This window comes from Hemicordylus capensis, chromosome 2 (genome assembly GCF_027244095.1).
Source record: "Hemicordylus capensis ecotype Gifberg chromosome 2, rHemCap1.1.pri, whole genome shotgun sequence".
NCBI classification, from domain to species: Eukaryota; Metazoa; Chordata; class Lepidosauria; order Squamata; family Cordylidae; genus Hemicordylus; species Hemicordylus capensis.
Window position 1 is genome coordinate 428770671 of NC_069658.1, and position 71104 is coordinate 428841774.

At 45.4% G+C, this 71104-nt stretch overlaps 3 protein-coding genes across 3 annotated transcripts; 2 read left to right on the plus strand and 1 right to left on the minus strand.

Annotated features, from left to right (window-relative positions):
• Positions 1-2012: 2012 nt before the first annotated feature.
• Positions 2013-19014, minus strand: LOC128344052 (keratin, type II cytoskeletal 7-like). The gene is made up of 9 exons (XM_053293484.1): positions 18571-19014; positions 15111-15319; positions 12613-12673; positions 10401-10496; positions 7089-7253; positions 6879-7004; positions 5048-5268; positions 3884-3915; positions 2013-2311 (listed from the first exon to the last, which is right to left on the minus strand). Exons 1-9 carry the CDS (start codon positions 19012-19014, stop codon positions 2013-2015), a joined length of 1653 nt encoding a protein of 550 aa, XP_053149459.1.
• Positions 19015-29059: 10045 nt separating this feature from the next.
• Positions 29060-47419, plus strand: LOC128345179 (keratin, type II cuticular Hb5-like). Its single transcript, XM_053296741.1, has 9 exons — positions 29060-29533; positions 38391-38599; positions 39564-39624; positions 42331-42426; positions 42855-43019; positions 44076-44201; positions 45899-46119; positions 46983-47014; positions 47142-47419. Exons 1-9 carry the CDS (start codon positions 29060-29062, stop codon positions 47417-47419), a joined length of 1662 nt encoding a protein of 553 aa, XP_053152716.1.
• Positions 47420-54908: 7489 nt separating this feature from the next.
• On the plus strand, positions 54909-66041 carry LOC128344053 (keratin, type II cuticular Hb5-like). The gene is made up of 9 exons (XM_053293485.1): positions 54909-55361; positions 57409-57617; positions 58987-59047; positions 59200-59295; positions 60181-60345; positions 61176-61301; positions 63294-63514; positions 65281-65312; positions 65725-66041. The coding sequence occupies exons 1-9, from the start codon at positions 54909-54911 to the stop codon at positions 66039-66041; spliced, it is 1680 nt and encodes a 559-aa protein (XP_053149460.1).
• The last annotated feature ends 5063 nt before the right edge of the window (positions 66042-71104 follow it).

Here is a 71104-nt window from a genome sequence, read left to right on the forward strand (position 1 = left end):
TTGTAGGCCAACATCTGCAGGAGGACCAAAGTTGAGCAGGCCTGGTATAGAGAATAATTCTATTATGTAACAACAATGTAGAGACTGCAGGGTTACCAGATGAGTTCCTTTTCTTCAGACAGGTCTCTCCTCCTGAAGCAATACATACATACATAGACTTCTGCTTTTAAATTGTTACATTGTTAATTTAACTCCAGGCGTCTATGCTCCATTCTCCCTCACACACAGGAGGGACACCCCAAATCCTCCCCTATTTTTATGAGGCACAAATTCTGAAGCAGAGTGGCTGCTTTGCACTGTTAGCATGAAAAAGAGTGAAAGATATAATTACCACACTGGGATTTACTCTCAGTGACATGACTTTATTGGGAGTAGAAGTATTGCCCAGTACACATGCAGAAAAGCAATCAAAGGAAAGCAACAGAAATATATTAATCAGCAACAACATTTTATGACAGCCTGACAAGCATGCTTTGAATGTAACTTCAAAAGGGTGCATCATTACTCTCAAGGCCCCTTCCTGTGTTACCTCAGCAGGGCTATTGCAGTAAGTCTTCTGACTGTGCTGCTCTGGTAACATCAAAAGCTTGAGGTCGCATGAGCAAACCAGAAACACAGGGACTGCATTTGCATGCAACGTGGAATTGCAGGTACAATGGACCTGCAGTTCTATTGCACGGTTACCTGTCCACATTTGGACGTAACCGGCAGGACCCTCTCTGCAGTCATAGAGACTGTACAGAGGAGGGAAAACTGGCTGCATAGGCTTCCTTCTGGGATGAAGGACTGCCCCAGCAGCCAATCAGAGCCAGAATGAGAGGGGAGCTTCCTGCCTCAACTCTGTTTAATGAAGCGTACAGCATTTGGATGGAATGGGCAAGGCATGGAACCTCAGGTATGAACGGCGAAACTCACTACAAGCCAAAAGTTCATATTGGAGTTCGGGGAGGGAAACCTCGTTTCACTTTGGTGTCTAAACCACAGTTGCATGTGCTCAGACGTACAAAAAATTCACCCTCAGGCCCCTCCAACTCCAGTTTCCTGTTACGTGGGAATGGGGCCACGTTCTTTCCTTATCAGTATCAATCCTCTGGAGCTGGGGAAATGGGAAGGAGCCATCTTGTGGGCTCCCCTCATGTGACCTTGGGCTTCTGTTGTAACCAGAGCAGCAAACAAAAGGACCATATACCATATACCAGCAGTTCCTATTCTACTGATGTTAACATCAGAATTAACTTTTAGTCCCAGGAAAACATGTAAGCTAGAATTCAGGCAATATTGTTAGAAAACACCTTCTGTTAGAAAACACCCTCTGCACATTTTATGTGCAGATTTTAATTTTATTTTTTTGATATATCCCCCCCGCACCCACCATCAAAAGCATCTATAATCTATCACAGGGCTTTTTCTAAAAAAAGCAATCCATAATGGTATTTGAGTGTTGTTATTGTTATTGTAATTTACGTGTGTAGCATGCACCACTGCAACACACACCTGTGCACTTCCCTTGTCCGCGCATACAGACTGTTGCCTAGAGCCACATTCCATTATGTTTAGAAGCCTACACAGAGTGGGAGAATATCCTCAGATCAGGGAATTTGACAGCACTATTGAGGAAGAGTCTTGTATTCACTGGTGAGGAAGGACTTCTGTGAGGAGTAGCAATGGAGTCTGTGAGAATCATCTTTGGCAGGGAGAAGAGAAGTGGGTGCACTTGTTCAGGGCATGGATTCTAGAGAAGCCTGATCTATTCACTTTACCTTTCTCGTCATTATCCGTTTACATCATCTAACATAATACAACATTTGCAATGACTTGAATTTTTGGACTGCACCAGTGTTCTTTTAGAACTGCACTTTTATTTCTTTTTAGAGCAGCATGTTTATGTTTGGTGGCACATTTTTAAAAGCCCTCATCTCTCCCTGTTTGTTGCTTAGCAACAACTGAAGTTGGCATTGCTATTCGCAGGTAGAGAAATATGTACATTTCATTCCATACAGACATTCTTACTTTCAACGTGGAGGCCCACACGAGTAAGCAGCGGACACAAAGCGTAATGTGGTGGTCTTAATGCTTCCACTGCTGAAACCATGATGAGGGGTGTGTGTGTCTGGACAAGGAGAGGCACCATGATGAGGGGCATCTCCAGAGCTTGACTGGATGCTTCTTGGAGGGGTGCTGCCACCACGCGTGGCCCTAGCACTGCCACAAACCCCTTCGCTTCTGCGGCTGCTTCCAGATGAAGAAGTATATACAGGGCCACGGTGGGAGCCGCCATGACCCACGACTGCCCCCTGACTTCTCTGGACAGCTGAGGAAAAAGAGAAGCACATGTTTGTATTTCACAGGGAACCCAAATTCGGTTTCCTGTATAATGGTGGTAATGTCCTGTGCTTTCACTCTGGTGTTTGTGCACTGAGCTAGCAAAGAACAGAAGTTCACTTATGTATAGCAAAGCTAGTCATGGCTCTTGGTCACTGTAAGAGTTAGAATGGAACCTCCACATTCAGAGACAATACACCTCTAATTCCAGACATTAGAAGCAAACAGCACAAGATGCCTAAGCAAGGACTACATCAGTCGCTGCTTATAAGTTTGGAGGCATCTAGCCGACCAATCAAAAGGTGAAATGCTGGACAAGTTAATTATTTGGGGCCAGTTTGAAACAATTCTGGCACCCATCCAGTGTTCCCTGTAACAAGGCTCCCCAGCTTCTATGGACTACAACTCCCAGCATCCTCAGCTACAGTGGCCTTTGGCAAGGGATTATGGGAGTTGTAGTCCACAGCATCTGGGAATCCCTGTTACAGGGAACACTGCACCCCATCACATGAGCGGAAATATGTGTGTGCAGATCAGCACCTCACACCTAGTGCATCATTCCACCTTATATAGTTACATGGGAGGGGGCAGAATGTCTCTGCCACTCCTGAATGTTGCAATTTAAATACTACTTTAAAGTAAAGAATAATCTAAGATGGCCTTTTGATTTCAAGGCAGTTCTCATGCTTTGAAGTTGACAAAGCAGATGCCTGGTTTGTTGCTGGTTCTACACTTCCTGCCCATGGGGTGTGGGTGGGTAGATATTAGGGCTGTCACCCACTTAAAGAAATCTTAGGATTGATCTACATGTGCAAAGAGATGGGATGAGAATGAGGTAGTGAACTTTGAAAACTGGATACTACACCACCTCAGACTGTGGAGAAGGGAAATCTTTGAATATCATCCCATGACACATGTGGGCCAATAATGTTTATGTTTTGATTTACACCTCAGTTCATTGCCAGTACCTTTTCATTCAGTTAAAAGACTGACTGGCTAACAGCACAATCCTATGCAGGCTTACTCAGAAGGAAGTCCCACTGAGTGCAAGGAGACGTAATTCCAGGAAGGACTATGCATAAGATTCCAGCATAGACTTTGGAACCCTAGGGGGGATATGTGACGGAGTCAGCAAAACTGAGCTTCAAAAATGAGCAGGCTACAGAATAATGGATGTTCACTCGGTGCACACTCATCTCCCCACCCCTGCTTTGAAGCCACTGGCTTACATATTCTCTAAGCGACAAATGAAATTGCTGCTTCTGCACCACTTTAAACCCTGCTAGCACAGCTTGCAAAGACAGAGAGGCTCCGTGCCTACTAAGGAGTGCATCCTTGCACTCCCTGCTACTCCAATTATTCCCCAAAACAGTGGCAGTGTAAGAATGCACTCCTTAATAGCCATAGAGCCTCTCTGATTATACAAGCCATGCCTCTGGGGATTAAAGAAGTGTCTCTTAGACAGGCAGCTTGCTGCACTGTATGTAAGCCACTGTCTGGGTGTGCCCTAGTAAGTCTCACAAAATTAGTAGTACATTTTCTCAGTATACAAACTACTTACCTATGTTCACTGCATGCTCCTCTTCACTCAACCTAGTGGGAAAAGAATTTTTTCAAAATCAAATATCTCATCACAACAGCTGATTCAAGTGTCTTGCCATGGCTGATTCATGCCTGTTCATCACTGGATGATGTATCATTTAATGACTGTGGCCCACCATTATTTCCAATGGCCCTGCAACTGCGCTGATGTAATTTTTTGGCAGTTGCTCAAGAGTGCTCTCACACAAATGTTTCAACATTGTGTTTCCAACCCACACAGCAGCATGGGCAATATGCTACTGCACAGCTAATGCTGCTCTGTATATGGGCCACTCAGTCAGAAGTATGACATGTCACTTCTAAAAGGCATTGCACTGAATTGACACCAGTTGCTAAGTAAGTCTTATCTGTGATTATCGGTTCATGACTGTTCAAGCAAGTTGTTGCTTGATGCCACAGTCCGCAAATGATGAACTGTGAAATGGCCCTTGTGGCTTCTTTTAAAGCACTTTTGAAAACAACACTTGGACCAGGAGAAAAGAAAACCCAGAAGGCCTAGAATTCAAATAAGAGGGGAAATATGTTTGAGACTGAAGATTTGAATTCATGTTCTCCAGTTTTAAATCGGAACTTTTTAATCTTTCTGGAATTTTTAATCTTTCCGGATTTGAAACGTGCTATTTTGTATTTCAACTCTGAGTTTTTATATTTCAACACAGAGTTTTTAGAAGGATTTCAGGGTGAAGTCCATGCTCTGCTGGGAAGAAAACAGCAGCAGCAGCAACAACAGTGCACTAAGATTTTCATTCCCAAGGAGGTACATGTTCAACATTCATGTGTCACGGCTCAAACACTAGATATTTCAAATTCAGGAAATGTGTCCAGTGTTGAAATGTGTGTAAATTCTCATAGACAGTGAAGCTTCCAATCATGCAAGGTGTCCCCACCTGATTTCCAGGGATTCCACCTGTTCCAACAGTCCCACATGCCACATAACAACTTGTTCCTGAGGGTCCCTCCTCCAACCCTCCAGATTGGCCTGTGTGGGTACTGAAAACTGTGATGGGGATGAGAGGCAGGAAAGTCAGCTGATACCTTGCACTTGAAGTACTTTGGAAACAGCCCACTATCTGTGAACAACGTTTTCCAGAAGAATTTCTTAACTGGCCTAAACAACACTCACCGGCATTCCTCTCCTTCTAGAAGCTTCCTGTAAGTAGCAATCTCAATATCTAGGGCCAGCTTGACATTCATGAGTTCATGATATTCCCGTAGCTGGCAAGCCATATCCTGCTTGGCCTTGTGCAGGGCCTCTTCCAGGTCAGCCAGTTTGCGTTTGGCATCCTTCACCGCTATATCTCCTCGTTCTTCAGCTCCAGCCACCTCCACTTCCACCTTGCAACGCTGTGGATGTAGAACATATGAGGCATCTCCCCCATGTACTTTCCTTGGAGTGGATGGCGTATTCAAGCTAACCTATGCTCCACTGGGACACAGTGAGGAACAGCGGAAAGCCATTTACTAGCAATGATATCCCATATTGCACCAATGTGCTGTCATTTCTGACAGTTCTACATCAGGGCCAACTTACACATGAGATGAGGCTTCCATGACTGGAGATCCAGATTATTTTAATCTTTATTTAAAAGTAGAGATGTTAGTGAGGCCTTCCATATTCAGATTCACTTCAGGTGTTTACAATGCATATCTCAATGAAGAGAGGAGCTCTAAGGAACCCTAAATTCTTCTTCAGCTCAGATTAGAAAATCCCGTTACTTCCCTTCCCACTAGCCCATGATTGCCCAAATCTCCTCTTCCCTTCCCTTCAAGCCATATTTACCTAGGTGTACTGTCAGCAGCAATGGCACAGTTGTGGGAAGGAAGGAGGGAAGCCTCCCCCAACCTGCCCTCTTTGGCATCTCTGTGGCCTTTGGGTAAATAGCTTTCCCAAGGGCTACTGCATTGCCAATGTGGATTTGGCTCCAAAATATGTCAAGCTACTGACCAGAGGAGAGGCACAGAGTGGGGGTGTCACCCAATGACTTATAAACAGCAAGCAGCTGAAGAGGGGGGAGGGGTTAACTACTCCCTCCTACCATTTTCCTAATATAAATTACACCTCCCTGAAATGCATTACTCTGGTAGTGAGATGGGTGAGAAGTAGATAAGGAAAAGGGGGGTGGGGCTTAAATTCCATCTTCACCAATGCTATTGCTCGGATTCCTTACAATCCAATCCTAGCACAGCTGGGAGGGAGAGTGGCATTAGCATGGTTTCTGGATTCATACATCACCAGAATGGAATGGAATTGGAACATGGGGAGATCCTGAAGCTACTGTCATGGGCATGCTGGAAGACTCCAAGGAGGAGCTGGAGGAGGGGACAGAGGTTACAGTAGAGGAGGGAGGGCAAGGACCAGAACTTGCAAAGGAGAGTGGGTCCAATGCATGGGGAGTTGGAAATGAGTTAGAGCCGGGTGAGGCAGCTCTTGTGGAGGAGGCGCGACCGATCTCAGCTGTGGTCCAAGAGACAGCAAGAGTTAAGGAACCGCATGTGTAGAACAACAGGCAAAGCTGCTGACTCAGGAACTTTTGATTAACAGCACCAGGGGTCAGCCTATTTAAGACAACTGCACCACAGCTACCCTGCTGATAGCAACGTCAATTTCCTGTGAGCTAATCGGCTGTGTCCGTGTATTGCCTTGACCGTGTTTGGACCCTGGACTGTGTTGCCTGTGGACTTGCCTGTGGACTTCGATTTGGACTCTGTTGGATTGATTGGATTTGATGCGGACTGAACCTGGTTTGGAGACTTTTCCTATAAGACTTTGCTATTATACTTCTACCTCTGCCTGTTTTATGCTCCGTCTGGCTAGCCTGACAGATTTACGACAGCTACTGTCCTTATGCTATTTTCAAAATATGTGAGGGAGTTTCTGAGAAATGCCCCTTCTTTTGCCCTTGATGTTCAGATTGACTACCCTATAATTATAATGGACAATCCAATAAAATCACCTGAGCTTTGACACTTGCAACTTCTGACTCCAGGGTGTGAGCAGCACGGGTCAGAGCCTGAAGCTCTTCTTTGACATTACGCAGATCATCACCATGTTTCGCCGCTGTCGTCCTGAGCTCTTGATACTGCCACGAGAAACAACATGGGTGATGCAGAAATAGAAGGGGCCCCAGTTCTTTGTCTCTGTTCAGACCTGTCCAGTTGCTTACCCGGCACTGGAACAAAGCCTCCACTGCAGCTCGGCTTCTGGAAGCAATCCCTTCATATTGATGTTGGAACTCCTGAATGGTACGATCCATGTCTAGGGCTCGACTGTTGTCCATTTGCACCATGACACATGTGTTGGAAATGCGGTTTTGGAGCTCACAAATTTCCTGCAAGATGGCACAGAACATAATGGCTATTATTGCAGTTCCATTTGTTAAACCCAAAAGGCCATCTATCCACCAAGCCCATAAGAAGCAAACTATTGGCATGTTCTCATGATAATCCAGGGAAAGTGGGAATTCTAGATCCAAGCAGCATGTGTGTTCCCGATTTTGTGTCATGAGAACTCGGAAATGTAGAGCTTTATTTATTTATTTTATTATTAAAACTTTTATACCACCCTTCCAAAAGGCTCAGGCTTTCCAATTGCACCCAGTCTAAATTGACCTCAGATCAGTGATCTAGGATTTGATCTGGGGTGGCTGCTCTGTAGGTTGGGCACAATTGCAAGCCCTACATTTGCAGGTTCTCGCGACACAAAATTGGGAGTGTGCGTGCTGCTTGGATCTAGGATTTCCGCTTCCCCACCAGCCTGGATCATAAGAATATGTCCCATGTAGTCCAGACCATATTGTTTGTGAGAACTCAGGATTTTAGAGTGTCCAGAACTTGAATGCTGATAGATATTAAGCCGGGATATAGTTTGTGAAGCAGCATCAAGTTCTGGGCAAAGAAGGGACTCCACTTAATGTGTAATGGCGCCAACGGCAGAGTGACATCTCACAAAAAGCCACTGTAATATCCCCTCCACTGAGACTTGCTAAGATGCACAGGACTCAGTATGTCAGCAGCACACCAAGTGAAGATGCATTCTAGTCAGGGAGGGGAGGCTCCATTGGCTCCTCACGAAAAACAAGTTACAATATGCCATGCTCTGTTTCTGAAGGGTACAAGTCGGTAGCCTTAGGAAACAGCAAGACCGGCAAAAATATTTCAAAAGGACACCCAACTGGAGGTTCCAAAGCACAGAAGGGCGTTCACTTTGGCTCGCTGTCATGGCCTCCCTTCAGCAGTGCTAGAAGGCCGTTATAGAAGGACCCCATTTGCAGAGTGAGTATGCCCCTGTGGCCTAGGGCAGGTCGAAACTACTGAGCATGTTCCTCTCTACTGCTTGTTCTGTAGAGACATTTGCGCCTCCCTCATCCTTCCATTGCTAAGCAAGTATCCAGGTCGTCCGAGCCAGGTTGTCCTTGTTACTCTCTGACTCTAAGCTTGCCATCACATATAGCATCGCCAGGTACTGTGCGGCTGCGATCAGCATTTGTTGGCGGATGACAGGCAGTGAGTCCTATCAGCCTTAATCTGACCCTCGGTGACTCTGGGTGGGCCCTACAATTGCTCACGCACCACCCTTTTTTACTGTTCCTTATAACCTTTAATCTGGTTGTTTTCCAGTTTTATTACTCAGGCTTCTATGTATTTCTTTCTTCTCATGACTTTTAACCTTTTTACATCCATTTTTATGCCCCTCTCTTTTTATGCCTTCCATGCATTTTTATGACTTTTATTACTTCTCAGGCTTTTAGGCCCTCATGCTTTTGGTGTATTATCTACTACTAGTGTTTTTAAGGCCGTTATAATAACAGGCGCTAGGTTCCCCCCCCCCTTTACTCCTTCTTCCTTTCTCTTGCCTTTTTTCTCCTTTCTTTCTCTCATCCTCTCTTGCCTTTCCTTCCTTTCCTCGCTCTCTTTTTTCCTCTCTCTTCTCCTTCCTTTTTTTTCACTTTCTCTCTCTCTTTTTTATCTTTTCTTTCTCTTTTCTTTCTATAATGGGTGTGCTCTTTGGGGCTGATGGCTTCTCCCCCCCTTTCTCCTTCATTTTTTCTCCTTCGTTCTTTACATCTCTCTTTCCTATTTTCCCTCCCTCCCTCTTTGCTTATTTTGTTTTTTTCTTTCCCTTTTCTCTCTTTTCTCTTATTCCTTTTTTCTTTCTTTTCTTCTATCTATTGTCCTGTCTCCCTCCCTCACTTCTTGTTTTTTGTCTCTCTGTCAGCATGTGAGTCGGGGGGCTCCCTCCTTCCCTTCGCTCCTCTCCGGGCGCACCCTGCTGCAGGGTGCCTGTTGCATGCCACCGGGCTCCGGCTCCAGGGCCCTGCAGCGGAGCTACTGCTGCTTTTGTTTTCTGCCGCCTGGCCCGGCCTCGGGCCCCGCCGAGCGAGCGAGTGAGGCGCTGTGGCCCCGCAAGGCGCGGGGTGGGGTGATGGCGCCCGCGGCGGGATCTGGAGCCCCGCTGGGGCGTCTGGGCCTGTGCAGAGCGCCACTGGCCTCTCTCTCCCTCCCCATCCCCTGGGGCTGCTTCTACCTTGCAGCAGCAGCAGCAGGTGCGGGGAGCGCGGCTCCTGCTCCGGGGCTGTGGGTCGGGGCGGCAGCCATGCGCTCCCCACCCCACTGCCCAGAGGCGGAGGCGGCAGCCCGTGGGGGTGCCGCTGGGTCTGGAGTGCCCCCACCCCCGCTGCTCCCTGTGGGTCTGGGCCCTCCAGGCGAGGAGGGGCTGAGGCTGGCGAGGCCCTTCCTCTTCCCCAGGCAGGCAGCAGCTGCGAATGAGTCACGGTGCTGTTTATTTCTCTCTGGACTGGGCGGGCGGGCGGGACACTGGAGGCTCGCCCAGCTCCTGCTGGACTACAACTCCCATCAGCCCTGAGCTGTCTCTTCTCCCCACTCTTATCTTCTTGCCGCTTATGGTTTTTCACTCCCGCGGGCCCGTTTTTTAACTCTCCCCCCCGGTCTTTTTTGCTGGTTTCCCGCTGCTCTCTTGGTTCCCAGCTGCTAATTCCGGTTCCCCCGCTGCCGCCTCAGCCCTCCCAGTTCCCCCGCTGATGTCTCTGTCCTCCCGGTCCCCGGGCGAAGCAACCGGGCGAAGCAACCAAGTGGCCGGGCGATGCAATCAAGATGGCTGCCTGGTGGCTGTGTCCATCTTTGTCTCGGCCGAACTGGGCATGCGCTCCGTGCATGCCCAGAACAGGCCAGGGAGGCACGGACACACGCTTGGTGTCCGTCCACGGACGGACACCAAGCGTTTTATTAGAGAGGATTGTTAATATTAATATGTACCGTTTTATATGTAATCACTTTTCATCTATTCTCACTTTTAACATGTAATCACCCTTGTACTTTATGCTGGTCTATGGCCGTAATAAAGATGGATTGATTATTTCAATAGAGTTTTGCACATCCATCTTTATTCCTCTTTCTTTTTAAAGCAGTTTTATGATGCCTGGCCAACAAAGCTACATAACAGTGGAACATCTTCTCACCTGTTCATTTACAGATCTCAAGAAGCTGATTTGTTTGCTATGATTAGCTACCTTGGCTTCCAGTTCGGCATTGTGTGCAAAGGCACAATCCAAATCCTGCAAGAAAAAAAAGACCACAATGACTTCTACTACATTAGAAGGTCGTTCATACAACCCACCTTCCCCACAACAATTGTTCTTTCTTCAGGGTGATGCCGCTTGTGTGCCCACACTAGTAGTTCTGTGGCAGTCACCTGAGGTGGAATCGGGAGGAGGAAGTCATCCTGCATCCCTCAATGCCCCGTGTGGGCAGCAGAGAGGCAAGCGGCTGTAATGCAGCAGTGCTCCTCTCCCTGGCCATGCTGCAGTCAGGGGGTTCTATGGCCGCCGCTCCCAGCGGCCATTTTCAGAGTCCCAATGTTGCATGTGATCAAAAGGTGAGGTAGGACAGGCTCCTTTTCCGTCCTACCTCACCTTTTGCCCAGATAGTGGATCTGGGCTACCTGGGGCTGCAGTGACTGGATCAGGAGACCTCCCGGTCTCCAGGCGACACAGGCTGCTTGGGTAGGACGGCATTTACTCAAGAAGCCCATGTCATGTGAACGACTCATATTTTCTTGGGACTGGAAATGAAATAAGTCAAGAAAGGATGGGAAGTTGCAAATGGAAGAACATAAAATGGGAGCTGCCATCGACAGAGGCAAGTTTCAAAAGGAAGCCAGAAGAGTTTCCAAAAGTTTTGTGAAAAATTTCAGAGAGATTTTGCATATCCCTCGATGGTCAGCATCACCAGATTTCAGCTAACATGAAAATCAAAGCACAGATGGCTGTTTTTCCATTTGAAGGAAGCCCCAAGAGACAAGCAACATTTTTCAGGTGGGTTTTGCACATCGCAAAAGAAATGATGCCTTAGAAATAAATAAAAATATAATCCATTTTCATCTGAGACACAATATGGAAAATATTGAAATATCTGGAAAAAATGCTATGTGTGTGGGGGGGGGGCGGGGGAGTCAGCAGTTGTGTACTGCAGATACCCACAATTTGAACACATGCCAAAGCACTCACAAAATGAGTTCAGCATGTCATGATCTACTGAAAAAGTCCGCTTGTGTTGTTTTCATTGTGCTATTCATTCTCGTATCATCAGAAAAAGGCATAACCTCCCTAAATGCCTGCTTGGCGGCAGTGATGGGCTGAATGAAGGATAAGAATCTGAGACTGAATCCAAATAAGGCAGAGGTACATTTTATATGGGATCAGAACTTTGGTCTGCCTGTCCTGGATGGGGTTACATTCGCCCAGAAGGGACAGGTATGCAGTCTGGGATTGCTTCTGGATCCAAACCTCTCTCTGGTGTCTCAGTTGAAGAAGTGGACAGGAGGTGGTTTGTATCAGCTTCGGCTGATATTTATTTATTGTATTTATTGTTAAATTTATATACCGCCTTTCATTAAAAAAATTCCAGGCAGTATATAAATCCCAAGGTGGTATATATGCCAGCTGAGTCTGCTTCTTGAGGTAAACAACCACAGAACAGTAGGGCATAGGCTGGCAACCTCCAGAGTTGATTACTATAATGCACTCTATGTGGGGCTGCCTTTGTACATAGTCCGGGAACTGCAACTCGTGCAAAACGTGGCAGCTCAGTTGCTCTCCAGGTCATCTCCAAAAAACCACATTACCCCTATACTAAAAGAACTGTGCTATTTACCAATCTGTTTCCGGGCAAAATACAAAGTGCTAGTTATACGCTATAAAGCTCCAAACAGCTTAGGTCCAGGGTATTTAAGAGAATGCCTTCTCTTAAATGGCAGGGGAGACACCTTGATCACCTTCATCAGCTCTGCCACCTACTGAGGTCATCTGGGGAGGTCCGTCTGCAGCTGTCACCAGCTATTCAACTGACACCACCTACTCAGGGATAGGCCTTCCCCATCGTTGCCTCAAGAGTTTGGAATGTACTCCCTGTTGAAATAAGTCTCCCCATCTCTGATAACTTTTTAAAAGGCAGTTAAGACACACATGTTTACTCAGGCTTTTTATTAGACTTATAGATTTTAACATTGTTTTGAATTTTTAAATTATTATAACGTTTCAATTTTGTTTTAATTTGTACTGTTTTACTGTAAACCACCCAGAGATGTGAGTTTTGGTCAGTATATAAATATGTTAAGTAAATAAATTATCAGATAAAAATAGCAGTGTCCAAGAAAAGTATTAATGTACTCACCTTTTTAAGTAATACAAACTCATTCTCAGTAGATGTTCGCCTATTGCATTCCTCCTCATACCTAATCCAATAAGAGAAAATGTTTCTTATTATTAATGCTTGGTATCCAAAGGGGTGCAGAAATCAAACAATATGATCTGGGGAGAGTGTATTCTATGCTTTTAAAATGGCCAACGCTGAAAAAACAATGCTGATTTAAGCAAATGGGCACTGGTGTTCTTATTTGGATTTTTTAAATTCTGTTCCACCAAGGAGAGTGGGAAAGAGATCTGCAGAGCACTGAAGTGCCATCATGTGGCCACTAGAAGTCCTGCTCAGCTCTCCCAACCCACTAGTTTCTGCTGTTCCTTATTCTTGCATCTGAACTAGATTTAACTAGCTTCGCAGTTAATCCTAGACTCAATTTCTGATGAAACTGCAGGAGCACAGAATATTCCCAGGTTTGGCGAATAATAGCAATAGCAATAGCACTTACATTTATATACCGCTCTATAGCTGGAAGCTCTCTAAGCGGTTTACAATGATTTAGCATATTGCCCCCCAACATTCTGGGTACTCAATAAACTGTTGGTTTGTACTTAGGTGGCCTATATTATAGGCCTACATGCCTACAAATATCAAGACCCCTACTGGATTTGAACAGGGCTGGTGGTGTAAAGTGCTGGGATCGTTCCTGATCTTGCCACTCTTCCCCCAGGTGGCCTGGCTTTTCAACCAAGGCTAAAAGTGAGGTAGGAGCAAAGCGCGTAGCTCCTATCTCACTGCCTGGTCATGTGGGCTGTCACATCTTGGCCATAGAGCCCAGCCTAATGTCTGAATAAGGTTAATGTCTATGATGATTCTGTATAAATGTACCTAGTGCAATGACAATCCACAACAGGATAATTGTGGGGAACACACCTGTCTCTTTGCTACAGGCACATTCTCATGAATGGGCAGTGTTGGTTATGCTGCGGAAAGTTGGGAGGCGGAGGTATGTGCGCTCCCATGAAAGCTGGTTAAAGCAATTTTGTGCCATCTCCAGTGTCAGCAGGGCACCGCAGATTGTGGTTGAATGTCAGCAGGGTGCAGCATCCAGCCAACACTGGAGCCGACACACAATCACTTTAACCAGCTTTCACAAGAGCATGCATGCCTCTGCCTTCCAGCTTTCGGTGGCATAACTAATATTGCTTTACCTTGAGAATTACCTATATTAACTAAATAAAGGATAAGGGATGAAGGACAACAGACTGAAGTTGAATCCAAACAAGATGGAGGTACTGTCTGTAGGGGATCCAGATCCAAGAGATGGTTTCGATCTGCCTGTTCTGGATGGGTTTACATTCCCCCTAAAAGATCAGGTTCGTAGTCTGGGAGTGCTCCTGGATCCCAAATTATCCCTGGTTTGTCAGGTTGAGGCTGTGGCCAGGAGTGCTTTTTATCAGCTTGGCTGATAAAGATATGTCCATTTCTGGAGATAAATGACCTTAAAACAGCGGTACATATGCTGATAACCTCTAGGCTTGACTACTGTAATGCACTCTACATGGGGCTGCCTTTGTACGTAGTTCGGAAACTACAATTAGTTCAGAATGCGGGAGCCAGATTGGTCTCTGGGTTTACCTGAAGGGGCCATATAACACCGATTCTAAAAGAACAGCACTGGCTGCCAATATGTTTCCGAACAAAATACAAAGTACTGGTTATTACCTATAAAGCCCTTAATGGTTGCCTCTGTCGTGAACCCTGTCACCTATTAAGATCATCTGGAGAGGTACAGTTATGGTTGCCACCAACTCGTTTGGTGGCAACTTGGGACCAGGCCTTCTCTGTGGCTGCTCCAGGGCTTTGGAACGCGCTCCCTGCTGAAATAAGAGCATCTCCTTCTCTGTTTGCTTTTAGGAGGACCCTGAAGATGTACCTGTTTTCCCAGGCTTTTAACTGAAACCAAATTTTTAAATTTTAATATGTGTGTATCTATAATGATTTTTATCTTTTTATGAATTTCAAATGTTTTATATTTTATATTATGTTTTAATTCTGTACACCGCCTAGAGATTTCTATATTAGGCGGTATATAAATTCAATAAATAAAATAAATAATAAATAATAAATGAATCCTGTAGTGGGGATGGAAACCAATGTTGTGATTCAGATAAATGAGTTAGTCCTTTTAAATGTTGATTTTAAATTTTATTTTAAAACTGACTTTAAAAAATGTGTGTGTGTATGTTAGTTATTTCATGTGTTAGATGTTTTTACTTGATGTTTTAATACTGTGTTTTGAGCAGTCCAGAGAACATTTTATTATTAGGTGGCTAACAAAGATTTATTTATTTATTCAGGCAGGCAGTAGCATTAAGATGCCACAAGGATTGACTTCTTGCTGCAACCAACTAATATGGCTTTCTCTCTGACAGTTGTTCAATAGAAATGCATCGTATTATGACACCAGCCTTTACAGATGCCTTATTTAATGTGATACACATCTATATATAGGCATCCTTGAAACTCACCTCTTTTTATAGCCCTCTGTAGCTTTCTCCAAAGCTTTGTGTTCCGTATGAAGCTCAGCTTTCTCACATTTGAGACACTCCAGCTCTTTCTTAAGTTCCTTGACGTGCTCATTAATGATGGGTTCCATGTTACTTTTATAGCGTTTCTTTCCTTTCATGAAGTCCCACTTAGTCTTCAGCATCAGGTTGTGCTGCTCCATTAATTGGACCTGAATCCCAAAAAGGAAACATTCAATTTATCTTTTTTTGTTAATTTTGGAAACCAACCGGCGTGATGCAGTTGAGAGAGGCATCTTTTCAAGGTTTACAGCAGCAGCATGGGAGCTGCTTTTCCTAGGCTTTAGAACAGGGGATCCCAATCTTGGGTTCCCAGATGGTGTTGGACTACAATACCCATCATCCCCAACCACAGAGGCCATTGTGGCTGGGGATGATGGGAGTGATAGTTCAACAATATCTGGGAACCCAAGGTCAGGAGTTTTAGACCAAAGCATTGCTGGAATGTTTAAAGGCCAGTGACCTGTGAGTGAAGCCAATTGTGCAGTCACTTTCTGGTCAGGATTTGAGGTGATGGTTGGGTAGAAAGGAGCCATACAGTTGTCTCCATATACAAGGCTCTGGTCTTGCCACAGAAAAGCTGGACTATGGGATGAAGCCATGGGAAAGCAGTTCCCACTGCTGTAAAGTCTAAATGGCATCACAAAAAGGATTGATTTTGAAGATCATCCCCAACAGTCTAAATGTGAGAACGTTTACATCATCTCTCTTGGTCCTTCTCCTGCCACTCCCATCTCCAAATCAATGGAACATACGTAGCTGCTACACATCCTTCCCATTTAAAATGGTGACTGAAGTCCACATTATACTTTAATGCAGCAGTGAGGGGGAGGGCAATCTCCCACAGTCTGCTTCCATGCCACTCTTAACAACATCTGGATGCTGCACAATTGAGGCAAAATACATGGTTTCTTCCTATGCTAGCCTCTGTTCAAAGTAGGAGAACACCTGAGTGGGACAGAATCGCACCATTCACCCCACTCATATGGGCTTGCTCTCCTTCTAGACATTACTATACCAGCATGGGACAGGACCACAAAGGAAGTGGCCATCACACTACCATGGTACAAGTGTACGAATTCCCTAACTTTGCACTGTCAGCTAGGCCATCGATAAATGCTTCAGGGAACTTCATACAAGGATATTTCTGTGTAGGAAATTTCATGTCCATAGTGAAATGCACATGAGTACAATGGATAATGGTGACACATGGCCCTCATTCAGATCTCCAACATGGAGCTGAGAGTCATGTAGGAAACTGTTCTAGTCACATCTGAACAGACTTATACCCATACAGATTTTCTTATCCTTTTTCTAGATTTGAAGAGGATCACCAACACTATCCTAGCCATGAGATGACTAGGATACATGTCCTGTGCAGCAGGCCTGCGTAGGGATAATGAACATCCTTCCGGATGGCACATGTGCCTATGGCCATCCGGACACATTTTGCTTCTGCAAGTCCAGAAAGGTAGATTAGTTAACCACAAGCCATCCTCATCAACCACCTCTGATGGGAGAGTAAAGGGTCTATACCACAAACATCAAGGAAGCAAAGAGAAAGAAAGGGGGCACAGATCTAGACATTTGCTGCAGACCTGAACCACTCTTGAGAGCATCTCCATTTCTAGTACTATCATTGACAAAGCATGCAAAATGTCAACTAATGGTGGTAAAAATCATTTGCTCAACTCTAATTCAGTTACTTTGGCTTTAAGTCCCTTCATTATCGTTACTCTTCAGAAGAATATGACCAGCAAAATTGTCTTATTAATTTGTATTGCAGAAGGCCTGATTGCTAGGCCTTCTGCAGCATGCCCAGAACTTGACAGAAGTCAAAGTTCTTTTACTACAGAGATAGATAGATAGATAGATAGATAGATAGATAGATAGATAGATAGATAGATAGGGCATACCCATCACTAATCCCATGTGTGGCAGCTCTTGTGAGAGTTCATAAGCGAGCTGCCAGCAGCAGGAGAAGAAAGTATCGGTGTGGCAGTGGTTGGGGAAAGAAAACGGCAGCAAGATGGCAGGCAAAGAAAGTGGTCGTGGCAGCGGATGGGAGGAGAAAATGGCAGGTGGGAGGGAAAAGAAAATGTCAGCGGTGGCAAATGGGAAGGTGGGCAGGGAATGAAAACGGCGGTGGCAGCAGATAGGTGGGGAATGAAAATGGTGGCGGTGGGTCTGAGAACAGAGGGAAAGCTGAGAGGGAGGGGAAAAGGAAGGGGGAGAACTAGAGGCGCAAGTGCTCTGCACGCAGGCCAGCTAGTTCATCTGTATTCCTCTTACAGACTCTTGTTGTCATCACATATCTTCTTTTATATATTAAAATGTTTATACCTTGCTTTTTATTCCACAGGATATTCAAAGCAGTTAATGAAAAATAATGAAAGACAAAAACCAGCAAGATATAATACATTATATAAAAATATAGGAACATAATTTTTAAAAGTACAACTGCAAGAAAAGTGGTGGCAGAGAGCTTTGGCTGAGGATACTGGGAGTTGTAGTCAAGAACATCTGGCATTTACTGTTAGAGGAAACACTGACCACCACCCTCCAGTTATCTGTATGCTCTGGCCTTCAAATGCCTTCCAGGAGAGTCACCTTTTCACCATTCAGCAGAAGGCAGGTAGTGATGGAGGTGGGCAGCCCTATCTACCTCTCATGCCCCCTCCCTCAAACCTCAGGTGGTGGGGGCTTATTGTTGTTGTTGTTGTTATTTTTATTATTATTATTATCATCATCATCATCATCATTATTATTAAAACTTTTATATCGCCCTTCCAAAAGGCTCAGGGCAGTTTACATTAAAACACTATTAAAATCAGTTAATAATTAAAACAAAAATTATAAAGCATAAAAACAATGATTAACAATTAAAAACATCATAAAACAACAATTAAATAATCAGAACAATTTAAAAACAAGTTTTAAAAGCTGAGAAAGCCTGGTTGAAGAGATGTGTTTTCAGGTGTTTTTTGAAAATTGCCAGAGATGGGGAGGATCGTATCTCAGCAGGGAGCTCATTCCACAATCTCGGGGCAGCAGCCGAGAAGGCCCGTCTCTGTGTGGCCACACCAAACGCGTTGGCGGCAACTGGAGATGGACCTCCTCAAGTGACTTCAATGGGCGGTGCGGCTCATAGCGAAGAAGACACTCTCTTAAATACCCAGGGCCTAAGCCGTTTAGGGCTTTATAAGTTATAGCTAGCACTTTGTATTTTGCCCAGAAACCTATTGGCAGCCAGGGTAACTCCATCAACAAAGGAGTAATGTGGTCTCTCCGAGATGACCCAGAGACCAACCATAAAGCAGGGCTTCTGGCGGTGAATTGAATGTTTGCAGGTGGTCAAATACAGGAGGAGGCAATCTGTCTTCCCCTTCTGCCCCCAACTCACCTTGTCAATGAAAGAGGCAAACTTGCTGTTGAGGCACTGGAGTTCATTCTTCTCTTGATACTTGACTGCTTGGGCCATGGTGTCAATCCCCAAGTTGAGTGGTTGCAGCAGGGACTCGTTGCAAGTCACAGGAGTGATGTGTGATGCACCCGGAGCAACTCCTCCAACAGTTCTGAAGCTGGTGCTATACCTGGTGCCACCATAAGTGTACAAAGCCCCAGTACTGCCATGATGCCCATTTCCTGAGAGGCTTTTACTGGTAGGAAGCTTGGGTCCATAGGAGCCCATACTCTTGCTGCTAAAGCCACCAGCTCCTCTATAACATATGCCCATGTCTATCGGAGGGCAAACGGCATGGCTGATGGTATGACTCGGGGCTCCTTTGGGGGGCAGAACTTCAGAATAGGAGCTGAAGTTTGGGGGGCCACTTCCCTGGTGAGACATTGCTTCTTGGAGGAGTGGAACGAAACCTGAGGGGAGAAATTGCAAAAGGCGTGTGTGGAGGGGGATGGGGGACAGGAAGCAGAAGAGGCTAAAGCTTTGTGGGTTTAAGTAGGGCAAGTTTCCCTTTATATCCATTTTGGAAATCTGGGTTTGGCTGCTTCATTGTGGGGGAATAGCAATTTTGTGGCATTTATGAGCTGGGAGCCCTCAGCAACAGGCTTCTCATGTGTCGTGGGCTTAATCACTAGGCAAAACATAGCTCACCTTCTGAGTGTACGTGTGAGGAAGCTCCTATAAAGTCATTGGCTCAAATGCACGCACAAAACACCACAGCTAATATTACACCTGGGAGGGGAGAGAATCAGTCCTCGCTGCAAGTATTTCTATGAGATGCACTTCTCATCTTTCTGTACTTCCTAATGACAGCATTGGTAGCTTGGCCAGCTCATTGTGAGGGAAGACATCTAGGAAGAGTAAGGGGCTCTAGTTTTAGACTGTCTTGAAGCCATAGATGCTTTGTATAGATGTTGCTACCGGTAGGAGCACATTCCTCAATGGCAGACGCCTCGTGGTGCTGCTTAGCCAACAGGTTTGTGTGGAGAAATGTCTTGGAAGATGCCTACTGATGGCCATTGTGTTGCACAAGTCAAGTGTCCTGGCCCTCGTGATGGAGGGTGAAGCAAATCACATAACAACCCTGTATTTTCTTTGCTGCCCTAGATATATTTAGTAATAAAAACCAATAATTATAGCATTTGTTGCTGCTGCCATTGCTGCCCTTTGAAGGGCCCTGCTTAACTCTTATTAATGGTTCCATTCTTTTAAAAAAGCAAAGCCAGTAAAAATATCATTACTATTATTATAGGTGTTATCTCTGATTGCTCAACAGCTAGCAGTTATATTGCAGTGTTTGTTTGGCAGGCGATCTAATTTAGGTGAGATCTGTGCAATGTAAGGCCTATCGGCCACTTGCAGCCTCTTCCCTGAGTTTTTGTGACCCCCCTAAAATACCCATCGTGGCCTTCGTTTGTGGTCTTTCTCCACTTCCTTGTTAAAACACTGAAGGCCTGCTCAAGCCCATCAAAAATGGGAATGTGGAAATGACTGCATAATTATTGCCCTCTTCAGCCACCTAATGGTGCAGCGGGGAAAAGACTTGACTAGCAAGCCAGAGGTTGCCGGTTTGAATCCCCGCTGGTGTGTTTCCCAGATTATGGGAAACATACCAATATAGGGGTTATGGGAAACACCTATATCAGGCAGCAGCGATATAGGAAGATGCTGAAAGGCATCATCTCATACTGCGAGGGAGGAGGCAGTGGTAAACCCCGCCTGTATTCTACCAGAGACAACCACAGGGCTGTGTGGTCGTCAGGAGTCAACACCGACTCAACGGCACACTTTACCTTTCAGCCATTATTCAAGGTGAACACAGTGTACTCAGGTATAGGGGAATGGAAGGATGCCTGCTAGATACACACCCTGGTGCTGATGCTCTCCATAGGCCTGCCCACGGCTCTACCCATGTTCAGCATTTGTCTGGACAGGTGGCTGTTGAAACCAGGAAGATTTTCTGCTTGTGACTTGGAACACTACTCACTAACCAGTGCTCCAAGCCACAGGGCAAAACTCTCTTTCAATAAAGGAGACACTCTTTATTTGTGGGTGTTCCATTCCTGCCCATTTCCATGGATAACTAAACTGTGAATAAAGAGGCCTTAACCCTATGGGGTTTGGGAGCACAGTGAGCTGAAAATGACAAGGAAAAAGGTGGGAAAGTAGAAATAAGCACAGCATCTTGCTTTCCAGCTCTCCATCAATCCTACCCCCCCTTCCAAATCCTCTGATTTTTGTTCATTTTGGAGTGTGTGTTTTTCCTTCAGAAAAGAGCCACAAAATGGCTCTGCATGACAAAATGGTGGCAGGAAATACATCAGAAGTCATTTCTGGCCACTTAGGAACCACAGATAGGTTTAAATAGCCCCATCTTTGCCCCACAAACTGGGTTCCTATGACCCAACTGCAAATCCACAAATGAAGAACCTGTGAATAATTAGGGTCTCCTGTACGGTATTTTCCCCTGCAGACAAATACTATACCAGGAGACAGGGGCTTGGCTATGGAGCACTTTGACAGCAGGGGCCTGGCCACCCAGCACTGTACCTGAGTACCCACCTTGAATAATGACTGAATACGACTTATGCCTAAATAGCTCCTTCTCTACCGGAATTCATATTTGTATAGGGGGGAAATAGTTGGCACCAGTTTTTGCAGCCTAATTCAGATACCTGGCTCAGCACAACTCAGCTGTGTCTCAGATTATCTTGCTGTGTGGATTGCTAGAAGAGCAAGAGTGTGTGTGTGTGTCATACATGTGTGTGTATAGTGCACGTATATCATAAGGACAAACCAGAAGGATAAAACATCAATAAAGCCAAGAGTATAACTGCTCAATCAATAATAAAAGTAACATCATATAATATCACAAATGAAACTAACTAAAAGAAAGGTCAGCATTAGGTCTATCTTGTACCAATTATAGTACTTCCTGAAAAATGTTTTCAAGACATAGTCCATTTCCAGCATCTGAGAAACATACCCCAGTAACCCTGTTGTAATTCACTTGAACAGATTCCCTACAGTACTGGGTAAGGCGTGTCCCTGTGATGTGGAGGTCTCTTGGGAGCTGCAGTCTTTTCAAGGGCTATGGCCACTGCAGCAGCTCCTGAAAATACTAACGTTCCCAAGAGCATCCATGGTTTCCCCAGGATTGAAGGGGAGGGAGACTTCTGCTGGAACTCTTTTTGAAAATCAAGCCACTGCAGCTGCTGATTCCTCACTGCAGAGAGCAAAAAAAGTAAAGAAAGTACATGTCTTCTCTGTCTCTTCCCAGTAAGTATCGGCAGGGGATGGGGGAAGGCATACTGCTTTCACTACTGTGAATCACTATTTGGATCTGTACTACAGTGAGATAAATCCAGTTGAACCAGTCTGCTTCAGTTTGGATGTGAATAGTGATTCAAATTGATGCACAGCCTTAGTCACTTGTTCTGCAGGGGAATGGAGAAATGTTGGAGAACATTCTCCAGCATTTCTCCTTGGGAGGAATCCTAGCATTCTCTTCAAATTTCAGTTTATCCTTCAGTTTCTCTTTTGAATATCAGTTTGGAGACATTTTTGTCCAACCCTATCAAAATTTAATCATTAGTATTCTACCTGTGGTTAAATTTGCTACAAGATGGTCTCTATTCCATCTTGAATAGCTGCTCTGAGCCATTTTTGGAAGAGAGGTATATAAATCTAAATAAATAAACAAATAAATAAATATTCAAGCTGTACATAAGGCATCTCATTTCCTAACAATATTGGCTAACAAATCCCACGGTGTAACATGAGTGGTCCTGAACTGCCTGTACCACTGTGGGCATCTAAAACACACATCCACATTGCTTCATAACAGGGCCACCTGGGAGTTCTCCGCACAGAAGGCTTTACCACAACTTTTCTGGGAGCCTTTACTGCGAACTCAAAGTTATGCCAAAAAACCCAAACTCAAAAGTGGACTTTTTTACCCCAGATATAGATCAGGCTACACTGCAGTGAAAAACCCAAATAGTGTGTGAAGTGCTCCCCAATAGCTTGCAGGGACTTTGGGGTAAATCTGCCCAATATGTGAATGCACACCTTCCATTTTGGACGAGATGCTAGCTAAAGGGCTTTAAAAGCCCTGTGTGAAAAACGTCCTGGGCAGGGGTGGTTCAGAACTGCTCACATTACGCTGCGGAACTTCAGCCACTGTTATGGGGAGGGTGAAAGGCTTGTGTGCTATGTTGTGCTGTCAAATTTAGAGAGGAGAAATAGACCGGCGAGGGGGTGGGATAGAAATAAGCTAAAACTAAAATAAAGGAATAAAACTGAGAAAACTGAGAAACAGGGCTGCAAAGAATCTTACGGGATTCTTGGGAAAAGAATCGAAGAGGGAGGCACAAAGCGAAAAGAGATAGTGCTGTGAGGTCTAAAGAGAAAAAGAGGGGGCAATTGAGAGAGGGAGTGTTGCAGAGGGAGAAGTCACATGACCAGCCTTACAGGGGTAGAACAGGGCTACCCCAGGTAGGGCTGGTCAAGTGCAGTGGCAGGATTGCTCCCAATCCTGGAGTTCCAACCAGGGCTAAAAGTGAGGTAACAGGATGCACACGCGCCTCCTACCTCATGTCCAGTTCATGTGGATGCATGCCTGCAGCCATCAGGACCGTAGAGCCAGGGGAGAGGAGCGACCCAGCAGCAGGAATTTCCCCAGTGTACCATGCTGTCCCCCTGGTGCATTGTGGGATTCCTGGTGGCTGAGCTTCCTTCCCCTGCCTCTGGATCACTGCACTGCTCACTGCACTGCCACTCGTGTGGTCATATGGGCGGCAGAGCCCTGTTTGGGCCCCAGATTGTGTGGCAAAAGGCAGGTAGGCTCCTAACATAATCCAGGGAACAATGTTTTCACACAAGTAACATAGCAATGCATCCCCCTTGAGTTAATAAACATGTAAAAATGACCCTCAGAGTTTCAGCTGTGTATTTCTGGCCTAGATTTGAGCAACTTTTTATATTATAAGTTGCTTTAATGATTTTTTTTTTGAACAGTGTTTCAATTCTGTTGAAGAGTTCTTTGTGACTGAAGAGGATTGGTAGGTACATCAAAGCCTGGACATTACTGTTATGCCAACCCCCTTCCGCAACTTTAATGTGACAAGTCCAGGGATGAAGCTCACCAAAACCAGGCTGTTGATATGAGATAAGATGCTGGATATGCTTACAGGTCACCTGCTACAAGCAACGCTATCCACAGATGATAGGTCATTCTAGAGCAATCTAACATAACCCAGGGAACAAATGTGTCACAAACACAAGACCAGAACCAAAACTGCATACAGAACCACAGATAATTCAATCAGGTGAGCCTAGCCTCAGACAAATTCTGTGTCAAGTGATACCCACACAGCACGGACACAGGCAACATATTATTAAGAATCAAGAATTTATAAGACAGTCTAGATAACATTCAAGATTTCAAGCTTGTGCTTTGGGGCTCAGTAGTATGAGTTTCAAATAGCTCATGTAATATTCACCTCAGGTATAAGGCAAATATTACAATCACCACATTTTTCTCTGGCCTAGATTAAAAACCAAGCCAGCAAAGAATTTACCTCCAACCCCTACCCACCAAGACTCTGATCTCCTAAGAAATATAAGAGCCTCTTTTGGCAACTGGCCAGTACCATTTTACTTCCCAGAATGCACCAGGCAACGACTCAGTGTCATTTCCCAGGATGTAAAATGGCCCCCGCCAGGATTTGCCCCTTCCTGCAAAGGTGGCAGGCATTACTTTAAGGAAGATAAATACACTGCCATGTCCCCACAACTGCTTTGCATAAGCTCCTCGTCACCACCCTCGTGAAATTTGGCACACATTTGTGAGGCCCCCATGAAAATGTTGAATCCCCTACCACATTTCACACATAATACCTGTAGAAACATAGGCAAAAATGGGAGAGGGGATTCAATCCAGCCCTGGCCCCATCCTTCCTCTAAAGAGCTCAGAGCAGTACAAATAAAAGGTTAGTCGATGGTTTTCCATCTCATGGACTAGGGCCCGAGCCTGCTCAACTTCAGTAACATAGCTGCACCATATGCCATCAGACGATTCTGGGCCCTCTTTTGTGTATATTTTAAGCTTCCTCCAAGTTTCCAGTCCTTATGGAAGAAGCAATGGCCCCCGGAAGATCCAGTATGCTCTGCGCGAGCGCGCTAGGCATACTGGAGAGACCTTTTCGCCTCCTCTCCGGGGGTCTACTCATGAGTAGCTGCAGAGCCACACCACGACTACTCATGATTTTTAAAACTGGGTTTGAGGAGCACTCGCTCCTCAAACCCGGTTTAAGGGGAGGGGTTGCTTGACAGGTTAACCACCGAGAGGCAACCGGGTTCTCCTGCAAGCCCGGTGGCTCCCACGATCAGCCGAAATCGGACTAGGCTCCCCTAGCCCGATTTCGGCTGATCGTGGGAATAGCCTCCGTGAGTAAGGGTCTCCCTATCTGTCCCTACTCTATGATCCCTGAACTGACTCTTCAGCACTTCCTGTGCTGAGTCACAATCCTTCCTTCCTCGTAGAGAGTAGATGGAAACATCTCTCTCCCTCCTTACCTATTCATTATGCAGTCCTTTAGATTAGATCTTTCCTATCCAAGTATACTTAACCAATAAATACTTAGTATTTAGTTCTACAGGAATCTCCAGGTGTTTTCTCTAAATAGCTGCAACAACTAAACCATCCTCTGCTACCTACTCTGCACTTCCTTAGTGCTCTGCTGTTTACCTACTAGGGGTAAAATTAACAAACCACAACAGTTCTTTGGTGCACCACTGCGCGCCTACACGATCCATGCTGCTCTAAGCAGTGAGAATCACTGGAGAGTCCTGCTCTTCAGGAATCCCAAAACGCACTGCATGAGCAGTGCAGTGCACTGGGGGATTCCCCCGTGAGCTGGGTGCTCTAGGCGCCTGTGTGTGGTCGGGCTGTATGCAGCCCGAGCACACACACAACCCCCTACTTCGAGTAAAGGCAGGGGTGTATCTAGGGTGGGGCAGGCAGGGCACATGCCCTGGGCTCCACTTGAAGGGGGGCGCCATTCTTAAAAATTAAAAAAAAAAGGCTGCCCAAAACAAAATGGCCACCGTGCATGCTCAAATGGCCTCTGTGAGGCCCTAGGCCATGCCAGGCCTTGCAGAGGCCATTTGAGCATGCGCGGCAGCCATTTTGTTTTTAGCGGCCATTTTTTTAAAAAAAATTATTTTAAAAAACGGCCACCGCACATACTCAAATGGTCCCTGCGAGGCCCTAGAGGCCAGCGGGGGGAGGGGGAATCTTTGCAGACCCCCCACACATGGCCTTTAGGAAGCCCCCCCAAAGGGGCTACAGGTAATTTTTTAAAATATATATATTATATAAGTCAATGTACACATATTTAGTTTGGCACTAAGTACAGAGAATCAGGGCTTGTGAATACTGAGCTGAAGCTTATGAGCTAGAATTGTATTCATTTGCTTTTATTTTGCTTCTTGTGATAAGTGAGTTAAATGTGATGTCTTAATAATATGACTATTAATGGTGAGTTTGTTTTTGAATCAGTGTGAAATCCTTAGTATTAAGGCCCACTGGGAGTTTCTTGCTCTCTTTCTCTCATTTTAACTGTCTTTCTGAAATACTAGACTATATTCCAAGCAGTGACACAGTTTACTCTGCATATCTGTTAATTATTTTCAGACTATCTGGGAAAAGTCAAATTCTCCATTTATTTTTAAAACTTATGTAATAGTGATGCTACAATGCATAGTAGAGAATTAGACAGGCACTTCTGTTTAGTTTTCCAAGTACACCTCCACATAGTATTTGGGTATTTCATGAGCCCCAGCATACTGAAATTTGTAGTTTTCCAGCATTTTTTAGTCTGGCTAAGTCCACTGCTAAATAGTTTTTGAAATATTAAAAGACTAACGAACTTGACTTGTATTTTTTAGCTGATATTATGGTAAAGTCATCTGAAAGATGGGTGTCAGATGTTTGGACAGGGGGCGCAATGTCAGTGCTTGCCCTAGGCGCTATTTTCCCTAGATACGCCTCTGGGTAAAGGGTGCACTTGCTTAAAGCTCAGGTTAAAAACTTGCTTTGCACAGGCAGCCAAACCCAGGTAGGGTTTGGCTGCTCATGTGAATAGCCTCTATAAGTACATTATGCAGATTATATTACAGATAAGAAATAGGTTTCTAAACAAGTGGCCAGGCTGGGGGATATCACTCAGGGTCAAGAGATTGGTCTTGTGGTAGTGTGCATGAATTGTCCACTTTGCTAAGCAAGGTCTGCCTTGGTTTGCATTTGGATGGGAGACCACATCTGAGCACTGTAAGATATTTGCCTTAAGGGGTGGGGCCAGATCTCAGTGGAAGAGCAACTGAATGCTTGCAGGTCCCAGATGCCACTCCCTGTCGTCTCGAGGTAGGGCTGGGAGCAGGGGTGTAGCTATGCCACTGAGCAGATGGGTTCAAAGAATCCGGGACTCCCAGCACCTGATGGCCCCCCAGGTCCACCCCTCCCTATTTTTTTCATTACCTCCCTCATTCTGAGTGGCCGCCAGGGAGAGGGGCAAACATGGGCCATCTCTCCCCTAGCTACACCCCTGGCTGGGAGAGACTCTTGCCTGTAACCTTGGAGAGCCACTGCCAGTCAGTGTAGACAATACTGAGCTAGATGGACCAATGGTCTGACTCAATATAAGCCAGTTTCCCAAGTTCTTATGTTCCTATCATTCTACATACCTGCAGCAAAAGTAAAGTAGGCTATCCAAAACAATAAGAATATGCAAATATTTTTAATTTACTCCCCCTGCCCCCAATCACAACATTTGGCTTTGATGGCAGAGAATTGGAATTACTTCAGTCCAGACTACACAGACTGCATAAATATATTATTATTATTACACTTATATCCTGCTCTTCCTCCAAGGATCCCAGAGTGGTGGACTACATACTTCAGTTTCTCTTTCACAACAACCCTGTGAAGTAGGCTAGGCTGAGAGAGATCCCCGGTCCTAGTCCAGCACTCTAACCACTACACCACACTGACTCTCTTATATAAATATATATAACTTGCATTTATGTTTACTGGGTTTTTTAAAAAATGTATTTGACAACACCTAAATAAATATAGTCATTAGAATGAAACTGTCAATTAAAATCTGCTGTCCTTGGGAGCCTTGAGACTTTTCATTAATTTGGCAGAATAATCAGGAAATCCTGTTATTTATATCTTTGATGTACTTGAAGGGTAACACTGAATGTGGTTTATAGAACATATAGGCCTGCATTTTGGAGGGTATTTGACTTTGCTGGGTGTTTAGGCAGCAGACGTGTCCAGGAGTGCCTATACCCAGCCTTACCTCATGTGTCAGCTGGAGACAGCACTTCACTCTGGTCACTATCAACTAGGGCTTGGTCTAAAGGTACATGCTGCAGCAATTTGACCAAAGCTAAGCAGGCCTGGGACTGGTCAATACTTAGATGGGAGATCACCTGGGATCACTTTCATGGTAGAAGACAAATGTAATAAATAATAAAGGTGCAAGAATCCTGTTCTCTTTTGCATCTGGTCATTCTATGAGACCACTAAGGAATCTGAAGTGGAATAAAAGCATTGCTATCTTCAAAACCAAGAAGTTTTTCACACCTGGTTTTTAGTTCGCTTCTCCTCCAGAATGGAAGTGTGTGTTCACATAGCGGCCAAATTTACCCGAAGTCCCTGCGAGCTATCAGGGAGCACTTCACACACAATTCAGGTTTTTCATCACATGTTAGAGTGAAGCCCAATTTTTATCCAGGGTTAAAAAATCCACTTTTTGCATTGGGTTTTTTGGGCAACTTTGAACTGGCTGTAAAGCCTCGCAGAAAACCCGCAGTAAAGCGTGCTGCCTGGGAAAGCTCCAGTTGTTGTTCCTACAAGCCTTCAGAGACGGTAGATAGATATGTAAGAGGTTCTTGGGATCCTTCTGACTTAATCCTGCACAGAGGCAGCTCAAGCCTGCAAATTTATAGAGAAAGGAACCTACTAGATTATAAGCAGAAACATTTTTTCCTAGTGTTCAGTTTTATATGGATTCCCAGCCTTTACAATGTGTCCATTATCATCTTAAACATCAAAAGCTAGGAAGACCAAAAAGTACAGCTTTGTAGACTGGGCATTCAGGACCATGACGGGTAGCATCCTTGGCACCTTTTATAGGCTCAATGAGCCACAATTTGCCTTTTTTATGAAGGAAAGCACTCCAAGCTCATAAATGCTAGAAATTTTCTGATCTCCCCATTATGAGATGCCAAGCCCAGCTCTCCAAAGCGATATAAAGGCCAAGGTCTTTACAGAGTGAATCAGAAGGTTTGCATGGGCAAACTTCCCTTCTTCCCTGCCACATCCATCTCCTCCTTTTCAAACACACTTTTCAAAGGAGCAATGTCTTCTCCATCAAGCCCTGGAAATGGACCCAACAACTTTACTTCCTCCTCAGCTGTCCTTCCACCAACCGGGAGCAAAGAACACACCAGTTCTCCCTGCTCTTCCATTGGACACAGTTCTGGTTTCAAGGGAGCTGGTTACTTTAGCAGCAGAAGTCTGTGTGGCCTCAGCTCCAATGGATCTAGAACCGCAAGTAGTGGCTACCATCTTGCTAGATACGGATATGGCCATCAGGGAATTGGTGCAGGATACGGCCACTCTGGCACTGGATATAGTTATAGTGGCTCCTTTGGGTTTAGGCCAGCGGGGGCTAGTGGAACCGGCACTCCTTTCATCACACCTGTCACTTGCAATGAAGCTCTACTGCAACCTCTGAATCTAGAAATCAACTCATCAGCCCAAGCAGTGAAGTGCCAGGAGAAGAATGAACTCCAATGCCTGAACAGCAAGTTTGCCTGTTTCATTGACAAGGTGAGTTGGGACACAGAACTGCATGAGCCCCTCCAACTTTCTCTCTTTTGAAGCCTATATTCAATAATGTTATCTCCTCAAATCCCCTAAATCCAACAGCATCTGCAAAAGACAGAAAATTAGATCAGGAAATATGATAATTAGTCAGACAATGATTTTGATCTGCTCAGAGCTGATTGGATTTGGAGAGAGTCTGTGAAGACAATACTGAGCTAGATAGACCAATGGTCTGACTCAGTATATGGCAGTTTCCTATGTTCTTATGAGAGTGTGACACAATGTAGTATGGAAACAGGCATTGCCCATACACATTAGAACCCCCTTATCCATAGGTACATAGCATGCTGCCTTCTGAGTCAGACCATCATTCTTTCTTGCTCAGTACTGTCTACTCTGACTGGCAGAAGTTTGCCAGGGTTTTAGAGAAGGACCTTTCCCAGCCCTCACTGGAATGCCAGGGATTGAACCTGGGACCTTATGCATACAAAGCAGGCACTCCAACACTGAGCTATGGCACCATCCCTATTTAAGATGCACTGTGTGGTACACTTAGGTAACACCTAATCCCGCCGCCGCCGCCGCCGCCATCCTTAAGCATAACTGACATCAGTAAATAAACACATTATACATTATCATGGATATGTAGGAGACGTTTTTACTTGTTAAAAAAAAAGTGAGGTTCTGAGTCAGAGCTGACACCAATACCAATACATTCGTGCGAGTGTACCAGAATGGTTCCCAGAAGCCCCTCCCAGCCTGCCCATACAGAGACTCATTCACCACTGCATTGGTGCCTCTGCTGCTGTGCAGCCCAGTGGAGGAGGGATGGTGGAGGCAGGCAGGCTCATCTCTGCACTGGTGGATGGCTGCTGATGGGAATGCAGATGTCCACTCTACACTGTGTGCTTCTGTTCTCCCACCTTTGAACTAGAGGAAGAGCTGGGAGAACAAATCAATGAAGGCTGAAGGGGGAGAGCTGGCTGAGCTGGGATCTGAAGGAGGCAGAACCATCATGAGTTCTGGGATTTTTTTAATCTTTGAGGCTGGGAAATTGGGGGCAGTGATGCATGATTCTCAGGAGAGGGGGAAGTAACTCAAGGAGGAATTATTGTGGAGACCTAGAAGGGAGTTGCATGTTTTATTATGAGGTTGGGGTTTGTTTGTTTGTTTTTGGCAATTACTGGCTGATAATCTAATACTAATAGTCTGACTTACTCAAGGAAGCCCTACTAAAATTTAAAGGACAAGATAGGTATGCCTAACTGTCTTTTTAATTCCTCAATTAAAAATGAATTTTAATTCCTCAAATACAGTTAGGGCCTTCCTCAAATAAATTTAGACAGGAGAGGGAAAAGAAACTGGGTGGGGGGGTATTATTATTGGGGACACCTGAGGGAGAAATTCATGGTTTGAGGTTGGGCTTTTGGCACTTACTGGCTAACATCTAGGGGTGTGTGTGTGCCAACCATTTGGCCAGCTCAACACGAATCCTCCAGGTTGGAGAAGACCACCCCCCCCCCCCATTGCACTGCCACCATCTCCACCAGTGGGAAACTAAAGGTAACTCAGCATTGAGCCTGGCTATATGCAAGCCGACTCACACATCTCTACTACCATCCTGACTAAATTTACTCAAGGAAGTCCCACTGAAATGAATGCCTAACTTGTCCTTTTAATTTCAATGGGCCTTCTTCGAGGAAGGCTAGTTTTTAGTCAGGATGTCAGCTAATGTTTGGACGTTTGAATGTTTTGGGTTGTTGCGTGGGTTAGACTCCATCTGTGCCTTGTGGGAACTTATTGCCTCTTGGGCAAGTGATTCATTCTTCAGGCTGACTAGTTGGCCCTCTCTATGTTGCAGCACCCGATATGAGGTGACTGGGGTCCAGACCTCACATCTGTCTTGTACTCAGTGCTTGGTCTTGGGCAAGTTACATCTAGGTCCGCATCCTGGCTCCAAGCGAGGTGCCTCTGAGAAGCTTAAGGGACAAGGCAGAAAGGCAACAGCATTACTCTGTGTTTTGTCCCCCAGCATCTGGTCTTTAGAAGTATATATCACCTGGGGGAACATGGAGGTACTATTTAGCTACTGTGGCCAATAGGAGGACAGGATTGGGGTGGAGTACACAGGTGGAACTGGAGCTGGGTAGAGCCAAAAAAAGGCATGGTGGGGCTAGTGACTTGGTGGTGTGGGTGAGGCTCATAGCACTGCCCACTTTTTGGAGGCAAATGGGGTTGGTGCTGGGTGGACTTGCTGTTCTCTTGTAATTATTAACCCTCATCCAGATTGTGGGGTAGATTTCTATCCCTGGCTGCATAAAGGCACAAAAAGAAGCAAACCACTGCACTCCCAGCTATGCCTTTGCTGTCATACTCCTACCTGGTCTCTGGTACACAATATAGCCACAACTACTTTGTACTCTGTATTGCTTTTATGCATGTGTTTTAAATTTTTAATCAGAGTTGTTTTATATTTTTAGCTTAATATTTTAATTGTGTCTTTTAAACAATCTTGTTTTTAAATTTTGCTGTAAACAGCCTTGGGATTGTTTTAATGAAAGGCAGTGTATAAATTTAACAATAAATAAATAAATAAATAAAATAAACTATGGCCCCTCGCCAGTTATTATATTTATGCTAATAATAATAATAATAATAATAATATATGACACAGGGTAGAAAACCACTCTAAAATGAATGGGCTCCCTGTGGTGGGGTAGTTTCTATCCTATTCCCATGTTGTCGTTTGGGGTAGGAGAGAACACCCTGCTTCTCTTTGGAAACTTCAGTTTTATTTCCCCTTGGAAGCTCAATTGACCTTGAAAGATGGTAGTGTCTGAAAAATAGTCTGAGGCACTGCATAGTTCTGTGCTCCAGAGTCAGGGCAGATGCACACCAGCCCTTCCCACAATGTCAGACCTAGAGAGGCTATTCTCACAAGCAGCAAACAGGGTAACCCCAAGAGCCCTGCTGTAACCTTCTCACACACCTCACAGCAAGCACACGAGCACATGGTCAGGCCTCAACAGGGAGCCTGCAGGACAGACAATTGCCACTAAGGGCTTGATTTCGGGGAAGGGAACCACAGTAGAAGGCTGCTTCCTAGGTTCGTCTTGGCTCTTGAGCCCATTTTCAGGGTGCCTGCCACTTTAAGAATGCTTGAGCAAGTGCTCAGTGCTGGTGATGTCATCTGTTGCTGGGCAGATGTCTGCCGAGCATTTTGCTTGCTTTGCCAGGCAGCCCCTAGTCCACTACGGTATCCAGATTCTATGGCAAAGCAGAGGAAAGGGCCGATGATGGGACTCAAGTAGCCCCGCGTAGCTCCACACAGGCACTAGGAGAGGGCACGTAAGCAACTTTGTCTGCTAAATCTCATTTTAGAGGTGGGGATGGGAACTGGGTGACCCTGTTTTGAAAGAGCATAGCTAGAGGGCTTGCTGATGGTTCACGCGGGAGTGCTAACCCCACCTTCATCCATCAAGTCCTGTTTTTTGCTGGTTGTGAGAACAGCCTTCTAGTGTTTGGAATGAGGAAATCCTTAGAAAGCATCTGACCTTGCCGAAGCAGGGATTTTAGCCAGCAGAACAAAGCCAAAAGGATCACAACAGCAGCAACCACAACAACGTGTCATCTTCAATAAGTCTGGCATCATTAGATCAACCCTCTACAGTATGTCCCTGGTCTTTCTCACTCCTCCTGGGGGGATACCCTAATCACAACCAGTTCATCACTGGCCCAATGCTGTCATCATGCGTGAACTAGGGATCTGCTCGAAATGCACGCATGGAGTCCATGTGCGTGCCGGCATCGCTCAGGGGCAGCTGGGAAACACCCTGCTGGTGGGTGGTCATAGCTGAGAAGAGCACCTCCATTACGGAAGGTATCTGCTCCCCTCCCTGTTAAAGAGGCTATGTATGCCCTCGGTTTGAAGGGATGTGCCCACAATTTGGACACCGAATTGTGTTTCAGATGCATCCCTAGTGTGAACACACAGGGGCAGCATGTGAAACAATGAGACACTGTCGCTCCACACCCTCTGTCCAACTCACCCAGAAATGGGGAAGCAATGATGGGATGCAGAAACATTCTGCCCACTGACAGATGTTTACCCTGGGAAGCAAGCTGGGGAACTGCAACAAAGACAAGTAGGCCTGCATGTTGGGCAGCAATGTGTACGGGCATGGAACAACACCTGGGGCCGCTTCAGGTGACATCACCTCTCTACATGCACTCCCAAATCCTGTTGGAGCATGTGTAGAGGGCCGATTCAGATGAGCATCCCCTCACACAATTAAAGGATGTGCCTTGAGTGCATTGGCACATCCACCCATGTGACATCAGGGCCGGTGCGTTCTTGTCACTGCCCTGATGTTATTGCATGTGCAGGGCTGTGTTCCATCTGAATCTGCCCTCAGAGGACTGTGGCGGGGGATAACTTTTCCCCCAGTGTAGAGCTGGCAGAGGCTCTCCTGAGCAAGGAGTTGCCCTATGTAGGCACGATGTGACACAACAAGCCGAACATGCCTCCAGAAATGCAACCATATTCACAAAAGGAACTGCTGTCATCTTTGTCTGTCTTGGATAGACAGAAGATGTTGGTATAGTGTGTACCAAAGAAGTGTGTGCCCAAGGACAACTGACAAGAAACCAACAAAATGAAGGTATTCTCACTCACGATCAGTGGGAAGCGGGCTAAGGGAGCTTAGCCCGCTTTCCATGGATCGTGAGAACCACCAGGCTCGCAGGCAAGCCCAGTTTCCCCAAAGCAGGTAACCCGCTCAAATATCCCTCCCCTTAAACGTGGTTAGCGGAGTGAGTGCTCCGCTAACCCCATTTTTTTGATCGTGTATTGCCGCGACGCCGCAACACATGAAGAGACCCCTGGCCAGGAGGCTGCAAGCAGCCTCCCAGTCTCAGGGGTCTCTCCAGCATGCCCTGCGCACTCGTGCAGAGCATCCTGGAACTTCCGGGGGCCGTGCAGCCCCTGATCTCCACAGCCCCCATGGCTCCCACTGCAGCCAACCCCTGATCCCCACAGCCCCCACCGGCTAAGCCCGCTCTCCCCGCAGACCTCATTAAGTCTCACTGGTTGTGAGACTCGCCTCAATATGTGATGATTGTGGGAGGCTAGCCTGGAGAACGCTTGACTAGCTCCCAGACCTGTGATGATTGCCTTTGAGTCAGTTACAGTGTGTCGTTTCAGCTGAAATGTTGAGGTTTGGATCCTCATTAGTGTTGGGCTTGAAGTGCTCAATTTTTTTTAGGTAGCAACTCACATTTTCAGTGGATTGTGCAGTCACACAGGGCACCATGCTTGGAGTCACAGCTGCACTCCCTTGAAGCAAAATATGCCGTTATTGTAGGTTCTGTGGTGTGGAAAAGTTGGGGGGAGGCATCCAATGTAATCAATGGGACTATTTGGGAGTAAGAATTCCTATTCATGTGTAAAATATCATAACTCAGGATGAGGGTTAAACAGAATATTACGAAAACACTGTTGGTCTCCAGTGCACTACACTCTCCTCCACATGACACTGAATGACCTTGTAAAGGCTTTTGAAATTTCTTCCCGAGGGGAACACAAAACAACATTCACATAACTAGATTCAAAAATTGTACTTAGTTTTTTGAGGGGTCTTTTTTAAAGAACTCTAGGCTTCCCATATTGGTGGGATGCCACAGAGAGGAGATTATGTACCAATACTGACTCTGAAGCTTCTAATCCACTTCTGTGACCATCTACAAAGAGATATTCAAGCCTGCAAGCACCCCTGCTTTGAATTCTTGCTCCATCCTTAATCTGAATTCCAATGAGGGCATTCACACAACACAAGCTGCCTCTGGGTTACCCGAGGCAGCTCGTGTCGTCTGGAGCGCTGGGAGCCTTCCACTCCGGGCTGCTCCAGACCTGTGGAGCCCACCTTTTGTACCTGGAATTTAGCGAGATAGAATGAGCTTACCTTGTCAGGAGATCATCTGTGCAGTTGACACTGGGTAGATGACCTCCTCCACCAGCCTGCCACCATTTTGGACAGCGAGCCAGGAAGAAGGAGAGGCCACACCGAGAACAGCCACTGTGCTCCTGGTGCAGGGCACATTGGGATGCGGGAGGAATTCATCTTCCCAATTCCAGCAGCTGCTGCTCATGTTGGCGTGTGGTGCAGTGGAGGCAAATATGGCCACCACACATCTGCGGAGGAAGGAAGGCAAGCGCCTGCCTTCCCCCCAACCCTAGGGAGTGCTCAGTTGAGGTCATGTGAACAACCTCATTATCTAATATATCACCAAACACCAAGGCTAAGAGAACTGGGGTGGGGGGGGGGGATAAAGGAGAAAAATAGTTGGCAGTTGGAGCATAAAATTATTTGCTAAATTACCACATTGCACACACACCAAAAGTATCAGGGCTAGTTTCACTTTTCTTTGTGAGGGTTCCTGACCCTGGCAGAGAATGATACTTGGTGTGCCATTTCCTGCTTAGGAGATGGCCCTGTGGGGGTTCTGGGACATGTAGTCAAGACCCAGGATCCCTCCCTTGTCAGCAGAGGCATAACTAGGGAAAACGGCACCTGGGGCAAGCATTGAAATGGCGCCCCCCCCCCGGACCCCCAACATACTACATTATACTTAGGTTTTTCCTCACAAGCGCCCGCCGCCGCCGCCGCCAAGCCAGGCCACTGACTGGCCGCCAGGCGCCAGCAAAGCAATGGGGGGGGGCACGCGGGCAGCATGGAAGGGACTGCTCATGGGGGAGGGGGCGCCGACGCGCTCCCTTGACTGCTGCAGCGCTGCTGCACTGAGCAGGAAACATTTGTATTAACAAAAAATTTAAAAACAATTAAAAACAATTTTTTTGTCATGGCGGCGCCCCCCATGTGACCAAAAAAGATGGCGCCTGGGGCACGTGCCCCCCCTGCCCCCCTATAGTTACGCCTCTGCTTGTCAGGAAAAAGATGTTTTGCATGTCTATAGGAACTCTGATATCTTCCCATTCCCCACAGCAAGGTTATTTTGCTTTAGAGAAGGGGGAGGTGGTGCCAGTGTATTTGTGGGGCTGGTGGGGGGGACTTTTAAAGTGTTCAACTGGAACAACCAAAACATCTCAAACACTTTCAGGGTGAGCAGCAGCCTGCTTCCTTGCCACTTTTAGTTGCTACCCCTAAATTAATTATTTCTTCCCTTTATCTATCCCCACCTCTTTGGGGTTGTTCTGTGTAATTTTTCCCCCCTCCACCAGTGGCCTTTGGGATTATTCCCATTGTGGAACAATCCGCAATGGGATTGTTCAGCAAAGTCAGCTTCCAGATGAGAAATCCTGAGAGTCTGTTCCAGGGTTCCTTCACACGTAAGGAAGATGGTAGTGACCTCTGGGCCAGAGCTGGTGTTGTATAGCAGCTAAATGAGTTGTGAGTTAAAATGACCTCAGTCCAAATCTCAGCTGAGCCACGAATGCACTGACTCTGGACACACCTCTCCCCTTCTGCAGGAATAGTGACCTACCTGACATGGTGGCGGTTGTAATGGATACTGAGAAGCTGTAGGCAAAAGAACTACTTAAATGCTGGGTGCAGTCCAATTATTAGTGCTCACAGACTTTCCCACAAAATCCATGGAGGTTTTCCATGCCTTTGTAATCCTTTTCCATGTGTGTTCCCCTGGGGTAATACACCCAAAGCAACGACATGGAAGAAAGGCATTGCTAGAAGTGGCCCTCTACCCAGTGGTGGCCAAGATGGGCAGATCTGGGGGGGGAGGGGGGAGGGTGGTAAAAGAGTCTCAAGTGAGGCTTATTCTCATCCTTTTTCACCCTGTCAGCTGACTTGCTTCCCTTCACTGTGCCTGGCCACAGCATTAACCCTTTGAGCACAGGCTGATCATTCATATGTGCCAATGAAGAGCCTGCATGCAAATGATTAATGCTGCAGCCAGGTGCAGCAAGGGAGAACAGAGCAAGAGGAGGGCGAATGAGCCTCACCTGAGGCTCCTCTACCACCACCCTGACCTGCCCATAGTACCGGCCACCACTGCAAAGAACAATGCTCTGGTCTTAAGGTCCTTTGCAGAGACACATAGAATGAGCATATAATGTGGCTTCCCTATTCCCAAACCGGACTCGAGCCAGACCGGCCCCGGGCCAGTTCCATGCACACTTGAACCAGACCTGATTGGAGTTTGAACAGAGCCGGTTCGAAAGGCTCGCAGGCCTGCTGGTAAAGGGGAATCCAGTAAGGGTTCCCCTTTACCAGTAAAGGGCGGGGTGGGGGGCACAAGGACTTAGAAAAGTAAAAGTAGAGCGGGAGGGAGGGGAGTGAAAAAGAATCTTAGAAGTGCCCGCTGCTAGTGGTTGTGGTGGTTGCAGGGGTGGGGGTGGGGGTGGCTCCCCCCACCCCCGCCAGCCTCCACCTGAGTAGCCCAGGCTGGTTCGGGCCTCTGCACAGGTGTGGGGGTCACTAAAATGGCCTCCACGCATGCGCAGGCACCATTGGCTTTCTACTCTCCTTTTCTTTTTACTCCCCTCCTACCCACTCTACTTTTATAGAAGCCCCCCTGCCCCCCTCCCTTTACTGGTAAAGGGGAAACCTCACCAGATTCCCCATTACAAGTAGTTTCGAGCTGGCTCTGTTCAAACCGGGCCCGGTTCAATCCGAACCCTTTGAGCCAAGCTGGCTTGCACTCGAGCCTGGCTTGATCTGAGCTGGCTTGCACACCCCTAAACACAACAGCGTTACTTAATATTGTGCTGTATACCAGCCAGTGTTTTCTTTTTCATTTGGTTTATGACTTCGTTTACTGGAACCTATGAATAATACACTTCTTTTTCAAAGGGCTTAAGCAATCACTGTTACCATTCTCCACTTAGGTTCGGTACCTAGAGCAGCACAACATGATGATGAAGACCAAGTGGGACTTCTTGAAAGAAAAGAAGCGCCAGAAAAGCAACATGGAGCACCTCTTTAATGAATACATCAGCAGGCTGAGGAAGGAACTGGAGTGCCTGGAATGGGAGAGGAATCAGCTGCGGGCAGAAATGAACAACTGGCGAGAAACTATGGAAGGCAGCAAGAAGAGGTGACCTGCAGGGCTGGATTAAATATTATCTTAAATACTTTGAAGCACAGGACCACAACATGACACAAATTGCTGTAATTTAATTGTCTTGCTTCCTCAATATGTAATGTACTAAGAGATTTGTGATGGTGGCCACACTAAGCCTTGCCTTCTCACTGTCATGATTAACTATTAACAGAGTTGGTACCAGCATTTTCAATGAAATTTGAATGACAGGATTCCTCCCTAGTGGAAACATATGAGTTTTTTCAGGTGAAGCCAAATAAGTGGCTGTAACATTTCCCAGCAGGTTTCTGCACATCCTGATAACTATTGCATAATAGGCCTGTTCACACAATAATCAAAATCAGAGTAGGAGGCATTCTATTCTGGTTTGCATGGTTGTGTGTACTCACAAAAATCCCTCCAATCCAGGTTGCTCAAAACAGGATAGCCCAGCTTTTTTACCCTGCGCTCAACCAAGAGGGGAGGGGAGGAGAGGAGAGCTCTTCTACCTTGCTTTTCTGGTTGTGTGGATCCACTTACCTTTTCTATCCAGCCACCAGAATCCAGCAGGTCTGGATGGAAACAAGAGAGAGCTGTGGCTAGGGGCTGCCATCAAAGATGTGCCACTCTACAAAGCACACTCTATGACCATGTAGCTGCAGTTGCTTCAGCAGGGCTGGGTTTCTTGGTGGTCCTTTATCAGGAGGCAGCTGCTGATGTAATGAGACTTTCCAGTCTGCTGGCGGCACAAGGTATGCTGGGAAGGCCTGCTCTGCCCTTGGCGGACATTGCACGCTTGCAGCTCCGGATTTTAGCAATGGATGCCTTGTCTGCCTTACTCGTGTGTTTCCTGGGTTTGCTGACCCAAACAGAGGTTCTGATCATCCACTGCTACTGGGATAGGAGTTCTCTAACCCTCCAACCCACTCCCAAATGGTCGTGTGAACAGGCCTAATGTCTGCCTCCTCAATCTCCCCAGGTTTGAAGAAGAATGCAGCAGAAGAGCCTGTGCTGAAAATGAGTATGTGGCACTTAAAAAGGCAAGTGGCACACCTTTGTTTGATACCATGATAGATGTATTGATGCTCATTAGAAGTATTACAGTGAAAGTCAAAAGTGGTGCATGTATGAGCTATTGCAAAAGTATTAATACCTTGTTTTTGTAAAGAAAAACTTCTCATATGAAGGTGTCATAAGATTTTAAATTAAGTCTGCAAAACCTCGACGGGTTTCATCAGTAGAATAATAATCTAAAGCCTCAGTCATGCATGCGTACTTGGACACTTACACTGAACTCAATGGGACTTAACTTTCAGAAACACGCTGCATAACTATAATCAACTAGATTGATGTCCAAATGTACAATGCCCTTTTATTTATTGGGGGGGGGGTTGGTTTCTGAATCAATTCCATATTAAATCAGGGTCGGGCTGACCATATTTCCAGCCTGAAAATTAAGATACTCTTTCCACTGCCTTAAAAAGAAAATGTAAACATCTACCAATAGATTTGAATGGGGCAGCCACCTGGGCAGTGGCAGACTTGGCCACTGAAGCCAGAGAGGCTAGAACTACCAACGATATTGAGTGGGCTGGCAGAGGTGGTGGTGATAAACCTGGCCTGTGGAGTGCTGGACGGCCAGTTCCACCAGTTTTCCCTCTAACAGAGATTCCCAGCTGTTGTTGACTACAACTCCCAGAATCTCTAACTGCAATGGTTTTTGTTTGGGGATTATGGGAGCTGAGTGTCACCTCCAGTGGCACAGTGGGGAAATGCTTGACTAACAAGGAGAAGGTTGCTGGTTTGAATCCCCACTAAACACCTATATTGGGCAGCAGCAATTTTATTTGTTTGTTTGTTTATTTATTTATTTTCTATACTGCCCTTCCAAAAATGGCTACACAGACAAATAATAAATAAATAAGATGGATCCCTGTCCCCAAAGGGCTCACAATCTAAAATGAAATGTAAGATAGACACCATCAACAGTCACTGGAGGTACTGTGCTGGGGGTGGATAGGGCCAGTTAATCTCCCCCTGCTCAGTAAAGCGAAACACCATGTTAAAAGGTGCTTCTTTGCCAAGTTAGCAGGGGTTTTGCCAAGTTAGCAGGCGTTTTATATAGGAAGATGCTGAAAGGCATCATCTCTTACTGCGCGGGAGAAGGCAATGGTCAACCCCTCCTGTATTCTACCAAAGAAAACCACAAGGCTCTGTGGGCGCCAGGAGTCAACATCGGCTTGACGGCACACTTTACTTTTTCTTTAGTCAACAACATCTGGCAATCCTTGTTAGAGAGAACATTGATTTCCACCCATTGTGTTGGGCAGGGAGGCACCGATCACAGAAATGCCCATCATCATGGATACAGCATTTACCTCTTCAGAAAAATCTCAGCACATCATATTATGGGAAGAGAGCTGGTCTTGTGGTAGCAAGCATGACTTGTCCCCTTAAGCGAAGCAGGATCCGCCCTGGTTGCATACAAAAGGGAGAACTAGAAGTGCGAGCGCTGTAAGATATTCTCCTTAGGGGATGGAGCAACTCTGGGAAGAGCATCTAGGTTCCAAGTTCCTTCCCTGGCATCTCCAAGATAGGGCTGAGAGAGATTCCTGCCTGCAACCTTGGAGAAGCCGCTGACAGTCTGTGTAGAATATACTGAGCTAGACCAATGGTCTGACTCAGTATATGGCAGCTTCCTATGTTCCTGTGATCCACGAGCACCATGGAGATGGGAGTGAGTGGCGGGGATGGGGTGGGACTTCCAGCCCCGCTTTAGGTGGCGTCTGAATAGGGCTCCTGAATGTCTAGATGAGTGTAACTGTAGCCACCAGCCCGACTTGCCAGATGGGAAGCTTCTAATCATGTGAATAGCTCCCCTGCCAGCAGCAGACCTTTCCAACATTCTCATACTTGCGGCTGGCATAGAATACCTCCCTGTTACTAGGAGGCTTCACATGGCGAGGCTCATCCTACGTTGCAGTCAGATGTGGAGAGACACAAAGCTGAAGCATGTATCATACCAATATGTTTTTATGAACCACCCAGAGAACAATTGTTATGGGGCAGCTATATAGATAATGTTATTATTATAATTATGGGCTGAGATATGGCACAGCATTATGCACATGGTGGGAAGTAACATTCATGCAGTTACATAAGAGTGCTGTTGAGCTAATGCAAATTAGCACAAATGGAGTTGCATGACAGTATGGACATTATATATCACCTCTGCACTGTTGTGCAACCCGATTTGTGCAATTTTTGCACTTGTGCAGCTGTGTCCTTGCGTACTGCTTGAGTATTACATCCACCACATACATGACGTTGTGCATTATGTCAGCTATTATTCATATTGTAAACCGCCTTGGGGTTATCTTTTTAATGAAAGGCGGTATATAAATGCAAAAATAAATAAATAAATAAAAAATATTTTGACTGCAAGGGTGGCCCAAGTATCCTATACTCTGCATGCACTTGCTTTCTTTGTGATTATCCAGAGAATAAATGAATTTTGCTGCATGGTATGTAAGCCAGTCACATTTGTGTGTGTGTGTCAATACAATTCCAGTGGATAAGCAATATTGTGACACTCAAGGTCAAATTTTTGCCCAAAGTCCACCATATCAGGTGTGAATTTTGGAAACTTTTTAATTCAGATTTGACCATTGGGAATTTTAGGAGTTCACTACATGTTGCCTTGGTTGAAATTTTGCTTCCATGCTGTACATTTTATTTCCCTTCAGAAAGTGGACTGTGTCTTTATGAACAAATCAGAGAAAGAAGCCAAGGTGGAGACCTTGATGCAAGACATTTGCTTTTACAGAACCACCTTTGATGAGGTAACCTTTTTAAAAAAAATTTTTTTGCTGGTCCAGTTATGCTACTTAGTCAAGCAGTTTCATTTGTATGCCTCACAGGTGGTTATACAAGCAGAAAAGTGGAAGTGGAACTTACTTCCAATTAAATGAAAACCTTTCTCCCTCCTGGTGTACTGGAGGACCTTTCTGTAATCACATAGTGGGGCAGTTCATATGAACCGTCCTTCTATAAATGCTACAAATACTGGTTTAAGCTAGTGTTTGTAGCACTTCTTTGGACAATACTTGGATGAAGTATCATCCAAACCAGCCCAGTGTCTTTAGGATCTGGGTAGAAGTATCTTTAAAATATATATATCTTATCTCAAGTACAGAAGTTACCATCCAACTGAGCTTTGTAGTATTACAAAAATATAATAATGGGTAAATGCATTCCATGTTATTTGCAGGAAATATGTGAATTGCAGTCATGCATCTCAGACACCTGCGTGACCGTGAAAATGAACAATAGTCGAGGCCTAGATGTGGCGTGCATCGTTGAAGAGTTCCGGCGTCGGTATGAAGACATTGCCTCTCGGAGCCGAGCTGAGGCTGAGACTTGGTGCCAGAGCCAGGTACTTTGGCATCTCTTTAGCATCTCCTGCCTTTCTGCACACACAACATCTGCTGCTTTCCCACTGATCTTTGGCTCAAATAATAGGGCACCAAGTTCTGATGAAATAAACCCAGCTTAGATCCCAGGTTTGAGCCGCCCCGAGTAGTATTCGCTGGAGCAGTGAGATATAACTATTTTAAATAAATAAGTAAATAGATCCATACTGTACTTTGAAAAATACTTGCACTTGTAAGGCAGAAAGGACCTGTTATGTGTGTAATGGAGTGGCCATCAGAAACAGTGTCCTTGTCTCAGATGTCTTCCCTTCCCCTGATCACGTACAGGGACACTTACGCAGTGGTGGGGAGGGTCCATACTGCAGTGGCAGAGTGCATGCCCGTCTTAAGGAGGACACTGTAAAACTGGAGAAGGTGCAGAAGAGGGCAACCAAGATGATCAGGGGTCTGGAGCACCTTCCTTATGAGGCAAGCCTACAATACAACATCTGGGGCTTTTTAGTTTGGAAAAGGGGTGACTATAGGGAGACACGATAGAGGTGTATAAAATTATGCATGGAGTAGGGAGAGTGGAAAGAGAGACATTTTTCTCCCTCTCTCACAACACTAGAACTATGAAACTGAAGGCCGGAAAATTTAGGACCAAAAAAAAGGAAGTACTTTTCCACACAGCAGATAATTAATCTATGGAATTTTCTGCCACAGGATGTGGTGATGGCCACTAGCTTGGATGGCTTTAAAAGGGGCTTAGGTTTCTTTGAGGCATCTGGTGGGGTCACTGTGGGAAACAGGATACTGGACTAGATGGGCCTGATCCAGTAGAGTCATTCTTATGTTCTTATGTTCCATGTAGAAGGTCCCAGGTTCAATTCCTGACATATCTAGCTTAAACATATCTCAGGTAGCAGAGCTAGGAAAACCCTTCCTCTGGAAATTTTGGAGACCTGCCCTATTGGGGCATTGTTTGTTTAATCAGTGATCTGATTGTTTGATCATATTGATCTCATTAATCAGTGATCTGACAGATTGATCAGATTATTTCATTTCCCTCATTGTAGTATCAGGAGCTGAGGACAACAGCTGCCAAACACTGCGACAATCTACGTGATGTCAAGGACGAACTTAGTGAACTGACCCGAGTGGTTCACAGACTGCAGGCAGAAATCACTAATATAAAAACCCAGGTGAGGATAGGCTTGGAGGCATCAATAACGCCACCTTTGTTGATGGGTTTGATAATGGCAGTAATCTCAACTGGGAAGTTCTTGTGTTCTGTCTTGTGTTGTACATCTGGTTGTAACGTGTGAGGCCTGAGAAGTGGATGTTTTCCATCATCATCCACCTCCCCAGAGTCTTCATCAGCCACCTTTGCCACTGGGAAGAGTCAGGAGCTGCAGACTGCCCATCTTTCAGGATGAGGCCCCACCCCCTTGGGATAGAAGCGCTGCTGCTATCTGGTCTTATTTGCTGGGAAGCACACTTCTGGGTGGAGTGGGGGTGTACTCTTTCTCCCCTTGGTCAGCATAGAACCTTCAAGTGGCAGCTGTTAAAGAAGCCAGAAGGGTAGCATCTGACACCTTTTATGCTTTTACGTTTTTATGATCACCGTGGAGGCCTTTGGACAGAAGGCGGTATATAAATGTTTTTAAAAACAAGAACAACAAAAACCAGATAGATGGATGATGCACACATTACCATCTTAATAAGGGAGGGAGTGTGTTTATTCAAATCCTACTTCAACTGCATTGGCCAGCAGAAGATGCTGGCCCTATGATAAACAATCACCACTGGGTAGTAGTGTGGTCCCGAACATTCAGTTAATACTTAACAGTTACCTGGTCCCTAATGGTGACCATTGTAGATAACCACTTGCAGGGGTGTGGGCGGGTGGGATTAATCAAAAAGCAGAATACAAATATTAAAAAATAATACACAAATAAATAAGAAGAGGGCACACGTCCACTTCTTATGTGTGTATTGCATGTACTGTATGTGTGCTGTTGTGTGTGTACTGTTGAACTGTGTACAAGATTGTCAAGTCTAGGAAGAACATTAGCACTTGATTCTATGTATAAACCAGACCTAAATGTATGGTGGCCACAAAAACATCTGCACTAGGGATGTGCACAAACTGAGGTTCGGCACCGAACTGGTTCAGCGCCACGGGGAGGGTGAGTTCCCGCTCACTGCTTCCCTCCCCATGGCACTGAACTGGTTCGGTTCATGGCACTGAACCGGTTCGGTTTTTAAAAGAGGAGAGCAGTCCTTGCCGGCTCTCCGCTGCCTCATCCCATGAATCCGTGTGGTGCCGGCATTCACATGTTCACACATGCGCAGGCACCATTTGCGTGGCCAGCGACACCATTCTGAGCACGCAAATGGTAACTGCGCATGCACAAATGCCATGTGTGTGCCAGCGCTGCGCGTGCATTCTTAGGATGAGTGCTGCAGCAGTAGGAAGTTGCATGTGGCGGTGTTGAGCAGGTAAGGACCTGCTCTCCTCTTTTTAAAAGATCCTGCTTGCCGCGCCCCCCTCCCCACAGCGCCAAACCAGTCTATGAACTTCCGTTCATGCACATCCCTAATCTGCACGTGGTGACCCCCGCACCCTAGTGTTGAAACCATTGAGTGCATATTTCCAGCAATTCCCAATGCAGGTAGTCAGCGAAATCTTGTGCATGGCATGGGATACCCTTAATGGGCTTGACTGGTGGGGCCTATCATGCTCAGGCAGGCCAAACACTTTTCCCATGGCCGCTGCACATTTGCTGGTCATGAGAACAGATCCTGAACCGAATACAAAAGAAGCGTCAGGATCAGATTTCTGCCTTGTGGTTGTGCCTTTGTCTCTTGCCTTCCCTCTGCATCCCTGCCTGTATAGCGCTGCAAACTGGAAGAGGAGGTGGCTTCCGCTGAAGAGCGTGGGGAGATCGCTCTGAAGGATGCCAAATGCAAACTGGCTGACCTGGAGGATGCCCTGCACAAGGCCAAGCAGGATATGGCCTGCCAGCTGCGGGAATATCAGGAGCTGATGAGCCTCAAGTTGGCCCTGGATATTGAGATCGCCACCTACAGGAAACTGCTGGAAGGAGAAGAGTGCAGGTGAAAGCAAGAGATCCTTTTGGGGAGCAGTGCAAGCTGGGAAATGCACATGGGAAGTAGCCCTAAGCCAGAAACAGTGCACACATTCCTTTTGTGGCACAGTACAAATAATCACAAGATGAAGATTTTGTTTTTTCTAAACCACATCAGTGTCACATAGTCACTATTTCTTATAAGTGTGTGTGTGTGTGCCCATGGGGTAGCAGCTGGCACTGGCAACATCAAGAAGCCTGTTTGTTTTACTTAAGTCTTCTCCCAAGAGCAGTCAATACCAGTTCTCACCACTTGGGTGGTGACTTTCTCCTTCATAACATGTGGCTGCGGCTGATGTTCGATGCTCACAGTGATCTGCTGTCTGGGCTGGAACACGTTGCTTATTTAAAGGGCCAGACACCCAGATGAGTCATTCCAGCTGACAGAGGCATGCATGTACACATTGATCCCTGCTTTATGTATTAGGGCAGGGGTTCTCAAAGTTGAGTCCCCAGCTGTTTCTGGGGACTACAACTCTCCTCATCTCTAGCCACAGTGGCCAAAGAGGTGATGGGTGCTGTAGTCCAGCAACATATGAATTGTTGAGAATACAAATATGATGATGTACATGTTCGATGCATGCATACCCCACCAGTTATTTTCTCATATGGGATCCTCGGGGCAGCTAGCAGTCAGTATGAAAATAATAAAACCATCAAAAGGCGGGGGGGGGGCGGGGGACAACCAGCCGAACAGCAGCAGCACAATAAAGGACAGCAGCCAGAATTAAAGCAAAATAAAACGCAAATAGATCATCTCCGGAGGGTGTGATCGTCAAAAGCGGATGCACCTAATTCTCTCTTTTAATCCCTCTGCTTCTTTCCCACCAGGATGGGTGATGGAGAATGTGCTGTGAATATCTGTAAGTACCTCAGAGAGTTGCACTCAAAAACATGCCATTGCTAATTTAAATCTTTTTTGATGGAACTTCTTTCACGATATCATTATATGGTCTCTCCCCCCCCCCACCCCGCCTTTTCTTTCCATAGCTGTGCAAAGGAGTCAGGGTGCTGTTGTATGCAGTGCTGGTCACAGCTGTGGGCCAGGGAGAGGTGGAGTCATTCTGACCAACGGAAAAGACACCGGCAGCCCTGCAGGATTCAAAAGAGGCATTGTGGCAGGCTGCGTTCCTTGTGCAGAGCTGGGCCCCCCGCATGGAGACATGTGTGGCCCTCCTCCTCCTCCTCATGCCTTCAGCGTCAAAAGTGGGAAGGGTCCCAATGTTAGGTTTATACCTGCAGCTCCTCCCTGTGGATCAAGAGGCTAAAAATAGCCAACGAGCGTCTTTATCCAGTCAGAGATGACTGAAGTTGTGTCGTATTGTTGACTCAGCATGCTTACCCTGAATCAGCAATTCTCACACATTTCAGGAAAATCTCTGGGGAGATGCAGCCGTGTATATACTTGCTCCCTAAACTCAGGTCACTTTCAATTCATAGTAAGCTTCCAGTGCATTCTGAATATTACCCATTTTCTACATACCAAGACTGAGGCCGTGCTCTTGTTTCTGGGCTCATTTATTCAAAGCCAAAGAGAGGTGAGGTAAGAACCCCCAATTATCCAGGGGCTTTCCCCTACCTCCGATGAAGCTCCTAGTTTAATAAAGCAGCTCAAACGTTGATATTAAGAGGATGTTGTTCCAGGGTACTGATTGGGCAGATAAGTTCCATCCTCTACAAATGGGAAAGTCCCATTTGATAATGCTGTGTCTGCGTGATGATAAAAATCTTTGGGTGACATTGAAACGTTTGGCATACCAACATTGTCAATAGAAGTGCCTTCTGCTTGTCGAGAGCCGAGTTCATCAAAGACCCCTTCCTCTTGTGGAGGAGTTCTCTTGCAAGAGTGAGACTTTCCTTCCACTTGCAGAAGGAGCCTCTGTCCACAGCAAGCCACTGCATCAAAGATTTGGATGCTACCCATTGCATACATTCCTGCAGAAAGTTAAAGGCTGTTATCTGCAGGTACTCTGAGTTCCATCCTTCCCTCCTTTGGTCATCCAGATTTAGACAGTTAATGGATTGTAAGGCTTGCCTTGCTGTATCACACCAACTAGCAGCCCAGCATTCTTGTCTCTAACAGTAATCAGGCAAGTTGCCCCTGGACTTTCATAAGCAGGCCATGGTGATGATGGCTTTCCTCTGCTGTCTGTCCCTACCATCTAACATTCAGAGATATATACTGCCTCTGTATTGGGAGGTTCCATTTAGCTAAGAGCCATGGATAGCCTGGCCAGACTAGACCCATCCGTCATGAATATGTCCAATTCTTTTCTCTCTCTCTCTCTCATGCCTAAGCTAAGCATTAGTTTACAGTGCTGTGCATTTCTGCAAGCAAAGAATGTCTAACCAAAGCCTGGTTGCGAAAGGGGACAAAGCAGTCTCTGTGTCAGCGGTGAAGGAATTATTCAGACACAGTCTCAATGTTCCACATCCCCCAAGCAACTCAGTACACCCATCTCTGGTGAATGGGGAAGGTAGCTTTTCAGCTGCTTATGTATCTGTCAAGCTGCATAATGAACAAGCTTTAGCACTGCATGACGGTTAGCAAAGATTAGCAAATGGGAAAATGGAAGCTATTTCAGCCTTGTGCATTTCCTCCACCCAATAGCTGGTTGCTTTTTTTTTTTTAATGCACTTTTGTTTGAACGTCAGTTTTCAATAAACTTATCTAGCTGAGCAAACACTCTAGTCTGGTGTGCTTTAACTATGCAATGGTGGGGGTATTGCTTGTATTTATTTATTTATTTATTTATTTAACATATTTTTATACCGCCCAAAACTTACGTCTCCAGGCGGTTTACAACAAGATAAAGTATATTTGGGCTATAGCAAATGGAACATTTTGCAGCTTCAAGTCTACCCAGCCTTGGGGGGCTGGTTTTATTTTTTTACATTTGGGGAGCCATTCCCCACCCCCACCCCCTGGCCCTGGTTTTATTTCTTACATTTTTATCACACCCAGTATATACAGTCCTTCCTCACAAGAATCCAGTAAGGTAAGTTAGGCTGGGGGTGGGGGTCAGGGAGCGGTTGGCCCAAGGTCACCCAGTGACCTTCTTGGCTAAGTGCGGATCTGAACCTGGGTCTCCCAAGTCCTAGACTGACACTCTAACCACTGTACTACACATACCTGCTCACTGTTTGGTGACTGTGGCAATGTGTGGCAACTTGTGTGTGTGTGTGCTAGCTATGACACTGTCACATGTGGGGTATCACGGATAGCACTTCCATATCTCCTCCTAATAGCTGCAGATGCAATGCTTTTCAATGGGGTCAGCAATTCACACATTTCAGTTGTCCATCAGTGTGTTGTATAATCACATGGCGCTTATGGATATATGGACCAAATCTGAGCTGTCAGTGGTTTCCACAGTTATGCACACTCCTATGTATCTCCCTGGTGCTTTCCTTCTAATGACAGAGCTGATCTCTCCCACATTGGTGTCCTCTTCCCCATAAGCCAGGCTCTGGCACTGACTTAAGAAGTGTGTGTTTCTGCTGCACTGGAGGATGACATCAGCTACCAAGGAAGCTGCTTTATCTTGTGTCAGATCATTGGTCTGTCTAGCTCAGCACTGTCTGGTCTGACTGGCAGTGGATGCCCAGAGACAGGGACCTTTCCCAGCCCTGCCTGGAAATGCCAGAGATAGAACCTGGAACCTTCTTCTGTATACAGAGTGGATGCTCTTCTATTGAACTATGGATAATCAGTCTGGAAGACTTCAAGGACACAAATGCTATTCGTTGTATCGCTGAGCTGACCCTGCAGCCTACGTCTCACAGGAACTTAGTAGAAGTTCTGTATGTGGCACCTTGAAAAGATGGCTTCATTGACCTTTAATGCAGATAACATCTCAGAAAAATATAATCCACAGCCTTCTTTGTACTAGCTTGGCTGAAGCAGGGCCAGTTGTGGGTAAGTACTAATGTAGCAGTCATACATTGATTTGAGAATGACATGCCACCCACTGTTTCAACCAAGGGTGCCTTTCTCTGCTACTACCTCTTCAGGTGACCCATGCCAATGCTCCTCAAAATTCCCACCGCTCCATATGACTTGAGGGGCTTGTGATAGCAGCAGCAGAGGCAATCAATCTTCCTCTCAAAAACTACCTCACCTGCTTCTGTTGGCTGATAACCACCAATAGGACAGGGACAGCCCAAGATATTGTGACACCTGAGGCTAGGTGCCAAATGCTGCCTCACCCCTGTTGGGGGTGAGCCAGCCCCCTTTCAAAACCAAGTTTTGAAAATTGGTGTGGTGGACAGAGAGGAGGGAAGGTTGCCAGTAGCCTCCTCTCCTCGTGCTTCTTGCACATGCTGCAAAGAGTGTGAGAAGAGGCACTCCTTGGAAAGCTAGCAAGGTCCAGTTAGGTCCCAAAGAGCTGCTACAACCACAGGGTGGGGAGCATCTTGTCACCTTGCTGGCATGCCAACCATCCATCACCTGAGGCAGACGCCTCGCCTCACCTCACTGATGAACCATTCCTAAATGGAAAGACTCAGATTTGTGCACATAGCAAAGGATTAGTAGTTACTCCTGGAAGCTCTTTAAGAAACCAGTCAGATTCAAAACCAGGGTTGGTGAAAGTGATTTCTTTTCATTTTACTGGTCTATGACTGTAATAAAGGATTCTGTTCTGTTCTGTTCTTGAATGTGTGGTGGTTGAGAAGCAGCTTGAGTCCATCCCCACTTGTGATCCACTTTGGAGTTGCACGTCTGTCACTTAAGTCCTCTATAAAAAGTGGGATTATTGCCACCCAAGGAAAAGTGAAGCTGAGACCCGATTCTCACATTATATTTTTGTGCATGCAGTTCTGTGGTTGTGTGTATAGTATGGTCAACGCTACTGTAGCACCACCAGAGATACAACAAACCTCCATGGTTATTTTGGATCAGACGTGCTGATACTCTTTCCATCCTCTCAGTACATGATTTGGGAAGGTCAATTTCATAAATGTTTGTATCCAAATATTCTAGAGGCTCATGTGGTGCAGACACAGTCCATGTCATGGACATTACAAGGGAGGTGGCAGTAACATGGAAATAAACATAGGTAGGCACAAATGGGGCATACTTTTTCACATCTCACTGAAAAAACACATTGAGATATTCATAATAGTCAAAGCTATGGCCTGACACTCAACACAAATTCACATACCACTGAATCCGTTATATTCTTTTCATATTTATTTGGAGCCCAAAGTGCTAGAAACACTTTTTGGTCAAACACTTTTTGGTCAAAATTGTGACCAGGATTCCATATATGTCTGATTCCAGTTTATGCAATCAGCACTAAGCATCATGGCCAAAATGTTTCTCACTGGCACTCCTGTTGTTAAGGAGAAGTTCATAAGACACATAACTCCAAAAGGAGACAATTTAGGCTTTCCTTGTGACCAAGAAGTCCCCATTCACTGGCCCATGATGAAAACAAAGCAAAACGAAACAGGGTTACTATATTTTAATATTTGGACTTCATTCAAGATTGCATATATAAACTTACATGCACATTAAGTGCCTCAGCAAGAATGCATCACTTGACCAAATTACATTCCTTTGTTTGAAAGTTTTAATCTCACTTTTATCACCCTGTACCACAAAATATGAGTCAATTTCAAGTTTTGTAATATGGTTCAGCATTCTCATTGCAGCACTGCTAGCATTTCTGGTTGCTTCCAATGCTAGCCTACAAGAATCCTGACTATCAACAGACAATGGTCATTTTTAGGTCCAGCTTTTAAGTGGGTGATGGAGCACATAGGGACATAGGAAGCTGCCATATCCTGAGTCAGACCATTGGTCCATCTTGCTCAGTATTGTCTACACAGACTGGTAGTGGCTTCTCCAAGGTTGCAGGCAGGAATCTATCTCAGCCCTATCTTGGAGATGCTGTGAGGGAGGGAACTTGGAACTTTCCCAGAGCAGCTCCATCCCCTAAAGGGGAAGATCTTACAGTGCTCACATTTCTAGTCTCCCTTTCATATGCAACCAGGGTAGACCCTCCTTAGCTAAGGAGACAAGTCATGCTTGCTATATGAAGTGTTTACGCAAAGAGCAAAGGAGCCACATGGTTATACCTCCTGGTATCTCCATTAGCCAATAATGCCTACATTCATACATAGTGCATCAAGTGTGGCCACTAAGCTTCCAGCTTAATGTTGCTCGATGTTTCTGATCAATTCCAGACTGCCCTGCTGAATGCACAAAACCAAAATGCAATTGACGTACATCCTAACAGGAGGCAAGCTGGGTGTATGGCATCTTTTGGGTTTCTCCAGAAACAAATTGTAGGCTGCATAGATTTTATAACTGAAAGGTGGTTTCACAGCCTGTGTTGTGCTTCAATGTGAGAAGGTAATGTCTTGAAACTGTGCAAACATAATTGCTAAACTTTAAATAAGACAGTGTAATTTGAAACAGGCACACATTCAGGCATGTTTAGCAATCTGGTTACTAGCCTAACAATACGAACACGGTTTAAATGTATTAAGTCTTCAAAGAACTGAAGCTCTGCCATTCTGTTCCACAACAAAGACAACATGGAAAATGGAAATGGAGGAGAACAAAAAAGATGTATTCAAGAAAGGCATTTGCATTCTAGGAGAGAGAAAGGCATGTAATCAAGTGCTCTAACAGTTAATGTTATGTAGCGTATAGCTGCAAAGAGTGGGGTGCGTTTCACAAACCTATTCACCTGAAAAAGCAATCCTTCCTTTTAGTGATGGGGGTGTCACAGCAAAAGGAGGATGAACGTGTTCACCCATGTCCCTGCTTGAGAAAAAGAACACATCAGTGATCTGCTAGGCTGGGGGCATGTGACCACTTGAAAAAGAACTGCCCTTACTAACTATCAGCTTCATTTGCCCAGTCTGTCACACTTTCAGATCTGATTGGCTGAAGAGCATTGTAACATCTTCATGTTCTTTACACGATTCTGATTGACTGGGGGTTTCATTCTGATTGAATGAAAGAGAAGCCCCAACAAAGTGGGGAAATGATGCTGGAACAGCAGCCAATCAGGCTGTCTCTCTCTCTCTCTCTCTCTCTCTCTCTCTCTCTCTCTCTCTCTCTCTCTCTCCTTGTTTGAAATGCAGAACATCATGGGCTGGTTTATCCTTGCAACATAGACCCTTGTGGGGGAACTGAGGTTGGGGGATATACACACCACAGCTCCTTTAGGCTCCAGGGTGAAGAGAAGCAAGTGGCAGCCATCTTGCTACCCTTCAGTCTGGATGCCAAACCTAGCTGATTGAAGGCCTGAGCCTGTATGCTTCTCTCCATGGCCAAGTCTTGTTGGCAGCATGAGTACAGCACAACTACACAGCCTTCAGTACCCACTCACCTCTTTATGGGGTTGAGGGTGGCAGCAAGTTGTTCCAACCCCCATAGGTGAGGGTCACCACTTTCAACAGAATCTCTCTGTCCTATCTGCCCTTGTCCCTCCACCTTGTTTTGGTTCCAAGTACACCTGCAAACTCAATACCCTCTTTGCCAACAGAGAGAGTGATAAAAGCTGGTAGGCAATATTTCATCATGCTGTAGGGTGACCAAGGTATGTCTAGGCAAATAGGTGTGGCTCAGTCCTCAATGTCAAAATAACAAGGCTGCAGTCAGCAACATTGTTGGTGAATGGGCAAAACCTACTTAGCCAAAAGAATGGGGTTCATGTAGTTACATGTGTGGCATCCCATTCCAACCATGTTGAGAACCTACCTTTACTTTTGGCTGTGCAAGTGAAAAGCTGCCCTTCACTCCTATCGGGAAAAGCCAAGTTAGGAACAATACTATGGTAAGGACAAATTCTGCCCCTGGAGACAGCAGTGGGTATGGCTTCTGCTGAGAGTGACCCCCATGGAAGTCCACCATGGTCCTATTCAGACATTACACTGTATATACATTCAGATGTGCACATACTGTGTTGATGACTGTACATGTGTTCATTTTAAATGTGAACCTGGGTACAGACTCTCTCAAATACAGGGTACAGCTAGGAAATGTACTGCCATACCTGTGTTTAACATCATGTATGGATAGGGCTCCTGGGCTGGCTGCCATTGTTTTAAGTAGTGAATGTGAATTTTGTGTCCATGACTGCTCTAATATTTCTGCTCTGCAGAGAGCTGCTTCCTCAGCAGGCCAGAGATTTTGCGAAAGATCCCATTATTTCATACAGCAACGACTTTGCTACATCAAAGGCACCTTTCATCTGGAGACATCAGATGTGATAATTAAGCCTCCAACATTTCTGGAGAAGAAGGGGGTGTATCATTATCTTCACTAAGTGGTCTATAAACGTAGATAAAGGAAGGTCATGCAGCCAGTTGCCGGCATGGCCAGGAAGGGAAAGCGAGCCAGATCCTGACTTCTACAGATCCACGTTAATTACAAGTCTTGTTTCCTCCATGTATAAAAAAGGGAGGGTGGAATAAACACACTTTAATATGGCATTGTAGGTGCGGTAAACAATGGCTTTGTGAAATCCCTGGAATTTTTCTAAGTGCCAGGTAAGCATCGACCACTGAACTGTGAAGTAAGCAGCAGCGCACCATACATGAGGAGTTGATTCTCCAAACATACCAAGCTCATAAAGCCAAGAAAGTTGCTTTGGCCACCATTTTTATGCTGGCCAAGCCCAGCTGTGGAAAACAGATATAAAGGGCTAGGTTCTCCACAGTTAACCACAACGTCTTTTCCTCTTCCACTCTGCTGTTTTGCTTTCCCCCCTTTCAGTTCCTGCTCTCCCACAAACCATGTCTTGCCGCTCAAACCCTGCATGTGGCCCTAGAGATTTCAGCTCTTGTTCAGCTGTCCTACCACCCATGGGGAATGCATCCCGGGTCAGCACTTCCTGCTCCACTAAGTTCATTGGTGTCGGTTATGGAGGAGCTGGCTGCTTTAGTAGCAGGAGCCTGGTGGGTGCCAACTCTTGTGGCCCCAGAGTCGCCGTCAATGGTTGTCTGCCTCCAAGATGTGGATATGGCTACCGGGGTGTTGGCGCTGGATATGGTTATGGTGGCACAGGATGTGGTTACGGTTTCAGGCGTTCTGGGGTCTGCTCACCTTGCATCACCCCTGTGACTTGCAATGAATCCTTGCTGCAACCACTTAACCTGGGGATTGACGCCACAGCCCAAGCAGCAAAGTGTCAAGAGAAGAATGAACTCCAGTGCCTCAACAGCAAATTTGCCTGCTTCATTGACAAGGTGAGTTGGGCTGGCCCTATGAAAATCTGCTGCCACTTGAGACAGGATCAGGCTTAACTCTTTTGATCAAGCGTAGCTGCATTTGGATGCCTTTCAGAAACTGCCAGTGATTATTGGGCTGCTTTTTATTGGTTTCTCCCTTTCTGGTTTTTTGCTGCCTTATGTTCTTTTCATTATTTTAAAAATTACTGTTGCTATTTTGCTTTTAGTGTGCTTTTATTGTTGTAGTCTTGCCATTTTTGTTTGCCAGTATGAGTCTGCAGAAAAAGGCAAAATATACATTTTTGAAGGAAGGAACAAACCCAGGAAGCCAGGAAGGAAGATGGCGGGAAACCGGTGTGGAGTGCATTGTGTACAAAAGATCCAAAGACAGGGGTTGAGGGCATTGGATGTCAGGGGAATGTGCCATGGGTGGTAGGACCAGTCATGTGGGAGATTGCCATGCAATGAACAGCAGCTCTGAACAACATGAGCATAGTGCACCACGAGAGGTGTGCTTGAGTCAGGCATCCTAACTCTAGTCTTAACATGGATCTTCAGAAAACAAAATCTAGTCGCTGACCAGGGTCCCAGTATCTTCATACTAGTAATAAAATACAACTGTACATATTCCAGTGGCCTGCCGCACATTCAAATAATGCTTGGGTAAACAGGATCAGTATTTACATACAGTTTCATTTTTGTGGGGCGAAATGGGAGATGTATAGTGAATATGATTCACTGAAAGGTTTGGGGATAATTGAGTTTTGTATGTCCTTTGCTATAGATAGCTCTTTTCTGTCATTGTCCTCAGTTTCTCTGGAGCAAAAGGTAGAAAGATGTTGAATAAATATGTGAGAACATTAGCACACACCAGACCATTTCACACCAGTGACTTATAGACATGTGAAGTGACTTATTCTGTACTCCATTATTCAAATTCACAGTTAGAATTGCCAAATCTGACTGAAGCTTTTCCTGGATATTCCCACCCCACCCCCACGCCTGCCAATATTTTTCATAATGTTGGATCATTAAATTCTTCAGACTTGTTTTCAGTAGTCATCTGGGGATTGGTGTTGATTTCTGGAAACTCCAAGCCAGTCTTAGAAGGTTGGCAACTCTATTCATTTTCACAGTTAAGATCTGGTACTTTGGGGGGATTTTCTAAGAGTAGCAGGGTAGAGTTCTAGTTCTGATGATATGATGAATATACAAATCCTCAAGCCTGTGAAAGTCCCATTGAAATCTATAGCACTTAAGTGTGCTTCTTGACCCACTCGGACAAACATGTTGTTTACTAATTAATGTTTAATATTTGTTAATGTTCTGCTAGTACAACTGGGAGTGATTGCACAGGGAGTGATTGTGGTGCACTTCCTGCTGTGAAACCTTTTCCTCAGTCCACATATGTTCCACAAATAATGCAAAGTATCTTCTGTCGTTTTTGTGTGCAAATGGAGAGCACAAGATATTGACCGGATTTTGACATAATGGGGAACTAGAAGCAGAGCAGCCAGAAGTCCGTAAACCTGAATGTCCAAATGCAGGAAACCGTAGTTTGGACCCTAACTCAAACCGACGGCTCACTCACCAAACTCCAATTTGATCCCTTGGTTTTAAGAGAAGTTTGCTACTTGGCCTCTAATTTGCGGCTGCCTCCATTATGTCTGAATTCAGTAATGGAGGCAGCCTTCCCTGGGACAAGAGTTGAGGGAAGGAAGCTTCTCCCTCTCTCCATCCTGATTGGCTACCATGGCTGTCCATTAAACAAAGGAGGAAGCCCAGCAGCGAGTTCCCCCTCCTCTTTGCAGTCTTGCATACTGCAGAGAGGAGGCCAGGAGTCTCAATTTGGCCATTGAGTAGCTTTGAGCATCCACTAAGATACATGACCATGCATCTTTGTATCTTTCGGTTCATTTTTGTTTGTTGCACTAGCACAGTGTTAATCTGGATGTCAGCCCTTGTCTTAATTTTCTTTTGATTTTGGGATTTGTTCCAGCATGAAATGATTAACCCCTGACAATAATATCTTTGGGGGGTGGGGTGTATTTCTTTTGGTTGACAGGTCCGATTTTTGGAGCAGCAGAATCTGCTGCTGAAGACCAAGTGGAACTTCTTGCAAGAGAGGAAATGTTGCAAAAGTAACATGGAGCCCATGTTCAAAGAATATATTGCTAACCTGAAGAAGCAGCTGGAGCACCTGGAATGTGAGAAAGCGCAGCTGCAGGCAGAAATGAAAAACTGGAGAGACACTCTGGAATGTAACAAGAAAAAGTGAGTGTGAAACTGGCCTACACTAGAAGGATACATTGTATAGATTCAATCTAAATCCATACAATGCATGACCTATCAAGTCAAATGCAGCTACCAACCATGTTTAGGAACATAGGGCCTTACACCAAATCAGACCATTGGTCCATCTAGCTCAGTATTGTCTACACAGACTGACCACAGCTTCTCCAAGCTTGCAGGCAGGAATCTCTCCCAATCCTATCTTGGAGATGCCAAGGAGGGAACTTGGAACCTCAGATGCTCTTTCCAGATCGGCTCCAGAACATCAGTGCTCAAATGTAGTCTCCCATGCATATGCAACCAGGGCAGACCCTGCTTAGCAAAGGGGACATGCCATGCTTGCTACCACAAGAACAGATCTCTTGTTGTGTATCAGGGGCTTGATTAACTTTCTGATTTTGCTACCTGCAAAAATCATTTTGGTGTCATTTGGGGCTCTGCTTCAGATAGCCAGACATCATGGGCTGGCACTGCACAAGACAGAGCAATTCTTCTGTGAAACACAGTGCTTAAAAATTATCATTTTCCAAGGAAGCTGGAGTATAGACACTATAGAAGGTCCAGAAACATAAATACATTCATTCATTTATATATCTATACCAGACCCCAGCACAGTACTGCTTGGGACAGCTAACAAAGCCAGTAAGGCCAATACACTATAAAAATATACAAGCGATAACTAAAAGCAAATCTCAGTTAAAACCAACATTTAAATTTCAAGTTACTTAGCTTCAGGAGATAAGGAAGATAGGAAAGAAGATAGCAGGAAGTCCAGAAGATAAGAAATATACATCTTTCCTGTCTTCCTGTCTCAGACCAGTTCAACATTCTGACTTTAGACAGAAAAATAGGAAAGCTGTATCTCTCCAGGTGTCTCTGTTCAAAGGGAGGAGTGACATCTCCATAGCAGGAAGCACCCTTTGCATGCATGGAACCTCAAGTTCAGCCCAGAGTCACTTTCGTTCAAGCCTCTTGTATAGATTACTTTTTAAAAAATCTTTACTTGAAGCATCCAGGTTATATTGTTGACAGCCAAGGTTGAGATTACTGAGCTAAATGAGCTACTGAATTGACAGTAGCAGGCACAACCTTTCCCTTTTTTAAAGAGGTTAAACAAGCACTAGTTAAGGTTGTTTTAGTCCTATGATTTACTATTTTAGGAAACAGTGGTGAATTATTTCATCCACCGTATGCTTTCTAGATCTAGGATCTGTTAGTCTAATTTTTAATGTTGTTGCAAAGCTTTAATTAAAACTCTTTTTAAAAAAGCATAGTCAAACAAGCTATATGACCCACAGAATAGTGTAAATGAATTCAAACATGGAGAAAAATGGCATCTCTTGTCTTACAGGTTCGAAGAAGAGTGCCACCGACGAACATGTGCTGAAAATGAATACGTGACCATTAAAAAGGCAAGTGGGAACGCTTCTAAGAAACAATTTCTTGACTTTTATGGTCTTTGGTTTCTTCCCATCCCCAAATCATGACAGATAACTTGTTGAGTGTCATTATTTCTTAATGTAACTTGTCAACATCTCCTCATTTCAATGTCATATTCTTGTAGGATGTGGATTGTGTGTTCATGGACAAATCAGAAAAAGAAGCCAAAGTGGAGGCTTTGATGCAAGACATCTGTTTTTACAGAGGTACTTTTGAAGAGGTAAGGAGCTCTTCCATATAGACTACAACCCAAAAGGCAAATTCATCTAGAGAAGAGGTGGTTTGTGAAGGAAACATTTCAACACCTAAGAAAATGTTTAGGAACAGATTATAATCAGAGAGGTCAGAGATGCAACTGACATCTCAGGCAAAAAGAAGCTCTGATTATTGGACTTCCATGAGGTTGGAACGCCATGTGGCTAGGGGACAGTTTAAATTGGCTTTGTTTGGATTGGATTTTGAGGTAAAGTTCATGTTGTTGCACCACTGCTACTGCAAATCAGCCCACAATTCAGCCAGCTAAAGCAAATTCAAACATTTTGGCAGCTATGTGGAATCGACTCCACACCCACTGGAAAGCAATACTGACAACTACAATATGGTGTGTATGTATAAATTAGTGTATAGTAAGAGGATTTGGGAGATTAAGCACATGCACAGTAGGAAGGAGGGTGGCATAAAATGTAATTGATGAATGATTGATTAGGGATTATCATGGGGTTCAGATGAGATGGTCTTTTAGATTAAATTGAGCTCAAACTATTAAGGTATTGTTTAGTCAGAATTTCAGCACCTTAAATTGTGCCCATAACATAACAGAAAGCAAGTATGGGTGATGGACCTCTAATACAATAGGCTACCTGCAACTCTTATCAGAAAACAAACTGCTACATTCCTCTGGACATTCTTCCAGAAGCTGAATGGCAGCTGAATTTTCTCCACAATCCATCAAGGTCAGTCCTACCTTGACTGCAAAACATCTGAGAAATGCATACCTGAAGTGCATATCTATCTCCTCAGAGAACCAAATTAGAGTGAGTTTGATTATACAAAAGGGAACAAAACAGTTTTTGAAGTAAACATGTGTGTTGTATTCTTCTTGCAGGAAATCCATGAGCTGCAGTCTTGCATTTCAGATACCTGCGTGACAGTGCAGATGGACAATAGCCGAGGTCTGAATATGGACAGTGTAATTGAGGAATTCCGGTGCCGGTATGAAGACATTGCATCCAGAAGCCGGGCTGAGGCTGAAGCTTGGTGCCAGTGTCAGGTAAATTCTGAGGTTGCGATACCAAGCAAGCACACTTTATGAGTCAGAGGAGTTAGCCCTTTGTTTTGCTTGTTTTGTGATGGAGATTGCCACACCTGTGAGTGGAGCCACCAAAGTACTACAAAGAAGTGGGAAACAGCTGACAAGTCATCCTGATTCCAAGAAGAATCCAATGGGCATTGGAACTTAGAAAAACCCGGCAGAGCACTGCAGCAACACCAAATGTTCCTGGAGATGGGAAGCAAGAGAAAACGAAGGGACAAATGTTGATAAGATGGCTTTGTTGGAGGTGTGGAAAGCAATCAGCAGAAAGTGATCCTCTCTGCTCTCAAGAGTGGTGGATGTCAAAGGGGTGCTGTATACCTGCCTTCTCCCTGGGCATCTCTCTTTGCTAAAGCTGTTTGTCCTGAGAGAAACACAGGAAGCTGCCTCATAGTGAGTCAGATTATTGGTCCATCTAGTTCTATATTGTTGACAGTGCCTGGCAGCAGCTTTCCAAAAGTTGTGACGGGGTCTTTCCCCACTCTACCTGTAGATGCCAGGGACTGAATCTCGGACCTTCTGCATGCTTAGCATGTGGTCTGCCACTGACCCTACAGCACCTCCCAATGGGTGTGCTCTTTTGCCTACGCCTCTCCTTCAGTGTATTGGATTGTGCCCTTTGGTCTTCTTCTGTGCTCCTATTCCTCTCTATTGGAGGCTGCTTGAGAAAGTAGATAGTGGTACATGGCCAGCAGGCTTTTGAAAAGAGAGGACGGGGGAGTGGTTGAATGATCTCTGTGACACAGTCTCCAGTGGTTCCAGCAGCCTTGTCTTCTCTTTTGCCCTAGTATCAAGAATTGAAAACAACCGCTGCCAAACACTGTGACAACCTGCGTTGCGTCAAGGAAGAACTTACTGAGCTGACCAGAGCAGTTCATAGGCTGGAGGCAGACGTTTCAAACGTGAAAGCCCAGGTGAGAAGAGACAATGTTGACCTTAGAACCAATGAGTACACATCGCAGCGGGGAGTGGGGGATGTATCAGAATTGCAGCTTGTGGATACTTGTACCTAGAAATTATTTTGCTTTATTTAGGTAGTATAGGCCAGGGCTTCCAGTTAATTCTAGTGAAGTCCTGCTTAATTCAATGAAGCCTAATTCTTAATTCTACTTAATTCTAGTGAAGTCCTGCTAGTTAATTCAGTGAAGTCCTGCTACTTCATGATCACAGCAGCACTATTGGGCATGGAGTTCAGCATCCTGAAAAAATATGCTTTTTAAAAAAGAGAGGTTTCTAGTCCCTAAGGCTACAGTCATATTCTTGAAAGCAATTTCTGATGACATCTCAGTTGGGATGAGTGTGATTTAAAAAATAATAATACAGAAAAGTATTTCCCCCCCTCAGTCGGTGAGAGCAAGGAAGACTAATTAATTGCACTTGTAATTAGCAGGCCTGGATCCAAACTTAGCCATGGATCCAATGCCAAATCTTAGCTGAGGACATATATTGCAGTAGCCATGGGGATGCCACTAAAAATGCCCTCCTTGTGCTAGGCAGCCCTTTCCTGCTTACAAAGTTTGCAAGTATTGCCACATGATTGTGGGCAAGTGCCTGTAAATAATGCTGCCAGGATGAGAGGCTGATCACCAAAGGGAGGCTCTTTTCAGCAGGGCTATCCTTAGGGCATGGCAAGCAGGGCAACTGCCCCGGGCTCTGCTCTTTTAACCCCCATTCGAATAAACTGGAAGTGGGCCCCGCACTGGCTGATTTGCCCCGGGCCTTGCACCCTGCCAGGGCTCTCTAAGGACAGCCCTGCTTTTCAGTGCTCTACTACTGCTACCATCTACTCTGAATCGTCAACAAAAGTTTTCAAAGTGGTTTACCTAGAACAGGCATCCCCAAACTGCGGCCCTCCAGATGTTGCTGAACTACAACTCCCAGCATCCCTAGACATATTTTTTTGTGGCTGGGTATGCTGGAAGTTGTAGTTCAGCAACATCTGGAGGGCCGCAGTTTGGGGATGCCTGACCTAGAATATAAATAATAAGTAAAGATGGCCCCTGTCCCCAAAATGCTTACAATCTAAAAAGAATCGTAAGGCCAACACCAGTAACAGCCACTGAAGGGATGCTGTGCTGGGGATGGATAGGGACAGTGGCTCTCTGCCTGCTAACTATAAAGAGAAGCGCCACTTTAAGGGATGCCTCTTTGCCCCATTAGCAGAGGTCTGGCTCAAAACGACCTCCTGCTTTCAGACTCAGTTCCCCGATCTACACAATAGGACTTATAGCAGCTATTCCCACACTCAGTAGAAAGCGGGCTGAAGGAACCTAGCCCGCTTTCTACTGATCGTGGGGACCACCGGGCTTGCAGGCGAGCCCGGTGGTTCCAAGTTGGCTAGCCCGCGGAATTCTCCCTCCCCTTAACAGAGGTTAACAGAGCAAGTGCTCCTTTAACGTCATGTTTTTGCTCGTGTGCCTCTGCAGCCACAAGTAGACCCCCGACCGGTAGGCGGGGCTCAGGGGCCTCTCCAGAATGCTCTGTGTGGGGCATCCTGGATCTTCCAGGGGCCAGGAGGCCCCCGATCCCCACAGCCCCCAACAGCTCTGTGACAGAGCCGGCAGTCGTGTGGGTGGCCAATCCGGCCCCCCAGGGCTTGGAGGCTGCTCGTGTGTGGGGAGAGCGGGCTAAGCCTCCTGGCGCTTCGCACGTGTCGTGTGAAGTGCCTCTTTGTGGCCATCCCTCAAACAGCTTGTTTTGACGGTGAATGATTACAGAGTGGCAAAGCATGTCTGGACGAATAATTAAGCCACCACTTGGTGAGTTCATGGAATCTCTCAGAACACGGAAGTGGCTGGGTTATGCCGATATATTAGTAGTCCAGTTCTTCAGAGCTTGAACGGAAGCAGAGGAGGAGAAGTGGAGGAGATTCTGTGCTATTCAGACACCATGCCCTGCCATTACAGCGTTGCAAATTGGACGAAGAGATTGCTGCAGCTGAAGAGCGTGGGGAGATAGCCGTGAAAGATGCCAAATGCAAGTTGACTGAGCTGGAGGATGCTCTGCACAAGGCCAAGCAGGATATGGCCTGCCAGCTGCGGGAGTACCAGGAGCTGATGAATGTCAAGATGGCCCTGGATATTGAGATCACCACCTACAGGAAGCTGCTGGAAGGAGAAGAATGCAGGTGAGAGCCATAGGCAAGAGTGGTCATCAACCAACTTAACACACTCTGGTGCAGGTCTGCAGAGCTGAACCTCATACCAGCCACGTTTGACAGCCTACCCAAGGGCTGTTTTGAGATCTCCTGTTTTTGCTGCCTGCCAGGGATTGCAAACACACAGGTTTATCAAATACCTGGCAGACCGCAAAATATGGTTAGTGGGATGCATTTGTCTTGGTGGGTCACAGGCTGTTCAGGCCTTCTTTAATGTACGTGTCCATAGAGATGAAAGCAAAAGATAGCAAATACATTCTTTTTAGTCTTGCGGATTTTTCTAAATAAAGTAGTAGGCCAAGCAGAAATTTAGCAGGTAAAGTTTTCCTACCGCTATCCTTGTTTTGGGATTCCATACAGAAAAGAGGAGAGGTCTCCTGTACCTTTAATAGATGCGCAGATGATGAGAGAATGTCAGCAGGTACAGCTTTTCTTTCCCCTGTATGACAAGGTGAGCCTGCTGAAATTCTGTGCATCTCTTAAAGGTATAGGAGACCTCTCCTCTTTTCTGTGTGGCAGTCCTACCCCTGCAAAGTGGGTACACATCAAGCTGCCACAGGAGCTGGGACAATTAAAAAGTGTGCAATCCTATTTCTAAAGTTACAGACGCGAGGTTTTAGGCATTCTTCCATCACCCTGGCAAAGGGAGCAGTGGGGCAGCTGGGCAGGAAGAATTGTAGCTTTCTTCAGCCTCTGGCAGCTGTAGTCAGCATTGAGCCTCTGAGAGCGGTTATTGGGCTTCAAAGGCATTGACGGCATCCATTCTGACATTCCAAATCCTATATCAGGGCTGTTGCACAACTTGGGCCCTCCAGCTGTTTTTCAACTATGCCTCTTAACATTCCCAGCCACAGTGGTCCAAAGTAAGGGATGGTGGGAGTTGTAGGCCAGCATCAACAAGAGGGCCAAAACTGTGCAGCCCTGCCCTACATGGGTGGAATCAAGATGTAAAGGAACTGGCACTCCCACACGATTTTCCTTGCCCACTGAGATGTTTCAAGGCTCTGTTCCATATCACCTTAGATTAATGGGCAAACAGGACAATGCCTTCTTTGTGGTGGCACCTAAGCACTGGGGCTCCCACAGGAGACCTCTTTGGCCCCTTACCTTATTATTTTCAGATGGCTTGCACATAATCCTGTTTTAGTTGACTTTTTATAATGCATGATTTCATTCTGGATAGTGGTATTAACTGGCTGATGTCTGTTAAGGTTCATATTTTAGTTGCTATTTTTGAACTGAGATGTTTTGATTTTAATTGTATTTTGTTTAAATTATTGTGAGCCTTTTGGCAGCCACTGTGGCTCCAAAGTGGCATGAAATGCAACTATAAATACATAATGAAATGACCCTTCCGGCCCAATGTCAGGATGAGATTTGTCATTGGCTGTTCTATTGAACCTATCATGATGATTTCACAGCAAAGAACATATTTGTTTATCATTATTTAAAAATACTTAAATACCACTTTTCAACAACAAGAAGTTCTCAAAGTGGTTTACATAGCAAAAAAATATATGAGAAAATGGTTCCCTGTCCCCAGAGGGCTTACAATCTTTTAAAAAAAAACTCAAAGAAGACACCAGCAACAGCCACCGGAGGGATGCTGTTCTGCGGTTTGATAGGTACAGTTGTTCTTCCCCTGCTAAATATAAGAGAACTACTGCTTTAAAAGGTGCCTTTTTGCCCGGTTAGCAGGGAATTTAGTCAACTATTTTATCTTTTTTCCTCATTAGGTTGGGTGAAGGAGAATGTGCTGTGAACATCTGTAAGTATCCTGAGGATCTTCTGCCCTATACAAACCAGAAAACAAAAGTTGCTGCTTTCAAAAGGACTCTTAATGTGGAGGGAAGATTAGGAGGTGGGGCAAAGAGAGCTGAATGCTAGAACTCTGGAGACAGGAGGTGAAGGAGATGGGCACTGTGGGGAAGCCTCGTACAGAGACTAGGGCACTGTGATGGTGGTGGGAAGGGATTTATGGAGGGGCAAGGATGTCTGAATTCTGCAGTCATTCTAAACGGCCCAACTACTTGGCTACCAGTTGCTAGTGTTATGTGGTGCTACCTGCTCTGAATCCTTAGAGCAAGGAAGTGCGTGCATTGGAATTAAATAAAGAGGGAGCAGTTGGGTCGCCCCCACGTTCTCGTTTGACATAACCAATCTGTTCCTTTCCCCCTCAGCTGTGCGAAGAAGCCAGGGTGCAGTTGTATGCGACACCGACCCTCGATGTGTTAGTGGACCCCGTGGTGTGTGCGGGCCTGGAGGAAGGACAGTGACAACCTGTGGGACTCGAGTGACAACCTGTGGCCCAGCCAGAGATGTGTGTGTGGATGCCATGCCTCCTTGTAGGGATGCAGTGAATTGTGCTCCCTGTGTCAGCGCTTGCCCACCTTGTGGAGATGTATGCCCCCTGCCACGGGGTTTTAGCAGTGGGAGCGCGAGGGGCTCCAATATCAAATTTGTAGCTCCCACTGGCTATTGTGGACGAAGATTCTAGGAATGACAAAAGAAAGACAAGAAAGTGTGCCTCTGCCTACTGATAGCAGTGCCTGCCTTTAAACAGCAAGATATATATATATATATATATATATATATATATATATATATATATATATATATGCATATTACATAGACCCCACCTGCTGCCAACATGAGATTTGTTCAGAAATACTAAATTGATGGGCTCTACTACGTATAGTTTTTCACAATGTACTAAATTCCCATTTTGCTGATGATTGTTCAAGTACACATGTGTATTCTCAGGCTTTGTTGCAGATTGGCTTAGCTCCACTGACTTCAGCTCAGCTGCACTGCCCGTGGATACTGGAAATTCTCACCCTATTGCTGTTAGATGGCAATGTCTCAATTAACCTGTTATCAAGGCTGTACTGCTCCCAACTTGAATCTTTTCATTCCTTCTGATATGCCAAGATAATAATGCAAAGCCTGACTTTAGTTCAAGAGCTTGTTTCTTCAGGACACAATACTTGTGAGTGTACATCATATAGGGATGTGCATGAACTGCGGTTCAAGCACATTTTGGGAGCGAGGCCCGGAAGCGTTAAGAAAGAGAGCAGGTCCTTACCTGATCTCTGCCGCCCCATGCAGCTTCCTGCTGGGGCGGCGCATGTCCCAAGAAGTCCCATGTGGTATCAGCATGCACATGGTGTCTGCAAATGTGCAGGCACCATTTGACCATGCAAATGACATCTGCACATGCGCTGATGCCACGCAGGGTTTCTTGGAATGTGTGCCACCCCAGCAGGAAGCTGCCAGGACCTGCTCCTGAAATGTGCTTGAACCACAGTTTGTGCACATCCCTAATAACATATACATCAGGATGCCCAGAAACTCCCATAAGGCTGAAAAGTTGCACATTGTCTTCAGAACATTTGAACTGGCATTAAATGGTTGCTTCTGATCATGTCATAACTTAAGAGTGACATTCTACCTCCAGCTGGCTGCCCATATGGTCTTCCAAACTATTTCTGTATATGTTCCTGCTTGCATTTTATTTTCCATCCTGTTTGGGGAATTCTCTGTTTCTAATAAACCTGCTGTGCTGAGCAAAAAGCAAATGGCTTCCATTTTTATCCTCATTCTTGCTCTTTCTCACAAGGTGAGAAAGCAGTTGGAACATCTTCCTTAGAAGAGACAGCGAATGCATTTCAGGTTTGGTTGGGGGTGGGGGCAGAGACCATAGAATCAGAGCTGTTTAGAATTGGAAGAGATCTTGGAGGGCTTCTACATCAACTTCCTACTCAAGAGCAGCAAACTGCTACAGCATTCCTGACAGGTAGCTGTCCAGACTCTCTGTGTGAAAACCTCCAGTGAGGGGGAGCCCACCACTGAGTGAGGGGAGATTGTTTCACTGTTGAATGGTTCAAGCACCCCTGGGTGCTTTCCAGATTAGACCCTGCAATGGGGTCACGGCATATCTGTGAAGTCTGCTTCCACACTTCCTGTGTTGTGACACTGCAGTCCCTACGCTGTCAGCAGGGTGCCATTTGCATTTCGGATGCCTTGATTCGGATTTAATCACTGCAATTTATTGCTATAACATTGTATGTCCTGCATTAAAAGGTTGCTGTATTTTCCATTTGTTAGTGTTTGTGAGACTGCTTCCCCTGCTGGTAGCTTTGCAATTTACGTTTTGAATACGATTTGCTTGAACTGAAGCATTTGCTGCTGTTGAGCGGGTAATTTGGAAAGTTACCTGGTGTCTAGCTTGAACATACGCCTTTGTCATTTCAACCCACTGGTTTTAGTCCTGCCCTCAGGAGCAATAGAAGTGCTCCTTCTTTTGTGTGGCAGCCCTTCAGATATTTGAAGATGATGATCGTATACTTCCCATGAGCCTTCTCACTTCCAGACTAAACATAACCAGTCAGAATTTCAACACTGAACTCTTACTTTCACCCACCATGCCTGGAGCACAGTACCTAAGGGCTAGATGGCAGGCAGAAACTCTGTAGGTGGAGCATCTGGAGACTGAGATGACAGTCTCACTGAAACCTTATTTTCCCCACTATGCCTTGAGCACTGAAACAGCACTGTAACAGCTGAATGACATGCAGACACTCAGTAGGTGAAGCATCTGGAGACTGCACTGGAACTGCACCCATTGAAGTTCTGGCTGTCATGTAGCTGAAGTACAGGCAGAATATTCAATCAATCTCTTTATTTCGGTCAGCGACCAGGATGAGATTAAAACAAATGTAAAAGAGAGGACAATCAAACTTCTATTACAAACAATAACACCAGATAAATTTTTAAAAGTCCTCCTCAGCATAGATCAGGATACTAAAAATACTACTAAAATAATTGGAGATAAAAGAGGCAGAAGTATTTCCTACTTATGAGGCTATTACACAAAATCAAAACTCAATCAGTTGCCTTCTCAACTCCTAAATCTGAGGGGGGTTAAACAATTCAGGAGCTCTGAGAAATATTGTCATTAAATTTACAGCTGATATACAGGTGATACCAGTACCTGCGTGCCCACCTGCAGCTAGTCACATTATGGCTACAAGTTGCTCTGGCCTTAGATCCATCGCCTATTTTCCCATTACTAAGTTCTTCCGCAAACAAAGAAGGCAGAATATTAACAGATGCTGCTTCCATTCACCGGAGGAGGGACATGAGCCAGAATTCATTATTCTTGGTAGAAGTCCTTTTCACTTCTTTCCAGGCTAAAGGCAAAAAGAGCAGGGGATACTGACCAGCCACTGTTTGCTCTCAATCCCTTCTCCATACAATTACACCCCCTTTTTAAAAAAAAAAGAGGAAGAAAAACCAATTAAAATATTCATGAAAATATCAACAATGGAGGATAATAAAGATATTTATTATCTTTATAAGATATTTATAACTTTATAAGATATTTATAACGTTGGAATAATCCTGAGACACAAACAGCATGGATTTCTCATTGAACAACTTTTTGCATCATGTCTATCCATGCATTCTGTCACTTCTTTCCCTTAGGGAACACACACATATATTTTTTTCTGGTGCACAGAAAAAAATATTTTCTCTGGAGCTCTTGCACGGCAGTACTACACCATTTGGACCTTCTGGGTGTTTCAAAATCACAGTTGTTTTTGGTCAAATTCTGACAGGAAACACTCACTAACCAAGCCTCAAAGAAAGATAGCCAGTCATGAGGTCATAACACAGCCAACATGGCTGCTTCCAGTTTGGCGGGGTGGGGGGGTGCATGGCAGAATTGGAACTTCAAGCTTTGATTTCAGCTGTGAGTGAGCAGATTTCAGAAAAGAAAAGAAAAGAAAAGAAAAGAGGGATACTAGGTGACTGTGTAATTGCTTTCGAGTGAGAAATTAACTTTTTTTTTTTTTTAAGGAGAAATCCTTGTTCCTGAAACTCCCTGGGTGGCCATGAGCAAATCCCTGTTTCCTAACCCTAACTTACCTCACAGGCTGGTACACTGATCCCCATACATGCTGCCCTGAGGTCTTGGGAGGAAAGGCGAGATGCAAATCTAAACTACATGAAATATTTCCTGTGATACATATCAAACATCCATTTAGCTCCTGAGCACTTTGACCAGGAAGCTTAGAATTCTGTGGCTGTCAGGTCTTGCAAAGGAAATATCAGATGGCTGTTTACTTGCTTGCTTGCTGGAACTGGATCACAGGGGCAGCAACCTCATTCTCAGGCATTGCCAGAAGCCTGGAGATGAATATCGAAACACCTGTGCAATTCTGCAGACAGACAACTAGAGAGGTGTGACCTCTAGTGGCCGCACATGTCAGTAATAGCTGTCTTTCACATTGAAATTAACATGAGCTGTGAAATAGGCTGGAGGCTTTTCAGACAGCAGGCTTTACTGCGGGTTCAGGCATAACAGATACTCCGATGCAAAAAGATGATTTTTTTTTACCTTGGACATAAATTGGGCTAGGTTCCAAAACGACGGCAGAAGCTTTCCTCCCCCCACCCCACAATACGGAGGGAAAACCCCAAATCATGTGTGAAGTGCTCTCTGAAATGTTGTGCGAACTTCATGGTAAATCTGGCCAATATGTGAATGCACATCCACCCTCCCAAAGTAAAGTTGCGGTAAAGTCACTGTCTGAAAAAGCTCCTGGCAGACAGATTTGTTAGGAAACCAAGAAACTCTCAATACAAGCAGACTGGACCAAAGTTTTGAGCAAAGGAGCATAGCTTGGTGGCACAGCACATGCTCTGCATTTAGAAGAATACGCCATATTCAACCCGTAGCATCTCCAGTTAAAGGATCCCAGGAAGCAGGACTGGGAAAGACCTCTGCCTAAGAACTTAGAAAGCTCTGATGGCTTTAAAAGAGGCTTGGGTAAATTCAAGGGGGAAGGTCTGTCAGTGGCAACTAGTTGTGATGGCCATAGGCTACCTCCAAGTTCAGTGGCAGAATGCCCCCGCGTACCAGCTGCAGGGGAGCAACAGCAAGAGAGAGGGCATGCTTTGATCTCCTGGTTGTGGGCTTCCCAGAATCATCTGGGGGTCATGGTGAGAAACAGGTAGCAGGATTATAGGCCTTAGGCTTGATCCAGCAAGGCTCTTACACTCTTGTGTTCTAAAGTCTCTTAGACTAGGGAGTGCTGGGCCAATAGTTTGCCCCAATATAATACTTCTAATGTCTAGCATTCATTATCCCACAATGCTTTAAAACAAAGGATACATCTGGTGGTGGACAGGATTGCTAGTATTATTACTAGGAGAATAATAAAGTCAATGTTATTAACATTCATTTTTCTCTAATTCTCCAAATTGTGGGGTGATGGTCGCCAGGAGTCGACACCGACTCGACGGCCCAACCAACCAGCCAAGTGCCATAATATCACTAAGTGATATTAGTTCACATACCATGTGATTCAAGTGAAATGGAAGAGGCTCGATTTAGATGTGCTGCAAAATATTTCTCTTTTCCAAATATTCCGTGGGGAAAAGGGCATTATACATGACATCGTTTATGCTGATCAGTACTGAACAATAACTGTCCCCCTTGTACTCAAAGTAGAGCAGAGAGTGTGTGCAATGGTGAATTTGTTCAGCAGGTGT

What these genes read in the sequence shown, in the direction of transcription:
- LOC128344052 (XM_053293484.1), bottom strand. Translation starts at nt 19,014, where the DNA reads ATGTCTCACCAGGGAAGTGGCCCCCCAAACTTCAGCTCCTATTCTGAA. An exon ending in AGTTTGTATTACTTAAAAAG is followed by an intron (nt 10,497 to 12,612) that starts GTGAGTACATTA and finishes TTTTTCTTGCAG; the next exon opens with GATTTGGATTGTGCCTTTGC. An exon ending in GGAGCATGCAGTGAACATAG is followed by an intron (nt 2,312 to 3,883) that starts GTAAGTAGTTTG and finishes CTTTTTCCTCAG; the next exon opens with CTGTCCAGAGAAGTCAGGGG.
- LOC128345179 (XM_053296741.1), top strand. Translation starts at nt 29,060, where the DNA reads ATGTCTTCTCCATCAAGCCCTGGAAATGGACCCAACAACTTTACTTCC. An exon ending in ATGGAAGGCAGCAAGAAGAG is followed by an intron (nt 38,600 to 39,563) that starts GTGACCTGCAGG and finishes CAATCTCCCCAG; the next exon opens with GTTTGAAGAAGAATGCAGCA. An exon ending in TCACTAATATAAAAACCCAG is followed by an intron (nt 44,202 to 45,898) that starts GTGAGGATAGGC and finishes CTGCCTGTATAG; the next exon opens with CGCTGCAAACTGGAAGAGGA.
- LOC128344053 (XM_053293485.1), top strand. Translation starts at nt 54,909, where the DNA reads ATGTCTTGCCGCTCAAACCCTGCATGTGGCCCTAGAGATTTCAGCTCT. An exon ending in CTGGAATGTAACAAGAAAAA is followed by an intron (nt 57,618 to 58,986) that starts GTGAGTGTGAAA and finishes CTTGTCTTACAG; the next exon opens with GTTCGAAGAAGAGTGCCACC. An exon ending in AGAATGTGCTGTGAACATCT is followed by an intron (nt 65,313 to 65,724) that starts GTAAGTATCCTG and finishes TTTCCCCCTCAG; the next exon opens with CTGTGCGAAGAAGCCAGGGT.